General features: G+C 41.4%; 1 protein-coding gene across 2 annotated transcripts; it reads right to left on the reverse strand.

Moving 5' to 3' along the window:
- Window positions 1-1,169: 1,169 nt before the first annotated feature.
- On the reverse strand, window positions 1,170-33,159 carry TMEM192 (transmembrane protein 192). 2 transcript variants are annotated; one of them, XM_027980299.3, is made up of 6 exons: window positions 33,085-33,159; window positions 23,698-23,844; window positions 18,539-18,803; window positions 11,751-11,885; window positions 5,665-5,767; window positions 1,170-5,346 (listed from the first exon to the last, which is right to left on the reverse strand). In XM_027980299.3, the coding sequence occupies exons 1-6, from the start codon at window positions 33,091-33,093 to the stop codon at window positions 5,208-5,210; spliced, it is 798 nt and encodes a 265-aa protein (XP_027836100.1). In that variant the 5' UTR covers window positions 33,094-33,159; the 3' UTR covers window positions 1,170-5,207. The 2 variants fall into 2 exon arrangements, with proteins under 2 accessions (XP_027836100.1, XP_027836101.1); XM_027980300.3 differs by lacking the exon at window positions 11,751-11,885.
- Window positions 33,160-72,089: the final 38,930 nt, after the last annotated feature.

Raw genomic sequence — 72,089 nt, forward strand, 5'->3', positions numbered from 1 at the left:
TTCTGGCTCTATTTTAAAGGAAAAGCCAGCAAGGTTTGCTGATAGATTCTATGGGAATGTGAGAGGAAGAGGAGTTACCCTGGTGGAGATAGAGAAGGCTGTGTTGGAGGGCTTAGTTTTGCAAAATGCCTTTCAGGCATTGCAGTGGGGATCTAGAGGAGCAGCTGGGGATATGCATCTGGAGGTCAGGGAGGACACACCTGGAAGTGGTCAGCTTGTACACTCTGCTATAGCCATGAAGTCAGCAAGAGCAAGAACTGATGGGAGACGAAAGAGGACCAGGAGACACTAACATCAAGAAAAGTAGCCTGCAAAGGAGATAGGACAGGCCAATGAAAAGGAAAATTAGGAGGTTGCAGTGTCCTGGAAGCCAGAGTAAAGAAAATCAAGTGAGGAGAGAGCAGGGAACTGAGAGGACCACGGCAGGCAGGCCGAAGAGGTATACTCAGTCCCAGGTAAGAGATATCCTACCCTTTGCCTTGATAAGAAGTTCCAGTAGAGTAGCTAGGTAAAAAGCTGGGTCAGAACAGAAAGAATGGGAAGGGATAATTTAGAGACATGTTTACTACTGTCTTCTTTAGGAAACCTAGGAAATGTCTTGAGATTTTTGTGATTTGTGATTGTTGTATATTTGAGATTTGTTTCCTCAAGAATTCAAGAGGCTGCCAGAAGGGAGTTTTGTATTCACGGCTCACAAGAGCATTTCTGATCAGGCTGTAAGACCACGAAATACTGGTATCTTCTGTAAAAAGTATGAAGCAGACATAAAGTTCATTTTCTCTGCCATTCAGTTTTCTGAATGTTTATAGGATACTGAAGCTAAATTCTTTCCATAAGTCATATTAACATTAAAATCTCCATGAGGCCTGATTTACAGAAAAAGAATTATATTCTTCAAACCAGATACTGGCTTGTTTGTCTATGCATTCACTTCCACCCTCCCTCTATCTTACTCCTCCCAACCCCACCCCAGAATGTAGGTTCCATGACAACAGAAACCATCTCTGTCTGACTGACCCCTGTTGCGAACACCTACAACATGTCCTGGTGCACACCAGCTCCCACAGAATGTAAGTATGAAATGAAATGAAATGCCTGTGTACAGACGTTACAGAATCGCAAGTCCATGCGCCCAATACACAGTAAGACCCATCAATACTTAAACAGAGTTTGGAACCGAGAAAGGTTTATTACACATTCATACAGGGAAATGGGTGGCTCATGTCCTAAGAACCCCAAAATTACTGAAAGCTTTTAGCAAGCCCCTTTAAAAGCAAAAGGTGAGGGAATGTTGTGGTGAGTTGTTGCAAACTTCTTGGTATCAGAATCTTTGTGGTCAGGTCATGGTTTGGTAACGGCTTTCCTGTAAAGCTCTACCAAACGAATGTTATTTGTTTATTGTTAACAGAATAATGTTACTCTGTCCTGACAAGAAAGGGCAAAGTTCCAAGGCACAACTTTCACCCCCTGAGGTCCCAGTCCTGGCTAAGAGGAGGCAGAGCTCAGCTACAGCTCCTCACGGCCAGGTTCCCCACTCTGCCCACCTGTCACCCCTGAGGGAGCCGGGCATCCAACCCAACTGGCCCTCAGTCTCCTCAGGCTGCCCAAGTAGGGGAGACCAGGTCTCAGACTATGACCCAGACAAACGGGCACTGCTATTAGGTCACAGACAGGTTCACTGCTGCCTCAAGGCCTGGGTCTCAGCATGGAGGGCCTGAGTGAGGGCTCTGGAGTCCAGCAGGACAGAGTGCACAGCCTGCTCCCTGAGCCTGCCAGCTTACCAGTTGGCCCAAGGCTGGGTAGGCTGGAGGGCCTCCAGGAGAAGGCCTGAATCTGCCTCTTATCTCACTCTCCACCTGATGACCACCACACCACTGACCCTGGCTGAATCGCTTCCCTAGTGGTCCCTCACTGACAATTCCTTGTGGGCAGGGCCCACTGTGGTGCTGACCAATAGCTGGGCAGGGCAACTAACAGCCGCTCATTGATGCTTGCTTGTGGGCAGGACCTACTGAGGTACCAACCAACACCTGTTGCCTAGTAACAGGGTATGGAATAATAAGGCACAGCAATGGCTGCCTGCTAAGGGCTGTGCTCATCCTGCTGTTACATGGAGACATTTTTGGTTGTTACAACTAGAGGTTGCTACAGGCATCCCAGTAGTCATACTGCTAAACACCCTATGATGCACAGGGTGAAACAAAGATTTCACCCTGTGAAAACAAAGAAACAGTCCCTGAAACAAAGATTATATAACTTAAAATGGCCATAGCACCAAGGATGGAGAACCCTGTCTTAGAGAAAAAAGGAAAAAGAATTAACTCAATTCATATAAGACCTCTGTTTGAATCTCTGGATGAAGACAAAGGCCTCCAGCAGAAGCCTGTGTGTGTGTGTATACATATACATTTGGCCTTGCTGTGCAGCTTGTGGGATCTTCATTCCTTGATCAGGGATTAAACCTGGGCTCTCAGTAGTGAAAGCACAGAGCCCTAATCATTGGATCTCCAGGGAATTCCCAAGTCTGGGTATATTAAAATTCCCTCAGGATACTCCTGGCTTTCACCCAATGTACTTTAGGGATCTATTTGTGTCAGTTCCACCAAGGCTGCAGGGACAGAATCCAGGCTGTAGTTGAAGAGTACATGGCAAAAGTACCCCAAACAAATTAGAAAATATTCCCAACAAATATAAACTGAAGACTATCCTGATATAGAAAGGAAGATCATGTTTGTTAAGAAAAAGAATATCCAAAAAAAGAAAAAGACTATCCTAGGAGAATAATAAGCAAAAGACTTACACATGTATGTCATAAAAGATTTGTAAAAGGACAAAGAATGAAAAAAAAAAGTCAACCTCATTAATATTCAAAGAAATGCAGTAAGTCATGATGCTACTGTCACTTGAAATACAATTTTCAAGTTAACAATACAGAAATACATCACAGATATAAACATAAATACACATGATAAAATGTTACTCCACCTGCCTTTGTTCATTCAGCACCATGTACTCTGCCACCCATTTTCCCATTCCACCCTGACAGTCTGATCCTCCTGAAACTAAAACCAACTGCCACTTCCTTGCCTAGAACTCTTTAGCCAGACCCATTCCAGCACAGGCCCCTTGGCCTACAGGATCAGGGTGCCCAGAATCTTGGTTGTTCCTCCTCCCAGTCCTGCCTCACACTTTGCGCTCAAGTTATACACAGCACATATGGTCATCAGTAGCTGTCACACTTCTTGTTTGCTCATGAATTTCCCTGAAATTCCTAAAGCTTTGTCCTCCCCCCTCCCCGCCAGAGAATCCTCTGACCTGGAGCCCCTATGGTATCTTGGGGCTGCTGCCATCATCTCACATAGCACAGAGCCTGGAAATCCTAGTCTTCTCCTTAGAGTGTAAGTTTTAAACTAGGACTGTATCACTAATGTTTGTATCCATGGTGCTAGCACAGTGTCTCTGGTGCATAGAATGATTAATATTTAAACTGTTTTGTTCATTCTTTTTAGAATTTCTTTTATTGTTTGAAATGTTCAGCATTCTGTTTAGAAAAGTGTGTTGGTGATTATACAGATATCTCATCAGAACTTGAGTGTTCTAACTTTTAAACTATACTTTTCTCTGTAAACCAAAGTTCATCTCATAACCTTAGAAATTGATGAGAGATACAAATTGAATTTTAAAAATGAATGAGCATTAATCACCTACCACCAGTGCTTTCCTTAAGGAAAACAGCTAAAGGCAAAAGCTCTCCAGGGCACAGAGACAAATTTCCACAGAATGCAATGGCTTTGAGACATACAAAAAGGAAGGGAAAAAGAAAAAAAGGGAGGAAGAGAAAGTCAGGAAACCTGGATTCAATTTTAACTTTAAAAATACAATTTTGGCTTTAGTTTGTGAATGCTGTCATTTTGGGGGACTCAATGGGGTTGACTGCAAGTAACAAGCAATCAATCACCTGTCCTCAACAGAAAATTCTGAGTGCTCTGAAAGGGCTGTATCTGAAGGAAAAAAACATTTGCCATTTCATAAGTATGGTATGATCCACTGAAGACATTCCTTGTCAAACAGTTATGTACAGCTCAATGATTTTTAAATCAAATATTCATTATTCAGCTAAATACAAAAAAGATTTTTAGCAGCATATGTAATCACAAATATCTCCTCTCTCATGTTAAGCATTCAACAAAGAAGTTTGCTGAGGCAGCACGGAAAGGTGCCAAAAGCAAACTGATAAATGAAAAGGGCAAAGTAGGAAAAATGGAGGAAAAAAAAATGCCATTTACACATAAAAATGCTTCACTTTATCTGAAGAATTAGATATGTTTAATATCTGTATATAAACAGTTAATACATTTTTTCCCATCATAATTTTTAAGTATAATCCAAGACTAAAAAAAAGTTCTTTTTTTCTTTCAGACAAACTTAAAGCCACAGAAGACTCCTTTTAAATCAGTGAACTTATTGATTCAGTGACAACTGGTCAATACTGAAACAGCAATCTCTCAAAGAAGGGTCAAAGTAAAGAAAGAGAAAGCCTAAAGTCTTCTCCATTTCAGCTGCTGCCAATCACAGGCCCTGCTGCTGCCACAGGCAGCACTGGTTGGCCTAACACTGGTCCAAGTAAACTTCAAATCTTACTTTTGGAGGATGGAAAACTGTAAGGTTTGGAAGGTAAATCACCTAGTGGAAAATTCTTTATAAAAACTATAAGGGCCAAGGATATCCAGTACCACAGAAGCATATAAATGCATAGGCTCCATGGAAAAAAACCACTAACCATGAGAAATGATGACTTCTCTCACCTCTATAAAAGTGGGAAAAACTCATTTGATCAAAACCCCATTTTAAGTAGGTTGTCATGTCAGACTTTCTTTACAAAAGACAAATTATCACCAGGTTTCAAGAGTATGGAAGAAGTGTTGGCCAAGGAGATGTTTAAACTACACTTTGACCTAGGATAAACCAAGTGGTTAAATAATTTCAAAACGTGCAAAAGATATATTTTCCATGAGTTATCAAGGCTCTTCAAAGTGCCTTTCAAATGATCCATGAGTCCTACTTGTTAAACAGTCATACAGGTGAAAACCAGATTCAGGTTTCCAACAGAAACTGAAGAATGTCACTTGGCAAAGCTGCAATCTCCTGGGACACCTTGTCAGGGAGTTGATCAGTCTTAAGTGACTCTGGTTCCTCTGGAATTGCTGTCAAATCCCACTTGGCTGCGAGCCGAGGTCAGAGGACGAGACGGCCAGCAGCCGCTGACTGAGGAGCGCGTTGTGCCGCTTCAAGTACCCTATGATGTCTCCCTGCTTCTCCACAAGCTCCTCCAGGCTCGAGAGAGGCCTGCACAGAACCAAGGTGGCCATGATTACACACGTTCACCAACAGTCTCTTTGCTAATGGAGCCCTACTACTTTTCAGTAAAGCATATTACATTTGTTATTTTTCTTAGACATCATAAGCCAAAGCAATATCCCCAAATGAGATTCTTTCTTTAGACTTAGTTTCACCACAGCTGAGAGGAAAGAAACAAATCAAACACAGTCATAAACATATTCTAACATATGCAGAGTCCTAAACTCCAAGCATCAGAATGGTCTCTAGATTTTTAGATGAAAAAACTTTTAATTCTCTTTCTCTACTCTTTCACTCTGCACATACCTGAATCCAGTCTCCGAGGTAACATTGTTGGAGTAAGCATAGATTTTTTCTTCTTCAAGTACATCAGGCTGTGGCTTGGCTTTATTAAATTTTTGAATTTTCACTAAAATAAGAAAGTCATTATTATCAGGTTATCCAATCACAAAAAATTTTCTAATTCCATTTATTCAAATTACATTAGGAATTGCCTATTCTTTTCAAATAAAATATTAAAAAAAAAAAGCACTTCATAAAGTGAATACACAAAAATGGGAAAAATTGACTAAAATGGAATGGAAATGCTGATGCAGAGAGGCAGTAGAATCAGGAAACAGCCATCAGTCGTCACTGCCAGGAAGTGAAGACACCTATATAGAGGAGCCAGAGTTTGATGACCTGGAGACCACTGATGAACTTGAAGCCCTAATCCCAACATGACTGTCCTTGGAGACGATACCTTTGGTGAAGTAATTAAGGTAAAAACAAATGGGATTGCTGATCTGATACATGAAGAGACACCAGGGATACACGTACACAGAGCCAAGGCCACATAAGAACACAGTGAGAGGGCAGCCACCTATATCCCAAGGGAGAGGCCTCAGGAAAGTCATCCTTGCTCACCCCCCGCCCCAATCTCAGATGTCAAGTCTCCAGAACTGAATAACTAAGTTTATGTGTCTTAGTCATCCAGTTCTAGAAGCCCCAGAAGACTAATGCCACTGGGAGAAGTCAGCTGCAAAGACAAGGCTGCTGCTCCCAACCTCAGATCTGTCTACACACCTGCATGTCTGAATAACAGCCACTGTCCAGGCACCTACTCCAACTGTATAACAACCCCGGGACATGGCTGGAATGAGTACTCCCACCAGAGATGGTACAAGGAGACAGAGGCTGAGGCAGGTCTCTGTGACAGGCAGTGACTGCCTTGAGAATTATTTCTGCAGCTCGAAATGGGTGGAGTATTCAGCATGTGTGGAGGGGAGAGGAGGTGAGTTAGGCCCTGGCACAATTTTTAAAAACTCCACAGGATTCTTTCCTTTCCCATAATAACCCTTGAGATATAATTTACATATGATGCAGTTCACATGTAATTCCTTTACTGTGTACAATTCAATGGTTCAATACATTCAAAGTGTTGTGCAACTATCTCCACCATCAATTTTAGAACATCTTACCACCCCAAAAAGAAGCTTGGGTTCCTTGAGCAGTCATTCTTCATGTAGCCCAGCCTCTAGGACTAGGCAACACTTACACATTCTCTTTCTCTATAGACGTGCCTGTTCTGGTCATTTCAAGTATTATAGAATCATATAATATTTATGACTGCTTTTCCTGTGGGCATAATGCTTTCAAGCTTCACTCCATGTACTCCTTTTTTTGTGCCTGAACACTATCCTCTGTATAGACAGACCATCATTTGTTGGTCTAGTCATCACTTTATGCCTTTGGGGTTGTTCCTACTTCTGTGTGTGTGTGTTAGTTGCTCAGTGGTATCTGACTTTTTGCAACCCCAGGGGCTGTAGCCTGCCAGGTTCTTCTGTCCATCGAATTATCCAGGCAAGAATACTGGAGTGGGTTGCCATTCCCTTCTCCAAAGGATCTTCCCAATCCATACTATAAATAATGCCACTTGGAACACAAAGTGTAGAAGTAGGCAGATACCCAGAAGTACATGTGCTGAGTCATATGTTCAATCTGTCATGGAACCACCAGAACCCACAGATGATTTTCATGTGACTCTCAGCTGAGAACAAGGCAAAAGAAGCTTAAGCAATGAAGTTAAAGAGAAATGTGGGAAGGTTAGGAGATATGCAGAGGGTTCACCAGAAAGGACCAGAAGGAAGTGAGATGCCAAAAGAACGAAGTGAGAGGATGTAACGAGAAGCCCTTGACTTTCAGGAGATGGTCAAGAGAATTAGAAATGAGAAGCCTCTCACACAAAAACAGACACATAGATCAATGCAGCAGGATAGAGAGCCCAGAAATAAACCTACACACTTATGATCAATTAATCTATGACAAAGGAGGCAAGAGAATACAATGGAGAAAAGAAAGTTTGAACTTCAATAAGATGGGCTGGGAAAACTGGACAGCTACATGTAAAAAATAAAATTATAACATTCTCTAACACCATATGCAAAAATAAACTCAAAATGGATTAAAGATCTAAATGTAAGGGTGGAAACTATAAAACTCCTAGAGGAAAACATAGGTAGCATGCTGCTAAGCTGTTAAGTCATTTCAGTTGTGTCTGACTCTGTGCGACCCCATAGACGGCAGCCCACCAGGCTTCCCCATCCCTGGGATTCTCCAAGCAAGAACAATGGAGTGGGTTGCCATTTCCTTCTCCAACGCATGAAAGTGAAAAGTGAAAGTGAAGTCACTCAGTCGTATCCAACTCCCCGAGACCCCATGGACTGCAGCCTACCAGGCTCCTCGGTCCATAGGATTTTTCAGGCAAGAGTACTGGAGTGGGGTGCCATTCACAACAATTTTGGGTGGATCTATCTCTTACAGTAATGGATATAAAAGCAAAAATAAACAAATGGAACATAATTAAACTTAAAAGCTTTTGCACAGCAAAGGAAATGATAAACAAAAAAAGAAAACCTAAAGAATGGGAGAAAATATTTCCAAACCAAACCATGACACCAACAGGGATTAATTTCAGTTCATACAGTTCAATATCAAAAAAACCAAACAACCCAAACAAAAATAGGCAAAATTCCTAAATAGACATGTCTCCAAGAAGACATCAAAATGATCAACAGACATGAAAAGATACTTAGCATCACTAATTAGAGAAATGCAAATCAAAACTATAATGAAGTATTGCCTCACCCCAGTCAGAACAGCCATCATCAAAAAGTCTACAAATAATAAATGCTGGAGAGGGTGTGGAGAAAAGGGAACCCTCTCACACCTTTGGTGGGAATGTAAATTGGTGCAGCCACTATGGGAAACAGTATGCTGCTGCTGCTGCTAAGTCGCTTCAGTTGAGTCCGAATCTGTGCAACCCCAGAGATAGCAGCCTACCAGGCTCCCCCGTCCCTGGGATTCTCCAGGCAGGAACACTGGAGTGGGTTGCCATTTCCTTCTCCAATGCATGAAAGTGAAAAGTGAAAGTGAAGTCACTCAGTTCTGTCTGACTCCTAGCGACCCCATCCATGGGGTCCTCTGTCCACAGGATTTTCCAGGCAAGAGTACTGGAGTGGGTTGCCATTGCCTTCTCCGATGGGAAACAGTATGGAAGTTTATTAAAAAACTAAAAACAGTTACCTACCACGTGACCCAAAAATCCCATTCCTAGGCATATATCTGGAAGAAAAACATGGTTTGAAAGGGTACATCCACCTCAATGTTCATTGCAGCACTGTTTACAATAGATAAGACATGGAAGCAACCTACATCTTCACTGACGGAGGAAAAGATGTGATGCATATATACAATGGAATACTGCTGCTGCTGCTGCTAAGTTGCATCAGTCATGTCCGACTCTGTGCAACCCCATAGACTGCAGCCCACCAGGCTCCTCCATCCCTGGGATTCTCCAGGCAAGAATATTGGAGTGGGTTGCCATTTCCTTCTCCAATGGAATACTAGTCAGTCATTAAAAAGAATGAAATAATGCCATTTGTGGCAACATGGATGGATCCAGTGATTATCATACTGAGTGAAATAAGTCAGAGAAAGACAAATATATGATATCACTTATATATGGAAACTAAAATATGATGCAAATGAACTTATTTACAAAACAGAAATAGACTCAGAGACACAGAAAACAAACTAGGATTTCCGAAGGGGAAATGGGGTGCAGAGGGAGGGATAAATTAGGAGTTTGGAATTAACAGATATACACTACCATACATAAAATAGATAAACAATGAAGACTTACTATATGGCATAAGGAACTATATTCAATATCTTATAATAACTTATAATGGAAAAGAATCTTAAAAAGAATATATATATATATATCTGAATCACTTTGCTGTACACCTGAAACTAACACAACATTGTGAACCACCTACACTTCAGTGGAAAAAAAAAAAAAAAAGACATGAATAGCCCCTTGGCTTCCAATGGCATAAGCACAGCACCCTCATCCAAGAGCAGATAGGGACTGAGCACTGGGTGCCACCATGAAGGCTGGGAGAGTTCAGCAAAAAGATGAGGCCACCAAGGGGGCAGGCAGGATCCCAAGAAGCCAGGGTCCCAGGGGAAGTAAAGAATACATCTCGAGGAGGGAGCAAACCACCATGTCCAGCGCCACTTTGGAGATGAAGGATGAGACCTGACTGTCCCAGGAGGTTTGCTCCTGAATTGGAGTTATGTTCATATGGCATCTCCTTATAATGTTGTCTTCCACATAAAAACTCCTAGATAAATGGAGAAACTTGGAACAAGTTTAAGTTTCTTGAACTTGGGAACAGAAATAACACTTAACAGGGTACTAAAATAAAAGTTAAGAGGCAGAAATAAAACACGTAGCTCGACAATATAAAAATGTCCAACTATCAGACTAGTCTTTGTAGGTTTTTTTTTTTCCTGAAGATGTTCCACTTTTTAAATTTAAGTTGATTTACAATGTTGTGATAGTTTCTGCTGTTTGTGGTTTTTAAAATAAGCTGCATGCAGTCAGCATTTTACAGCTCGCAGGCCAGGCAACACCATGAGTGCAATCTACATAGAACAAGAAATCTACTTTCTTTCTGCTACAGTAAGCCCAGGAGAGCTCTCACTAAACTGCAGGACATGGGACATGGGCCTGCTGCCCTTACACTCCTTTCCTCCCGAGCTGAAGCCAGAACATCAGGACTGCTAGAAGACTGGTAACTGAGTAGCATTTTTTGAAGCTTGGATTGTTTTTAAACAAATGGTGAGCCAATCAAATCACAAAGCTTTTAAGTTTCATGTTCCTAACTTTTTCCAACAGAGGCAGTCCAGTGCTCAGTGAAAAAGTCCATCTGTATTTCCAGAGATTAACTACTTTACTACAGATAAGTCAGTCAAGTTTAGGTTAGAATTAGTATATCAAAGAATTATGTCATGAAGAGTTACTATTCACATTACTAAAACTAGATATCTTTTAAATCTTTTTAATATAGGGAGGAAAAATGTATGTATCAGGAGATTAACCTTAAATTTTTTGTGATACACTTCAGTGTATCATAACAAAAGCAATATTTGCCCTAGAAGTCTCAATCAGAGGCACAAAATAGTAAAATGGAACATGAGTTTTGGTCCATGTGACTTTTCCTTCATAACTGAAGAATTATCTCTTTCAAATAGGACAGATAGGGTATTTTATTGTCACAAAACAACTGTTGATCAATAATACCAAATTAGCTGTATTACAGATTTTGGTGCATGTCAATATTGCAACAGGAATAAAATCTTGATTTCTATCAGCTTTGGATTTTTTTCTCTTCAAGAATCCTTCCACCTATTTTTCCTGTTAACATACTTGAAGCTTATTTAATTTTACCCCTCAGACTTTTGAGAGACAGCTAGCTGTACAGAGCAATCCTTAGACAATTCTAAATTTAGAAAGAAGTAGATTCTTAAATGGTTTATCAAAAACAAGTTTGGTTTAAATACAGTTTTCATGTACTAACTTATTTACTTTCATTTTTTATTACAATTTTGACCCCACCAGCACCTGGGATCTTAATTTCTGGATGAGAGATAGAACCCATGCCTCTGCAGTGGAAGTTAAAGAGTCTTAACCAGCATGACTGCCAGACAAGTCCTACATTTTGTTATTTTCTAATTTAAAGCCAGACTTACATCTCAGTTGCCTTTGAGGATGCAGAATTTATGGATTTATCATTTCTGTTTTTTAATGAAAAGCCTTCACTCTATTTAACAAGAATTTGTTGATGACATAAATCTAGAAATATGACTCACTGGTATGTTCCTAGTGGTTTGAAATTAGAGGAGTTTGGATGTGGTCAGCAATGAGAGACATGGGTGCTCAATAGGGTCTCAGCCACATAGAAAAGCTTTCATGCCAGAAAGGTAAACAGGCTGGACTTCAGGTGGGGATGGGACCTGCAGTTAAAGACCTTTCTCAGTTCTAACAGGCTCGTTGTCATGCTCACCTGTGTACACAAGCAGGCACGTCAGGGAACAGATCAGCTCCAGGGCCAGGGTGGCCAAAATGAGGTTCAGGTACCATGTGCTGGGCTCAGGGAAGGAGTGCTGCAGGCAGAGGAGAAGGAGGAGTGCCGTGCTGCCTGCAGGGAGGAGATGTACACAGGTGGGGGCACAGCCGGGATCCAAGCACCCCGGCCACCACCACAGCAGGGGCATGCACCCTCAGTTATTCGGCAAGAAGGAAGTTAGAGGATGGAAATCAAACACAAATAAACAACACTGCCAAAAGTAAATGATGTCCATAACACAAATAGAGAAGAATCTGGACTTTCTTAAAACTCAAGGAGTAAGTTTCTACAAGGACCCAGTGGCCCCTTCTGGTCATGCACCACAGTCAAGGGCAGGGCGAGGGTCCAGAAAAACCCAGGACACACTGCTGACCTTGGACAGATGATCCAACACCTCTACTTACTGTGACATATGGGATGATGGTACCTTCCTCACAGAGCTGCTGTGAGGAGTAAATAAGTCTGTGTGTGAAAAACACTTAGAATGATGCCTAGCCTGTGAGTATTCAATAAATATGAGCTGTTCCCCCCTGCTCAGATATCCATTATTTATTTTTGAAGATCATTTTAACTTCATCCTATACTTTTATTTTGAAGACTGTCAAAGAAAAGTTTGGGCTTCCCAGGTGGCTCAGTGGTAAAGAATCAGCCTGCCAATTCAGGAGCTGGAGGAGTTGTGAGTTTGATCTTCAAGTTGGGAAGATCCCCTGGTAAAGGAACTGGTAACCCACTCCAGTATTCTTGTCTGGAGGATTCTGTGGACAGAGGAGCCTGGAGGGCTGCAGTCCACGGGGGTCACAAAGAGTTGGATGTGACTGAGCATGCACATGCATCAAAGAAAAGTTTAGGGGCAGAAATCATTCTTATAGTGTTTTATCTTAGAATTTCCTAAAACTAACACATTTATCTAAATCTGATCATGGCTGGGGAGATGCTTATTTGACTTACCTTCTATTTCTTGGTACAATGCGATTATTTTGAGCCATGATTTTAAATAACCTATCAGAAGTCTCTCTACACAAAGCAATAGTCTAGCACAAATCCCTAAGGCCTCTCCTTACACTCACAAATGTTAGTGTCTTAGCATGTTGACCAAGAGCTCAATTTATAAATTAGCTTTATGTACAAGGAAAATTTAATTTTACAGCTTTAGGAAGAGGAAAAAACTAGAGGAAAACCTCTGCAGGGAAAGTGAACACAGTTTCCAAAGGATTTTTGATATCCTGAGAAGGCCTATGTCAGCAAGGTGGCAGGACATGGGGTGAACCTGCAGGCAGCAGCAGAGACTGCTGAAGTAAGACATTCTCCTGATAACAAACACTGTAGACATGAGAGCACCCCACCCACTCTGCCCATGTTTCAGTGAAGGGTTAAGTTTTCAAATCGATGAAAAAAACAACTAAACGTGCAACTTGTTATGTAGCTAGTAATATTTGAAAGAGTTCAAGATTAAGGAAGGAGAAGAGAAAAATCAGATAAATACTTTCAGCTTACTGGAAGGAAACCAAAGCCCTTTTTCCCATCTCTACAAAATAAAGTCAAATCAATTTATTTTTCTCTCTGCAGAGAAAAACAAGTGTCAAGATGAAGCTAAACAATACCCAGAAATACTATCATAGGCCAAAAAAAAAAAGAATGGTTACACCCTTCAGATTAACTGGAAGTTCTATATCCTCATAGATTTATGTTCTTTTCTTCAAATTAGAAAAAATATATATTTAAAGAAAATAGAAACAGAGTGGTGGGATGATTTGGGAGAATGACATTCTAACATGTATACTATCATGTGAATTGAATCGCCAGTCTATGTCTGACGCAGGATGCAGCATGCTTGGGGCTGGTGCATGGGGATGACCCAGAAAGATGTTATGGGGAGGGAGGTGGGAGGGGGGTTCATGTTTGGGAATGCATGTAAGAATTAAAGATTTTAAAATTTAAAAAATAAAAAACTAAAAAAAAAAAAAAAAAGAAACAGAGTAAACATCTGCCCCAATCTCTTGGATTTTCTGGTTCCTTATATAAGCAACTTGAAAGTGAAGCCTTCTGTGATTGTTTAGAAACAGGTTGTGATTAAGGGTCATACATGTAGCAATAATTTCAAAGTCAAAAGAAAGGCAAAAAATGGCTAGAAAATGGAAGCAACCTAGATGTCCGTCAGCAGATGAATGGATAAGAAAGTTGTGGTACATATACACAATGGAATATTACTCAGCTATTAAAAAGAAGGCATTTCAATCAGTTCTAATGAGGTGGATGAAACTGAAGCCTATTATACAGAGTGAAGTAAGTCAGAAAGAAAAACACCAAACAGTATATTAACACATATATATTAAATTTAGAAAGATGGTAATGATGACCCTATATGCGAGACAGCAAAAGAGACAGAGATGTAAAGAACAGACTTTTGGACTCTGCGGGAGAAGGGGAGGGTGAGATGATTTGAGAAAACAGCATTGAAACATGTATATTATCATATATGAAATAGATCACTAGTCCAAGTTTGATACATGAGACAGCTGCTCAGGGCTGGTGCACTGGGATGACCCAGAGGGATGGGATGGTGAGGGAGGAGGCAGGGGGGTTCAGGATGGGGGACATATGTGCACCCATGGCTGATTCATGTCAATGTATGGCCAAAACCACCACAATACTGTAAAGTAATTAGCCTTCAATTAAAATAAATTAATTTTAAAAAAAAGATTAGACAATCTCTTGGTGATTTCAATACTATTTCCAGACCAGCACTGGAGAAACTGAACATACAGTCAGCATACAGGTCAGTATATAGACAAGATTCCACTTTTGCTTTGTCACAGGCACAGAGTATAAGTGACATCTTCTGGCCAAAAACAAGCACTGCACACTAGCCATGAAGTGAAAGTGAAGGTCACTCAGCCCTGTCCAATTCTTTGGGACCCCATGGACTATACAATCCACGGAATTTCCAGGCCAGAATACTGGAGTGGGTAGCCTTTCCCTTCTCAAGGGGACCTTCTCCCCCAGGAATCGAATACAGGTCTCCTGCATTGCAGGCAGAATCTTTATCAGCTGAGCCACAAGGGAAGCCAAAGAATACTAGAATGGGTAGCCTATCTTCTCTTCAGGGGATCTTCCCAACCCAGGGATTGAACCAGGGTCTCCTGCATTGCAGGTGGATTCTTTACTGAGCTATCAGGGAAGCCCACACATGAGCAGTAGAAAGCAGAAACAGCTCTTCCTCTGGAGAAGGAGTTAAGGCCACCCCCTTGGAGATGTATCAGGACTAGTCATCCCACTACAATGCTTCTTTCTCTGCAATCCCTGGGCCCTCCACCCCCACTGAGAACCTCACTGAGCAGATTAACTTGCAGCCTGACTTTTAAGAAAAGGCACTACAGAATACAGAAGAAAAAAAAATTAAACTCTATAGAGCTGTTTTTCTGTGAAAAGATTAATTTCTAATTTGGCTTCAAAATGTTTAATCATTTATTCTGGACTCAAATTGAAACAGAGGGCTTTTTATTTAAAAAAAAAAAAAGGTAGAAACTTTGACAATTAGGCAAAAATACATGAGAGTTCAAATTAATTCCATTAAGCCTTTAAAATGTCTGCAGCAATAAAGAAAAGCAGGTAGGCATATGTTCAAAGTCCTCGATGGACTTTCTGATCTTGCATTAACAAATTGCTTTCCACATTTCTGTTTTAAATAATACATCTTATTATAAAACAGTCTCTCTCTTACTGCAAGAAAAGCATTATGCTGTTGTTTAGTCACGAAGTTGTGTCCGACTCTTTGTGATGCTATGGAGCCTCTGTCCATGGGCTTTCCCAGGAAAGGATATTGCAGTCGGTAAGAAAAGCATGAAGCTTCGTGTAAAATAAAATAACTCTCTCTTATCCTACAAGTATAAACTAGCATCAGCTTTATATCTCCTTGAGATAAACAAGACTGCTAGTAGCAAGAGGAATGAAGGGAGTCACATTTCACCCAGGCCTTCCTTGCTCACAATTAAGTAGACAGACAGTGCCACAGTAAAATATGCCTTTTTGTCATAAAGGTTGTTTTAAGCTGATTAGTTTTAAGAAATGGTAGACAAAGATGAAGTTCTGAAAACCAACTAGGGGTTAGCTTTTATGAGAGGCATTTACATTTATAAGGGAAATCTCCATTGATAAGGTGATATCCCTCTATATATCAGGATGAAATAAGAGAGCCTTCCTAAGTGAACAAAGCAAAGAAATAGAGGAAAATAATAGAATGGGAAGACTAGAGATCTCTTCAAGAAAATTAGAGATATCAAGGGAACATTTCATGCAAAGATGGGTACAATAAAGGATAGAAACAGTATGGACCTAAAAGAAGCAGAAGATATTAAGAAGAGGTGGGAAGAATACACAAAAGAACTATACAAAAAAGATCTTAATAACCCAGACAACCATGCTGGTGTGATCACTCACCAAGAGACAAACATCCTGGAATGCGAAGTAAAGTGGGGCTTAGAAAACATCACTACAAACAAAGCTACTGAAGGTGATGGAATTCCAGCTGAGCTATTTCAAATCCTAAAAGATTATGCTGTTAAAGTGCTGCACTCAATATGCGAGCAAATTTTGGAAAACTCAGCAGTGCCAACAAGACTGGAAAAGGTCAGTTTTCATTCTAATCCTGAAGGACAATGCTAAAGAATGCTCAAACTACTGCATAATTGCACTAATTTCACATGCTAGCAAGGTCATGCTCAAAATTCTCCAAGCTGGGCTTCAACAGTATGTGAACCAAAAACTTCCAGATGTACAAGCTGGATTTAGAAAAGGCAGTGGAACCAGAGATCAAATTGGCAACATCCACTGGATCGTAGGAAAAGCAAGAGAATTCCAGAAAAACATCTACTTCTGCTTCATTTTGTACTCTAAAGCCTTTGACTGTGTGGATCACAACTGTGGAAAATTCTTAAAAGAGATGAGGATACCAGACCACCTTACCTGCCTCCTGAGGAACCTGTATGCAGGTTAAGAGGCAACAGTTGAACCGCACATGGAACAACAGACTGGTTCCAAATCGGGAAAAGAGTATACAAGGCTGTATACCGTCACCTTGCCTATTTAATTTATATGCAGAGCACATCATATGAAATACCAGGCTGGATGAAGCACAAGCTGGAATCAAGATTGCAGGGAGAAATATCAGTAACCTCAGATATGCAGATGATACCACCATTATGGCAGAAAGTGAAGAGGAACTAAAGAGCCTCTTGATGAAGGTGAAAGAGGAAAGTGAAAAAGCTGGCTTAAAACTCAACATTCAAAAAACTAAGATCATGGTATCCGGTCCCATCACTTCATGGCAAATAGATGGGGAAAAAAATGTAAACAGTGAGAGACTTTATTTTCTTGGGCTCCAAAATCACTGCAGATGGTGACTGCAGCCATAAAATTAAAAGATGCTTGCTCCTTGGAAGTAAAGCTATGACAAACCTAGATAGTATATTAAAAAGCAGAGACATCACTTTGCCAATAAATGTCTGTATAGTCAAAGCTATGGTTCTTCCAGTAGTCACGTATGGATGTGAGAGTTGGAACATAAAGAATGCTGAGCACCAAAGAATTGATGCTTTCGAACTGTGGTGTTTGAGAAGACTCTTGAGAATCCTTTGGACAGCAGGAGATCCAACCAGTAAATCCTAAAGGAAATCAACCTTGAATATTCATTGGAAGGACTGATGCTCAAACTGAAGCTCCAATACTCTGGCCAACTGATGCGAAAAGCCGACTCATCAGAAAAGACCTTGATGCTAGAAAAGATAGTAAGTAGGCAGAGAAGGGGATAACAGAGGACAAGATGGTTAGATGGCATCACTGACTCATTGGACATGAGTTGGAGCAAGCTCTGGGAGACAGTGAAGGACAGGGAAGCCTAGTGTGCTGCAGTCCATGGGGTCGCAAAGAGTTGGACATGACTAAGGGACTGAACAATAACAAATACCACAATGACTCTAACTCTCTAGAAACTAATCATGGAAAAGGCAAGAAATCAATGGAAATCTGCTTAACAACCTTACCATTGCTTATTGCGCTTCTCCTGGTCACCTCTCAGAATTACTGCCCCCTGCAATCTTTCCCATCTTCTTTGGTCTTTAGCTGTAGATGTTATTGAAGTAGGTGGCTTAGGCCATTTTCGAGTCACTCAGTTCTCTTGGGTCTCTCTCTTGTATATTGTTGTTTAGTTGCTGTGTCTGACTCTTTTGTGACCCCATGGACTATAGCCCACCAGACTCTTCTATAAATGGGATTTCCCAGGCAATCATACTGGAATGGGTTGCCATTTCCTTCTCCAGGCGTCTTCCAACCCAAGGATTGATTACATCTCCTGCACTGGTAAACAAGTTCTTTACCACTGAGACACCAGGGAAGCATCTCCCTTGTATACAGGAAGTATAATGTTATTAAACTTGTTTTTTTTTTTTCTTTCCTTCTGTTAACCTGTCTTTTTTTGGTGGAATCTCAGCTAAAAACCTAGAAGGGAAGAGAAAATATTTTTCCTCCTCTATATAACAAATACAGATTTCTAAGGGAAATACAAGAAAAATTTCAAGACATTAAGGTGATATGAATTTTAGTGGCCACATCACTCTCACAGAAACAACAGCATATATTTGATTATAAAACCAAACTTAACACCTTATTCTGCTGTCATTTATGCCACTCAAGCAAGCTGCCAAAGGGCTGAGTGAGACAACTGAACTTACCAGTGGAGTGTATCATCAGTGGAAGTCTTTTCAGATGTCTTGTTGACCGGTAGATCTTGTTATAGCCTCGGTTTCTTACTTTGCAATGGTGATACTGGATGTATCGTTCAAGAAGGAAATACAGAATCCACAAAATAACTTTTCCAAGGATTATGACTGTCTGAACTTTCAGTGGGTTGGTATAGTTTCCTGGGCACTTGTCCTCCATTGGATTGGGGTAAGAACAAAGCACACCTGTTAAAAATGCTAAAATAACAAACACAAGCTGGTAGAAAAGAAAACAGTAGGATTAACATTCAACATTTGGATTTAAGAAACAATAAGGTCCATGCCCAGCACATACTCTTATACCTGTGACTTTCACTATCCTATTTTTTATGAATTTAAAAATGGATTTTTGCTATTTTTACAAACTTTTTAAACAGATAACCTGGAGAAAATTTTGCAGAAAATTTGAGGAAAAAACAAATTCCAAATAAGAAAATAAAAACCACCCTAAATCCCATCTGCTAGAGATGAGTACTTCAATTTTAAATGCAGTTTCCTGTCCACTTATTTTATTAAAAAGAGTAAAAACAATTAATTCAGCACCTCAAAAGTAACTAATAAACATCATGCATTAAAGTTTATTTCTAATTTCAGTTTTAAGAGAACTAAAATAATTGTCCAATTAGATTGACAAAATTTTAAAGACTGGTATCAAAATATGGGCAAACGGTCTTACAAAATGCTGACTGGTCTGGGATGTCTTGTTGAAAATAATTTGGAAATATCTTGACTGAGAAATTCTATCTTAAGACCCAGTCACTCAGAAGTAAAAGCAGAAGTAAAAGATATTTTACTTCAGTTTTCTCTGTATTTTAAAAGAAAAAAAAGTAAACTGCCCAAGTATATGTGTGTATCCAAAGCAGAATATTTGAATAAATTAAGGTATACCCACTCACATAATAGAATGTTATTCAGCTATAAAAGAATTAATTGAAGTTCTATCTATTAGTTTGGGTGGATATCTATGACATGTTAAGATTTAAAAACACTAATGTTTAAAGTAGTAGTTGAAAGTGCGGTCTCCAGACCAGTTAGAAATGCAAACTCTCAAGCCCCAAATCGACACCTCTGGGGTAGCAGCCAGCAGCCTGTGGTGTAATAAGCCTGTCAGGGGGTCTGATGTATGTTCAAGTTTGAGAAATGTTGTTTAGAAATAAATACTGTAGTACCTATTTTTTTTCCTTGGAAATGGGAGACCTCCTTTTACAATGTGGTAATCTTTTTGTATATATTTGTATGAACTTAGATCATGGCATCCGTTCCCATCACTTCATGGGAAATAGATGGGGAAACAGTGTAAACAGTGTCAGACTTTATTTTTTTCGGGTTCCCAAATCACTGCAGATGGTGACTGCAGTCATGAAATTAAAAGACGCTTACTCCTTAGAAGAAAAGTTATGACCAACCTAGATACCATATCAAAAGCAGAGACATTACTTTGCCGACTAAGGTCCATCTAGTCAAGGCTCTGGTTTTTCCAGTAGTCATGTATGGATGTGAGAGTTGGACTGTGAAGAAGGCTGAGCGCCGAAGAATGGATGCTTTTGAACTGTGGTGTTGGAGAAGACTCTTGAGAGTTCCTTGGACTGCAAGGAGATCGACCCAGTCCATTCTGAAGGAGATCAGCCCTGGGATTTCATTGGAAGGAATGATGCTAAAGCTGAAACTCCAGTACTTTGGCCACCTCATGCGAAGAGTTGACTCATTGGAAAAGACTCTGATGCTGGGAGGGATTGGGGGCAGGAGGAGAAGGGGCCAACAGAGGATGAGCTGGCTGGATGGCATCACTGACTCGATGGACGTGAGTCTGAGTGAACTCCGGGAGTTGGTGATGCACAGGGAGGCCTGGCATGCTGCAATTCATGGGGTCGCAAAGAGTCAGACATAACTGAGCGACTGAACTGAACTGAACTGAACAAAAGATACTGCAAGAAATACAACAAACTCTGAGATATATTTATTAACTCAGGGAGAAGGGGTGAAGCAGAGAAATGGGCAGAGTATATCTCGGTATACTGTGTTTTACTTGTTATAAAAGGAAGTATTATTCTGTAATATTTTGAAAAATCATATTAAAGAAAATTTTAAATGTTGTCATTAGCATCCATCACCAAGCAGGCACCTATCACCAAGCAGGGAGTCTTATCATGTAATAAATCTATTTAAAATGTATGTGATTTGTCAAGAGTAGTAATATTTGCTATATTATGCACATCCTCATAAAGCAAAAGTGGAAAAGTCAACATACTCCCTCTACTGTAATGTACTGTACATTGAACCTAACTGAACCATTTATACAAAGTAGCATATAAAGGCATTAATTTTTCTTGTTCTTTAACACAAGATTATCTTAGTCCTAAAATTAGGGCAATCAGTGCCATAATAGCAAAGGCAAGCAATTTTTTTAAGTGTTGTGTACATGTATGTGTATGTATGTATCACATACATAAAAAGTATGAATACAAAATACACAAAAAGGCACCAGGAAAGAAGTGCTTCAGCTGCTGTCTGGAAATTAGGAAGTCATGGCAGAACCAGGCCACTTGCTAGATGTATAGAGGAGCACACGCATACCTCTGTCCTCAATGCAGTCAGTTCTCTCACAGCGCACCTCACTGGAGCAGCAGCTGGGCCAGTCCTCAACCACGTCCACTCTCCTCATGAATACCCAAGAAGCGGCAAGATTTTGCCCTCTTTTGATTTTTCACATTTCAGCAAAGAGCAACTGCAGCCCCTGGTGCTTGAGACTACAGTCATCAAAATGAGGAAGAGACTTGGAACAGAGCCCCCAGCGAGCCTCCAAGACCATCCATACATGTGTCTTGTTTTTATGATGTTGAACTTTACTTATTTCTTTTTATTGAGGAACATAACTGACATAAAATGTGTTGATTTGGAAAATTCATATGTTGCAAAATGATGGCCACCATAGCTTTAGCCAATACCTGTATCATATCATATAATTACCATTTCTTTTTTGTGGTAAGAGCAATTATTTAGTCTCCGAGCAACTTTGAAATTTATAATATTATAGTGTTGACTATAATCTCTATACTATGCATTAGATCTCCAGGATTTATTTATCTTGTGGTTGACATGTTTTAAAAATCCCCAGACATTTGTAATTTTATCATATAAAACATGGGAAAACATTATACTGATTTCTCTGTTTAACATTATTTCCTAGGTGTAAATAAATTGATAAATGTCTGTCAACATATAGATTTATCTATATCTTTTTTGTTGTTTTTAGAACTGAAAAAGTAATACATGATATGGTAAAAAAAACTTTTCAAATAGTACAAAAGGTAAACATTAAAACATATTAGGTGTCCATTCCATTGAGGTGCTCAGTGCAACTAGTATTAAAAGGATGTCTGCTTCTGGAAATACTCTATTACAGAATACAGAATAAATGTTAAATGTTTCCAGTACCAATTACAAGGGGGTGGGTGAGCAGGAGGCGAGCAAGCTTTTAACACCAGCTGCATGTACTACTGCTACAGCTAAGTTGCTTTGGTCATGTCCGACTCTGTAAGACCCCATAGCCCACCAGGCTCCCCTGTCCCTGGGATTCTCCAGGCAAGAACACTGGAGTGGGTTGCCATTTCCTTCTCCAATGCATGAAAGTGAAAAGTGAAAGTGAAGTCGCTCAGTCGTGTCCGACTCTTAGCGACCCCAGGGACTGGTGCCTACCAGGCTCCTCCATCCACAGGATTTTCCAAGCAAGAGTACTGGAGTGGGGTGCCATTCAACTCAATTCTGACACTATCTACCTGGTATATCCACTATCCACCTAAAATCACTTCCACTATCCACCGAGGTATCAGATTCCCTCGGTATCGGCCCAGTCCCACAAGACTACCCCCACTTCAGATGCTAATTGCAAGTCTAGCTTGTAACCAGTGTTTCTTACCCACTGGCTACAAATCAAAGATTCCCACCAACTCCCTCTTGGGCTCAATTAGTTTGCTAAACAGGCTCACAGAACACAAGAAACCTATTTACTCTCCAGATTACCAATTTATTACAAAGGATATTAAAGGATGCACATCGACAGCCCAATGAAGAGACACACTGGGTGAGGCCCCAAAGGAGCTCCTGTCCTGGTGGAGTTCAGGGCCTGGCAGTATGGCACATCACAAGCGTTCTGGCTCACTAACCTAGAAGCTATCTGAACCCCTTCCTTTTGAGCTTTTACGGAGGCTTCACTACATAGGCCTGGTTGATTAAATCCCTGGCAGTCAGTGAATGATTCAACCTCCAGCCCCTTTCCCATCCCCAGAAGTCAGAGGGTGGGATGGTATGTTCCAACCTTCTGTCCCTGCTTAGTTTCCCTGGCTGTTGCCCCATCCTTCAGGTGCTTTTCAAAGTCAACTCATCAACATAAACAGAAATGGTGGAAAGATGCTTGCTATATCAAGACACCCAGTTCACCTTTATGACACTGAAGTGATTTTAGGAACTGAAGACAAAAGACCAAAAATTGTAACAAAAGATACTCCCATTGCTCTTATTGCTCAGGAAATTCCCAGGGTTTTTGGGAGCTGAGAGCCAGAAACCAAGGATGACGACCCAGTGCACCTGAGAACTCTACTCTGATCACCTGAATGACCAAATACGTTTCTTATAAGTCACAATATCACCCACATGTCCGAAAGCTCTCTCAACTCCCTTGCAAACATGCAAAAGGAACATTCTGTTCACACCATTGTAAACCCCATTTTTTTCCATTCAACAATGAATCGTGAAGAGTAGTTTAAATACATATACATCTACCCCAAATTTCTAAGTTTCTCTTCTAATATTACATAAGCATTCCTTCCTATGGAAAGGACATACAAAACATCTTCTGGGCAGTGGTAGTTTGCAGTTCCTTCATATTGCAGACAACACTGCTATCATAAACAATATCCTTGCGTGTGTGCAAATATGTCTACAATAAATTCTTTGAAGTAGAAGTATGAGTAAAAAAGTACGCACTCTTTAAATGCTGATAGATACAGCCAAACTGCCCTCTGCCCTCTGAGGAGGTTATAAATTTTTTTTAGAAATATCACCTCTAGAAAAACATCACCTCCAAATGGACCACTTTCCCCCAGCCAACTTACATGTATCAGCAAGAGAAGATTTGCTATGATGACAGTAGGAAGAGGGTGGAATCTGGGCCTAAAATGAGCATGTAAAGAGTGATGTGGAAGCTGCTGGGTGTCCAGAAGAGGGTCATCTTCAATACTCTGGATGAGATCCAAGGAACCCTGGGGTACAGAAAACGCCAATAAACACCACTTTCTGGATTATGTTTTCAAGAAAAACTACTAACTACAAAGCTTTAAAATTCATTATAAAAATTACAGACAAGAAACCACACTCCTTACCTAAAGCCAAATTTGAAAAAAATATCATAAACCTCTTAATAACTACTGTAAATAAATTGGTAAAAATAACAATTATTAAAAGAAGTAAAAGAAATATTGATTCTTTATCTCCAAATAAGGTAATACATAATGGGATTAAAGCAAATGATTTTCTTCAAGCCCTAAAAACGTACTGATTTTTAAAATACTTTATTCAACAGCTTTATTGAGATATAATGTATATAACATAAAATATACTAGCTTAAGTATGCTGCTGCTAAGTCACTTCAGTCGTGTCCAACTCTGTGCGACCCCGGAGACGGCAGCCCACCAGGCTCCCCCGTCCCTGGGATTCTCCAGGCAAGAACACTGGAGTGGGTTGCCATTTCCTTCTCCAACGCATGAAAGTGAAAAGTGAAAGTGAAGTCGCTCAGTCATGTCTGACCCTCAGCGACCCCATGGACTACAGCCTTCCAGGCTCCTCCATCCATGGGATTTTCCAGGCAAGCATACTGGAGTGGGGTGCCATTGCCTTCTCCAAGCTTAAGTATACAATTCAATAAATGTCTGTATATTTATAGTTATGCAACTATTACAACAATTTTAGAACACCTGCAACATGCTAATCATGCCCATTTATAATCACTCCCCATTTCTGTCCCTAGACCTAGGTAACCTATAACCTGTCTTTATAGATTGGTTCTTTTTTTTTTTTTTTGACATTTCATGTAAATGAAATCATAAAAAATGTTCTGAGTCCTGCTTCTTGTACTGAATATGTTTTAGAGTTCATCTGTGTTGTGGCATGTATCAGTAATCAGTTCATTTTTATTGATGAATATGGTATTTCATTATACGGATATATCACATTTTGTTTGACCATTATAAATTGATGTATATTAATAATAATGCTGTTTCATACAACTCAATAGCAAAAAAACAAAACCAAAAACAATTCAATTAAAACATGGGCAAAGGAACCAAATAAACATTTTTTCAAAGAGAAATACAGATGGCCAACAGATGCACAAAAAGATGCTTAGATCCCTGATCACCACGGAGACACAAATCAAAACAGCGATGAGCTATAAACTCACACTTATTAGCATGGCTTTTATCAAAAAGATGAGATAATATGTGCTAGAGAAGATATGGAGAAAAGGGAACCCTTGAGCATTGATGGTGGGAATGTAAATTGGTACAGCCACTGTGGAAAACAGTATGGAGGGGCCTCAAAACATCAAAAATAGAATTATTATATGGCCCAGCAAATCTGCTTCTGGGTGTATATCCAAAGGATACAAAATCTTATCTCAAAGTTATCTGTACTCCCATGTTCATCACAGTATTATTCATAATAGCCAAGACATGGAAACAATCTAACATATTTTTATATAACAAATTATTATTTAGTCATAAAAAAGAATGAAGCCCTGTCATTTGCAACAACATGGATGGATCTTGAAGGAATTATATCAAGTAATATAAATCAAATAGAGACAGACAATTACTGTATGATCTCACTTTTATGTGGAATCTATAAAAACTGAAGATAGATACAGAAAATAGATAGGTGGCTGCCACAGGAAGGGGATGGGAGAGTAGGAGAAATGAGTGAAAGTGGTCAAAATGTAAAAATCTGATGGCAAATAAGTCCTGGGGAAACATAATTTGTGGCCCAGTGACTACAGTTATCTGTAATGTATATATATTTGAGTGTTGTGAAGAGAGTAGACAATTTTTTTCACAATAGTAAAAGATGCTTATCAGTTCCCACATTTAATAGTCATACACACAAAAAAGATATTTACAGTTACAAGTCATAATGGAAACATGATTAACCTAACAGTATAAAATAACTACATACAATTTGGGGAGTTAAGTAGAGTGACGTGGTAAGTGGAAGTGCATACATGCATATGTTTTCATCTACTTAGCCAGTTTATGTATTTTGGTGTGCATTTAATCCATTTATATTTAAGGTAATTATCAATGTGTGATCCTATTACCATTTTCTTCATTGTTTTGGGTTAATTCTTTGTAGGTCTTTTCCTTCTCTTGTGTTTCCTGCCAAGAGAAGTTCCTTTAAAATTTATTGTAAAGCTGGTTTGGTGATGCTGAATTCTCTTAACTTTTGCTTGTCTGGAAAGCTTTTGATTTCTCCACCAAATCTGAACAAGAGTCTTGCTGAGTAGAGTATTCTTGGTTGTAGATTCTTCCCTTTCATCATTTTAAATATAGCATGCCATTCTCTTCTGTTGAAGGGAATTTCTGTTGAGTTTCTGTTGAGAAATCAGCTAAAAATCTTATGGGAATTCTCTTGTATGTTGTCATTTTCCCCATTACTTTTTAATATTTTACCTTTGTTTTTACTTTGTCAGTTTGATTACATTGTGTCTTGGTGTATTCCTCCTCAGGTTTATCCTGCCTGGGACTCTCTGCACTTCCTGGATTGGTTGACTATTTCTTTTCCCATATTAGGTAAGTTTTCAACTAAAACCATCTCTTCAAATATTTTCTCGGATCCTTTCTCTCTCTCTTCTCCTTCTGAGACCCCCATAATGCAAATGTTGGTGCACTTAACATTGTCCCAGAGGACTCAGGCTGACTTCATTTTTTTTTTTTTCATTTTTTTTTTCTATATTCTGTTTTACAGCAGCGATCTCCACATTCTGTCTTCCAGGTCACTTATCTGTTCCTCTGCCTCAGTTATTCTTCTACTTATTCCTTCTAGTGTATTGTTCATCTCTGTTTTGTTTGTTTAGTTCTTCTAGGTCTTTTGTAAACATTTCTTACATCTGCTTCATTTTTTCCCCAAGATTCTGAATCATCTACACTATCATTATTTTGAATTCTTTTCCTGGACCTAGCTCCACTTCAGTTATTTTTCTGGGGTTTTATCTTGTTCTTTCATCTGGGAGACAATTATTTGCCTTTTCATTTCAGTTAACTTTTGTGGTTGTGGTTTTCATTCAAGAGGCTTCAGGATTGTAGTTCTTCCTGCTTCTTCCTTCTGACCTCAGGTGAATGAGGCTGATGTGAGGGACTGGTGGTGGGGAAAACTGGGTCTTATTCTTGTGGGCTGGGTAAAATTTTAATCCAATTATCAGCTGATGGGACAGGTGGGGCTAGTATTTTGGCCTGGGGCAACCCAGCCTTGGAGTCTACAGGCTCTATGGTAGGTCTAATGCCTCTTCCAAGAGGGCTCACTTGCCAAGGAACACCTCCCAGGACTGCTGCTGCCAGTGCCCCTGTCCCCACAGTGAGCCACTGACAACCCACACCTCCACAGGAGACCCTCCAACACTAGCAGGTAGGTCTGGTTCTGTCTCCTATAGGGTCACTGCTCTTTTCCCCTGAGTCCTGGTGTATGCAAGAGTTTGCTTGTGCCCTCCAAGAGTGGATTATCTATTTCTTCCAGTCCTGCGGAAATCCTGTAATCAAATCCTGCTGGCCTGCAAAGTCAGATTCTCTGTGGATTCCTAGTCCCTTTCCTGGATTCCCATATTGGGAAGACTGACATAGAGCTCAGAACCCTCACAACAGAGGGAGAACTTCTTAAGTATTCTTCTTCTCCAGTTTGTGGGTCACCCATCCAGAAGGTATGGGATTTGATTTTATCACGACTGTATCCCCTTCTATTGTCTCACTGCAGCCTCTCCTTTGTCTTTGAACATGGGGTATCTTTTTTGGTGAGTTCTAGCATCCTCCTGTTAATGGCTGTACAACAGCTAGTTGTGATCTTGGTCTTCTTACAGGAGGAGATGAGCACATGTCCTTCTACTCCACCATCTTGATACTCACGTCCATCAAGTCAGTGATGCCATCCAGCCATCTCATTCTCTGTTGTCCCCTTCTCCTCCTGCCCCCAATCCCTCCCAGCATCAGAGTCTTTTCCAATGAGTCAACTCTTCGCATGAGGTGGCCAAAGTACTGGAGTTTCAGCTTTAGCATCATTCCTTCCAAAGAACACCCAGGGCTGATCTCCTTCAGAATGGACTGGTTAGATCTCCTTGCAGTCCAAGGGACTCTCAAGAGTCTTCTCCAACACCACAGTTCAAAAGCATCAATTAATTGATATGTATACATATATATATATGTATATATATATAACATACATACTGTTGTTGTTGTTTGGTCACCCAGTTGTGTCCAACTCTTGGTGACCCCGTGAACCACAATGCGCCAGGCCTCTCTGTCCCTCACTATCTCCCAAAGTTTGCCCAAGTTCATATCCATTAAATCAGTGATGCCTTCCAGCCATCTCATCCTCTGACACCCTCTTCTCCTTCTCCCCTCAATCTTTCCCAGCATCAGGGACTTTTCCAATGAATCAGCTGTTAGCATCAGCCGTTCACATATATATGTATGTATATATATATATAAATATATAGGGCTTCCCATGTGGTTCTAGTGGTAAAGAAACTACCTGCCATGCAGGACACAGAAGAGACTTAGGCTGGATCCCTGGGTCTGGAAGACCCCCTGCAGGAGGGCACGGCAACCCACTTGCCTGGAAAATCCTATGCACAGAGGAGCCTGGTGGGCTACAGTACATAGGGTCTCCAAGAGTCTGATACGACTGAAGTGACTTAGCACCAGCACCACACACACACACACACATGTGCATATATACATACATACGTGTGTGTGTGTGTGTGTGTGTGTGTGTGTGTGTGTGTGTGTGTGTGTGAGGCTTCCCAGGTAGTTCAGTGGTAAAGAATTCATCTGCCAAGCAGGAGATGCAGGTTCAATCCCTGGGTCAGCAAGATCCCCTGGTAAAGGAAACGGCAACCTACTCCAGTATTCTTGCCTGGGAAATCCCAAGGACAGAGGAGTCTGGCAGGCTACAGTACATGGGGTTGTGAAGAGCTGGACATGGGTTAGTGACTTAACATATATTTACTTCCAAAGTAAATATATATATAATGTATAAATACATATATATTTAATATAATTTAATTGTAGTTATTAATTGACTGTTGTTAGTTGATATTAATATATATTTAGTATATATATATATATATATATATTAAAAGACTTCCCTGGTGGCTCAGACAGTAAAGTGTCTGTCTACAAAGTGACAGACCTGGGTTCAATCCCTGGGTTGGGAAGGTTCCCTGGAGAAGGAAATGGCAACCCACTCCAATACTCTTGCCTTGAAAATCCCATGGACGGAGGAACCTGGTGCAGGCTACTATCCATGGGGTCGCAAAAAGTCGGGCATGACTCTTACATAGATAGATATATATATAAAATATATATAACATTTATATATTATGTAATATATATATATTTACTTTGGAAGGGGTAGAGAGGGGGACAAATGGTGTAAGGGTGGGCTCTGGGCACCGAGATTATAAAGATAACACAGAAGTCTGGGACATGACCAGATCTGGGATGGGCTTCTCGATTTCCACTAGTAGGCATTCAACACTGCTACAATTTTTTTTTTTTTAATTCAATGCCTAGATAGCTTCCTGATTAGTTTGCCATAACTCAAGGAGAAATTCTGATGATATCTGTTTTCTTCATGACTTCTATTCTTCTAGCTTCCTCAGCAGCTGTCTCACCTCCCTGGGTATTCCCTTAGCTAATGTCCATGCACACCTCCAGGGGCCATTTTTCCAATCTCTGTGCCTCTTCATCCCTCCCCACCTGTCAAACGGCTGTCTTGCAAACATGCCGCCTTCCCTGATGCCTCAATGCTGTTCCCTCTGCCCTTTTTTTTCATTTTGACACTGTAGTTTTTATTTCTACAAGTTTGAGTGGGTCTATTTATATCTCTCATGTCTTTTTAACCTTTGCAACATACAGAAAAGTTACAGTAGTTTCTTTTAAATGTCCTTGTTTGCTATTTCATGCCACTTTTAATCAGTTTTAATTGATTTATTATGTCATATTTCCCTGCCTCTTTGCATGCTTGGTCATTTTTTCCACTTTATTGAGATATAATTAACACGTCACACTGTGTAAGTTTGTGTATCATTAGTTGATTTGATACACTTATATACTGCAAAATGATTACCATGATAGCATCACTTAACATCTCCATTATATCACATAATTAGCAATGCCTGGTAATTTTGGATTGGATGCCAGACACTGCAAAAAATTTTAACTCTTTGGGTGCTGGATACTTTTGTATTCCTGTAAATATTCTTGAGCTTTCTTCTGGATTCAGTTAAGTCACTGGAAACAATTTGATCTCTTTACTCTTTTAAGGTGCTTCTTAGGTGGGACCACACCATGTTTGGTCTAGTGCTAAATATTCCCTACAAGTGAAGTAAGACCTTTCCTAATACTCAACACCCTGTGATTATGAGGTTTCCAGTCTAGCTGGAAAAACAAGCACTAATCCTTGTCCTTGTGAGAGTACTGCTCCTTCTAGTCCTTCTGGGTCATTTTTTTTTTTTCCCTCAGTCGTCAGGGCATTACCTCAGAGGCATACAGAACAGGACTTAGCTGAACAGGGATTCTGCACTCTTTGGAGCTCTCCCTCTGTACAGTGCTCTGCTCTCTGGGTTCTCTGGTGAACCCAAGTTGCTTCAGTATCCCCAGATTCAGCTCCACCTCCTCAACTCAGGGTCCTACTGAAGCCCACCTGGTGCCCCTACCTCTGCCATAGCCCACAAACTCTCTTTAGGCAGTGAGCTGGCAATTACACAGCTCGTGTTGTTTCCTATCTCTCAAAGATCACTCTAGTTCATTGCTTGATGTCTATTATCTCAAAACAATGTCCCTTCATATACAGATATTTTGTTCTTCCAGGCAGAAAGAAGCACAAGGTATGAAAGTGGTTGGAACAGGTGTGCTTCACAGGGCAGGACTCTACATTATACTTTATTCTTTGTACCTTTAGTACCTGACACACAGCAGGTGCTCAATATGTGTGTAGAGTGAATGAAAGATGGCCCAACTTCTTGAACAGTTGGGATCTAGGAATTTTTTAAAAGACAGCACTGAAACCCTGACTGTAAGACAGCAGTCTACTTTATCTCTCTCTTGGTCCCTTTCATGCACTTTCTCCTCTGGTCTGCATGAGCTTTTTGGAGTGCCCACAAATACCCTCTCTTATCTTTTTCAGCATCCAACTCATCTTTCAAGGTCCAACAGAATTTCCATCCTCTATAAAACTTGTCTTGCCAAGTGTTTTCTTTCTACTTTAAAACCAAGAAAGGTATTGCATTTCATGTGCTGACTTGTATTGTTTCATTTATGTGTATGCCTTTTGTTCTCCCTCACTACACTGAAGGGGTCGGGGACAATATGGTTTCTGTCACTTATTCAATGTTCATGAAATACAATGTGTTTGGTGACTATATCAAATACACTGTCCTTTGGATCCTATAAGAAATGTAGGAGAACTATACAAACAGCATCCTGTCTCTCTCTGTAACTTGTCATCTGCAAGAGAACGGTGAAAGGAATAAGACTCTTAAAATAATCACACTGCTACCTGGAAAAGATACCTGTTGTTTGTCCACATCATCTCCTCCCTTTTTTGTCACAATTATTACTTCCCCTTTGGGGACCCAAAGTCTACCTCTGCAATCTCAAGGGGAATATCCTTCAGTGCTCTTCACCTTCCTCTGGTCTAAGGATGGTCATGAAACCAAAAAGGGTTAGGCCAATCTAACTCTCTCTTAGAGTAACAGAGCAAACAAAAGGCCATGGTTGAGATAGATCCATCCCAGAAGAGATTCTGAAAGGACTCCTGTCACTGGATCCCTTAAGCAGCCCTGGTTTGAATCCTTTCAGAGAATTAGGTGTTCATCTACCCTATATCCTTTCAAATAAATCCCTTTCTTCCTTAAAGTAGCCAAAATTGGTTTGCCCGCTTGCAAACAAAGAACCCAAACTAAAAAGTTTTTGTCTCTTAATTCATTTAGGCCTAGGACATGGCACATAGTTTTTAGCTTTCTCTTGGGTGGGAGAAATCATATCCACAAATACCAAAGGTAGGCAATTGTTCATACCTAAAGTAACCTAGCTATGTAGATATTGGTGAAACATTACTCTCCAATCTTCTGGTGAAACAAATTTCTAGGATTGTACTAATCCTAAAGCTAAAAGTTACAGATCCAAGAACCTGGAGGCAGCTTAGCACCAAGCAAGAAGCATTTACTGCACACATTTTTATGAGTCTCATTTTCCATTTAGATACTCATTTTCTCCACATATTTTCAATTCATGAATCTCACCCTTTAAAAATTCAAAAACAATCAATTTTTCTTTAAATATATGAATCTCAAATCCACTTTCAGGTGTTACAGTTAGCTTTCCACTTTCTCATAGTGTAAAAAACATGGGTTTTAGTCCTATCATTAGAAATTGTTTGGTCTTTATTTAGTCAAGATAATTGAACTATGGTCACTATTTGCACAAGAATCTAAGGTACTGTAGGGCTGGAATTGTATTTCAAGTGTCTTGCGTGATGCATCTCATTCAGCGGCAGGATCACAGTAATATGCCTATTAATTTATTAACTTAAATCAGTGCTTTAATATAACTATTAACTTTGCATTTTCTCAAGAGCAAGAATTTTGTAATTCAATGGGTAATCCAGTTAATTCTGGGCACAAATACATGCTTTTCCTAAAAATGTTTTAATACCCTCAAGCAAAGACTTTTACAGTTACGCTGCACTCTGTACACTGTAACTAGTGCAGTGGCTTCTAATAATCCTGTTTGGATCCACTTAAGATTTAAAAATCCCTTCACTCCTACCAGGCCTCCATTTAAAACATCATATTGTTTGTCTCCAATGCGGGTTTCCGTGTGATGATAGCGACAGATCTGCCCTCAGAGCCAAGGCCGGAGGCCAAGAGGAGGTGGACTCGCTCCTGCGCCCGAGGCCATGCGCGCATCGCTGGCCTCCCCAGTTCTGGGACCCGACACGCGACCGCAAGGGCTGGGCGCCCCTCCTGCTTCCTGTGACGAGAAAATAAGCCCAGGGCCAGCAAGGCGCGGACCCCGCCGGCGCCCCTGCGCCTCCTCCCACAAACCGCAGCCCGGTAACCGCGCGCAGAAGGATCCCCTCCGCCAAGTCTGTTCCCAACCCCGTCTCTGCCCAGGGCGCCCAGCATCAGAGGAGGGGTATGCGGGCCGGTGGCTCGCCACCTGCCACTGAGCACTCACGTCCTCCATACTGCCGGCCGCCGGAGGCCGCAGCCGGGCCGCCCAGCCTCCGCACCTGAGCCCGCGCCGCCTTCCGGGACACGCCCTGGGACCCACCCTTTGCTTTCAATTGGCCGAAGCGTAGAGGCGGGCCCCTCCTCCTCGCTCCAGGGCCCTGCTTCCGGCGGCAGTCCCAGGCCCGCCCCTCGCCCTCGATTGGCAGAGGGGCAGGAGTGATTGGTCCCGCCTCTTGCTTACTATTGGTAGACTCTGAGGGGGCTGATCCAATACCTCGATCCCGAATGGCCAAGGAGAAAGGGGGAGTGACCCTTCCCGAAGTCCCTCCCTGGGAGGCCGCTGGCTCTGGGAACGCTGCGGTGCCTACGGACTGCGAAACCTGCGCTAGTGTCCTAGGTTGGCCAGAGATTTGGGCGCTAATGGATGCGTTCTAAGTCCAATAATTGAACTACTTTTGGCCGTCAGCTGCTTCTTTATAAAGCATTATTTTTTCTCGGCTTTCTTTAGTTATTGTTTGCAGCGTAGACCTGTGCATAGGACCCGCGGTAGAATCCCAGGTTTTCATTGATAGCACAAAACTCCACCATCAGAGGAACACAAACAGAATAAAAACTGTTTTCGAGGACACAGTTAATGATTTCACCAGTGGGAAAGGAGGAAATAAGGGGTTTTTTTTTTTTTGGGGGGGGGGGGTTGGACTTTTTATTCCAAGTGAAATTGAACAAGAAATTTTATGGCATTTTTCTGAGACTACACTATCGTTTGTTAAAACGTGAAAGTGACGTTGTTCAGTCGTATCTGACTCTTTGCGACCCCGTGGACTGTAGCCTACCAGGCTCCTCCGACCATGGGATTCTCCAGGCAAGAATACTGGAGCGGGTTGCTGTTTCCTTCTCCAGGGGAACTCCCAGCCCAGGGATCAAACCCAGGTCTCCCGCATTGGAGGCAGACGCTTTAACCTCTGAGCTACCAGGGAAGCCTGGTTAAAGTGTTAAGAAAGTTAAAAATGTTGTCAATATCAGCCCCCATTCTATTGTTATATTGTAGTAATAAACTTTCATACTTTTTAATGCTTATTTGTACATTGTGTATGGTGTAATCTTGTTTATACCATTGTTGAAATAAAATTATTTACGTATCAGCCAAGAAAAAGATGGAAGAGCAAGCAGATCAAGCCAGTCAATCCTAAAGGAAATCAACCTGAATATTCATTGGAAAGACTGATGCTGAAGCTGAAGCTCCAACAGTTTGGTCACCTGGTGTGAAGAGCCGACTCATTAGAAAAGATTCTGTTGCTGGAAAAGATTGAGAGCAGGAGGAGAAGGGGGCAACAGAGGGTGAGATGGTTGGATGGCATCACCAACTTGATAGCTATGAGTTTGAACAAATTCAGGGATGTAGTGAAGGACAGGGTAGCCCAGCTTTCTGCTGTCCATGAGGTCACAGACAGTTGAACTTAGCAACTGAGCAACAACAAAATAAAAGATGAACTTTTGATCTTTAAAATCTCAAGGCAACTTTAAATCTGTAAAGTTTTCTGAGACACTATGAATTATATCTCAAGAGCTTTGTCTAGAAGTGCATTTCCCCTCAACATTGTATTTTAAAAGTTTTCAAACCTGGGAAACTTTGAAAAACTAGTACGGAGAACACCTATGTATCTCTCACATTGATTCAACAATGGTTAACATTATCTCAACAGTTAGTTGCTTTGTGTGAGGATTCGTGCTTATGTGTGTGTCACATGTTTTTAAATTGAACCATCTGAAAGTAGAGTCCAAAATGAAGCTGTTTCTAGATAGTTCATTGCCTAAAAGGAAGGATATTTTCATGTTAACTGCAGGTTTCCCTGGTGGCTCAGATGGTAAAGAATCCACCTGCAAGAGACCTGGTTTCCATCTCTGGTTGGGAAGATCTCCAGGAGAAGGGAATGGCAACCCACTCCACTATTCTTGCCTGGAGAATTCCATGGACAGAGGAGCCTGGCAGGCTCCAGACCATGGGGTCACAAAGAGTTGATCACAACTGAGCGACTTTCACTTTCCTTTTTAACTATAATGATATGATTATACTTAAGGAAACCAATAGTAATTCCATATTTGCAAATCCATGGCAAAAATTTCCAAATTGTCCTGCAAATGTATCTTTTGCTGCTTCCCTTCACCCAACCACATAGGATCCAATTGTCAGGAAAGAGTGTAATCTCCTCAGTTCTGTCACACCACAGCAAAGGTTTGAACAGTGGACCAGTGTTACAGCTCCATTACAGCTCAGAGTTTTATCCCTGAGGTGTACAAACAAAGGATAGTACACCCTCGAGGTGTGAGGGCAGACGGAACCCAAAGGAGAAGCCCCAGCCCATCTTAGCTCCCTCTTTATAAATGTTTTGTCTCCTCATCCTCTGAGCCTGTACTATGCAAACTAGGGCTAGCCAGGAAGGGGGTGTGTTTGTTTCACCTGAGGTTCTCATTCCAGTCTGCGTATTTTTCCTTTGTTCTCTTTGTATGGGCTTTTCCCTTTCTTTGTCTTTTTCCCACCACCACTTTAGACTCCTTTTTCCAGTTCTGCTGCTGCTGCTGCTGCTGCTGCTGCTGCTAAGTCGCTTCAGTCGTGTCCGACTCTGTGCGATCCCATGGACAGCAGCCCACCAGGCTCCCCTGACCCTGGGATTCTCCAGGCAAGAACACTGGAGTGGGTTGCCATTTCCTTCTCCAATGCAGGAAAGTGAAAAGTGAAAGTGAAGTCGCTCAGTCGTGTCCGACTCTTGTGATCCCATGGACTGCAGCCTACCAGGCTCCTCCGCCCATGGGATTTTCCAGGAAAGAGTACTGGAGTGGGGTGCCATTGCCTTCTCCTATTCTAACTACCTAAAATTCCCTCCTCAAGAGATGGGAGGCCCAATTCCTTGGGAAGAGGGGCACCGAGGTCTCTCTGGCTACTTCGTGCTAAGCTGGGTCGGCAAGGGGCATTGGACCTTCCCTCTTGCTAGTCTCAAGCCTCAGAGTCCTCGTAGTGGTATCCATCTAAGAGTGAGTGATAGATGTTTTCTGCAGTTGGTGTAGTTTTATATATCCTTATTGAACTAGCACTGCATTTTGTAGCTTGTTGACCTGATCAGAGACAAAATGAGTTAAATAACTGATACTACATGGAACAATTATAAGCAGTATCAATATGGTGCTAACAGGGGTTAGTAGGGATATTAGTCAACTCCAAATCCTCCCTCACCGGGAGAAAGATCCCCAAGGAGAGATTATAGACACCCTGAGGACTCTCCAGCTCGTTCTTTGAGATCCTGTAGAATATGAATATTTTTCTTGAGGACTGTGAGACTTTCTTCTTGTGGCAACAGTTAGCCTCTATGGTCTTTAAATTGGAGACTACTGCATATCCGGCTCTTCTTTTTCCATCTAAGACAAAGCTGCTTCTATCAATGTATCAGACTTCCTCAGGATTAGTCAGAGGATCTTCAGTTCAGTTCAGTTCAGTTGCTCAGTCGTGTCCAACTCTTTGCGACCCCATGAATTGCAGCACGCCAGGCCTCCCTGTCCATCACCAACTCCCGGAGTTCACTCAGACTCACGTCCATCGAGTCAGTGATGCCATCCAGCCAGCTCATCCTCTGTCGTCCCCTTCTCCTCCTGCCCTCAATCCCTCCCAGCATCAGGGTCTTTTCCAATGAGTCAACTCTTCGCATGAGGTGGCCAAAGTACTGGAGCTTCAGCTTTAGCATCATTCCTTCCAAAGAAATCCCAGGGCTGATCTCCTTCAGAATGGACTGGTTCGATCTCTTTGCAGTCCAAGGGACTCTCAAGAGTCTTCTCCAACACCACAGTTCAAAAGCATCATTCTTCGGCGCTCAGCCTTCTTCACAGTCCAACTCTCACATCCATACATGACCACTGGAAAAACCATGGCCTTGACTCGACGGACCTTAGTCGGCAAAGTAATGTCTCTGCTTTTGAATATGCTATCTAGGTTCAGTCAGTCCCTTTCAGGGTTTTGTCCAATGGTCCAAAGTTTCTAGGCAACAGTGAAAGGTGAGAGAGCCCTCAGGGGTAGGCAGGAAGGTAGCTGAGTTAAGAGTCTCACAAGGGGATATAGTCAGGCCTGGATTTTCATCAGCACTACTTGATATCTGAGGATCCTTTGATCGGATTTCCATAAATGGCCTTTCCCATTCAGGAGTTGTTTCACTTGGTGGCTGGTAAAAATAGTTTTCCCCCAAGAGAGAGTTTTGAAGCATCTTCTATCAGGACTGCAGTAGCTGCAAGATTTCAAAGGCATGGAGGCCAGCCTCAGTGGTTGGGTCAAACCTCTTGGATAAGTAAGCTACTTGCTGGGGCTCAGGTCCCAACCTTTGACTTAACACTTCCAAGCCTATTCCATCCTTCTCGTGGACATATAGTTGGAATGCTTTTTCTGGGTCTGGCAACCTCAAGGTGGGTGCTTGAGTTAAGGCTTATACACTAAAGTAGCCTCTACCTCCTTTTGAGGAGTTCCCCTCGTCAATGGGATTGAATCATCCAGTTCCTTTAAGCTGCCTATAAGGGCTGGGCAATAGACCATAGTTGGATATCCAGATTCTACAATATCCGGTTAGCTCACTATTGTTTTAGAGTTGTGAGGGAAGGAAACTGCAGGATTCTTTGTTCTCGGTGGGTGGACAGCCTCCTGGACCCATGCATAATCTGAACTCCCAAGTAAGTAACCCTTGTCTGGACCATCTATGCCTTAGCACAACAGACTTTATATCCCCTCTTTGCCAAAAAGTTTAGAATTTGAATCACATTTTATTGGGCATTTCCCTCATCTACAGATTAGGTCATCTACATATAGTAATATTTTCCCATTTGGTCCCAGATCCAGATCTAGGAAATCACAGCTAAGAGCCTGTGCAAACAGGTGGGGACTATCTCTGAACCGCTGATGTAATAATGTTCAGGTTATTTGTTGTTTTTCTCCTGGAGTCTCCCATTGATTTTGGTCTCTCCCTATTGGAGAGGGAGTAACGGGTTCCTCAGCAGTAACCAGAAGCTGTAGGGCTCTAGGGGCTGAAAATCTTCCCATCACAAGGGTGGTTCCCAGCTTAGTGAGTATATCTCTTCCCAATAAGGGAGTAGGACACTCAGGGACCACCAGAAACTGGTGGGAAAATATTTGTCCATCCCAGTAACAAAGAAGTGCTCACATGACTTTTTTTGTAATTGTTGTCCTGTAGCACCCAAAATGGTATAGGTTTGGGGGGAGAAGGCTCTGGAGTAGGAAGTCAGGATAGAGTGGGTAGCCTCTGTGTCAACCAAAAGAATTCTTGGATGTACCTGCCACATCCAGTTGTACCCTTGGCTCCAGCCCTGTGATGGTTATCTGTGATAGGCAGGCTGGCTTGAGTGGGCCACTTCAGTCCTGTTGAACCATCGTGAGGGAAGGCTTGGCACTCAACCTTGAGACTGTACTGCCCAGTGTCCCAATTGACAGCATTTGTAGCAAGTTGTTTTAGGAAGCTTTCCATGATTTGGACAATCTTTGGCCCAATGTCCTGCCTGTCTACAGATTAGGTATTCATATTGTGCCTTGTCCTTCAAAGACTTGGGGTTTGCCATAGCACTTCCCTGGAGGGCATCCAACACCTGGGCATGCCTAGTCTCTCTTTCTCTCCCTTTGCTGGGCCTTGGCTTCCCTCTTATGTTCTGTTATAAAAGGTATTGGTGGCCATCTGGACCATCTTGTCTAAAGTGGCAGCAAGGTTCTCCTGCTGTAGCTGTTGAAGCTTTATCCTTGTATCTGATGCATATTAGGACAAGAATTTGTCCTTTAAAATCACCTGTCTCTTGTAAGAGTGTCAGTCCAGATTGGTAAACTTTTGGAGGGCCTCTTTTAGCCTTTCCAGAAAGGCAATCAGGTTCTTGTTGGGCTCCTGAGTTGTTGCTGAGACTGGGCACAGCACCACAACTAATATGCTTCCTACTATATCCATGGGTGGACTTCCTTAGGGATGAGTCTTTCTGAAGCTTATCCTACCCAGTAATGTTGCAACCTGGGAGCTGGGCATACCTGGGTCAGAGTGCAGATCCAGGCAGGTTGAAGCACGTCAACCTCCTGGAGATCGAATCCCCGGGCAGGTCAAGGCATATCGGCCTCTGAGGGTCAACCTCTTGGGCCCCCTGGGATGGAGTTGGGTGTCTCCAACGTCTTCAGCATAACTAGTGCTGGGTAGGATTAAGAGGTTGTAATCTTAACTCATTGTCAGTTTGTCCACCATGATATAAAGCAATCTAAGCCTGTGCCCTGAGACTGGGAACCTGGCAAAACAGCCACAAGGCTAATTCTCTTAACCCTTGTGTGGGAATGTAAGTCCCTGATTCCCTCCCCTAGTCTTCCATAAGAGAAACATTTCATTGTCATAGATCCACTCTAGGTAATAACAGAAGTAATGATAAAGGAGTGGGTTATTGGCTGGGTGGAGTGATGTTGCCTACAGAAGGGGCAGGGTTGTGGTTGTAGGAGTTGAGGCAAAGTGGCCTAAGGACAAAATGACAAGAAGCAACCGACTGATTTTCAATAAAGTGGAGTGGAGATTTGATCCAGGGAGTACATTCACAGCTTGAAGAGAAGGGTGGTAAGGGTTTGGGCTCAAATGGCCTTCATGGCTAACTCCCAAAGTGACAAACATTGTCCCTGGTAGCCCAATTGCCCTTGAAGGGATGCCACCAAAAGATGGACTTCTAGTAGGCATTGTGTGCCTGTCACCCCCAACCCCAACCCCAAGTGCATCCACTGAAAGGTGCTGTTGTTGTCGCACATGTTGTAGGAAACATGGAAGATGAAGGCCTGAATCTCTACAGGGATTGCTTATTATACCATCTTTCCCACACAAGTGCCAGCTATTTTCTTTTATTTATTTTTTTTATTTTATTGAAGGATAGTTGCTTTACAGAATTTTGCTGTTTTCTGTCAAATCTCAACATGAATCAACCATCAGTTCAGTTCAGTTCAGTTCAATTCAGTCGCTCAGTCGTGTCTGACTCTTTGCGACCCCATGAATCGCAGCACGCCAGGCCTCCCTGTCCATCACCAACACCTAGAGCTCACTCAGACTCACGTCCATCGAGTCAGTGATGCCATCCAGCCATCTCATTCTCTGTTGTCCCCCTCTCCTCCTGCCCCCAATCCCTCTCAGCATTAGAGTCTTTTCCAATGAGTCAACTCTTCTCATGAGGTGGCCAAAGTACTGGAGTTTCAGCTTCAGCATCATTCCCTCCAAAGAAATCCCAGGGAAAATCCCAAAGAAATCTCCTTCAGAATGGACTGGTTGGATCTCCTTGCAGTCCAAGGAACTCTCAAGAGTCTTCTCCAACACCACAGTTCAGAAGCATCAATTCTTCAGCACTCAGCTTTCTTCACAGTCCAACTCTCACATCCATACATGACCACTGGAAAAACCATAGCCTTGACTAGACACACCTTTGTTGGCAAAGTAATGTCTCTGCTTTTCAATATGCTATCTAGGTTGGTCATAACTTTTCTTCCAAAGAGTAAGCGTCTTTTAATTTCATGGCTGCAGTCACCATCTCCAGTGATTTTGGAGCCCCAAAAAATAAAGTCTGACACTGTTTCCACTGTTTTCCCATCTTTTTCCCATGAAGTGATGGGACCAGATGCCATGATCTTTGTTTTCTGAATGTTGAGCTTTAACCCAAGTCTTTCACTCTCCAGTTTCACTTTAATCAAGAGGCTTTTAGTTCCTCTTCACTTTGTGCCATAGGGGTGGTGTCATCTGCATATCTGAGGTTATTGATATTTCTCCCAGCAATCTTGATTCCAGCTTGTGCTTCTTCCAGTCCAGCGTTTCTCATGATGTACTCTGCATAGAAGTTAAATAAGCAGGGTGACAATATACAGCCTTGACGTACTCCTTTTCCCAGGTACACATATAACCCTTCCCTTTTGGAACTCCTTATTTTTTGATTGTCCTGCCAGAAGATTGTAGAGGCAACATTGTTGTCCCAGACAGGGCTCACAAAAAGAGCATGAGACAGGAAGGAAGGGGGCCGGGCACAACTTTTGAGAGAATGACATAACCCAAGAACATAACATAAACCAATTAAATCAAATGAGTCCAAGAGGGCAGACAAGTTGACTTCAACTAAGCCTTGATCCTCAATCTTCCAGTTAAAATGACACACCCAGAGGTGCCAGGACAGTTCCAAGGCATTTATCAAAAGACAAAGAGTGGGCAGTTCCCCAATAGTTGGAATGATCTTCCCACTTATTAGCATATGAAGTTACCCAGCCCTTAAAAACTAACCACACCACATTTCACAGCCACCACACTTAGCCTCTGAGATTGCTCACACTCTGTGGAGTGTGTTTCTCTCTGATTCCGAACAAATCTACCTCTTACCTATCCCTGTGTCTCTCATCGAATTCTTTCTGCAATGAGACATCAAGAACCTGAGCTTCATTAGGCCCTGAAACCAGACACCCTGGGTTTTGGCCAGGCTGGAATCCTGGTAGGACATGACTGAGCAACTAAGCACAACACAGCACAGAGTCCCGGTCACATGGATTCAAGTGATGTGATTCCAGTCTTAGGTAAATGGTTTCAAGCAAAACTTTTGGAAATGGAAAGATGATGACCTGCCCAATACTTTGTAAACAGTGCTATAGATGAAGAGAGGAGCTGAAGGACGGGAAGAAAAAGCAGTGGGAAGAACATGCCAAAGAATCCCCTTCATAACCTGCTGGAAAAACTGCTAGATGCCTGACCTGTGCCCACAGCTTTCATTGGCCTGATCCTTGAGACAAAGGAAATTAAGGAGAGAAGAACTCTCACTTGCTTGGGCAACAGTTACTAGGGCACAGCAGATAGTGGAGCCTTCAGGACACATTGGGTTGTAGCCCCTACCAGAGTCCCACAATTGTGCCCACTGTTTGCAGAAGGTTTGAGGAAACAAGAAATGAGAGATTGTAAAAGAATTGATTTTGTTAGCCATATGTCCTTGCAGCCATAGGGGTGAAGACTTCTTACCTTAACTGGAGGTCTTCTGCAATCTGAGACTGAGCCGTATGAGCTTTCTGCTGAGTTTGTGTTTGCTGTCCTGGTTTCCAGCACGCTGGGCTTCTTGTCACTTCCCCTGCACTGGGTTTCTTTTTCTGCAGTTTCCACAGCATCAACTTTTGTCAAGTTGGGCTTCTGCTGTGCTTTGTCTCTGCCTCACTGGAGCCGAGCCAAGGTTACTTCAGCTAGATAACATCCAGGTCATAGCACCAGATATGTAGGGAGAGTGTATAATTTCCTCAGTTCTGTCTCATTGCAGCAAAGATCTGAAACAGTGGACCAGTGGTACAGCTTGGTTACAGCTCAGAGTTTTATTCCACAAGCAAAGTACACCCTCAAGGTGTGAGTGCAGGGTGACACCAAAAGAGAGCCAAGGCCCCAACCCAGCTTGACTTCCTCATTTTATACATTTAGTCTCCTCCCCTCTGAGCCTTCCCTGTGCAAATCAGGGCTAGCCAGGAAGGGGGAGTGTTTGTTTCACCTGAGGTTCTCACTCCGATCTGTGGATTTTTTCTTTGTTCCCTTTACCTGGGCTTTTCCCCTTTGTTTTTTAGCCACCACATTTTGGACTCTTTTTTCTATTCTAACTACTTAACACAATCAAGGTTCACATACAACATTTAGTTATTATGTCAATGTGTACAGTATATTGCTTTCAAGATGGTAGAGCAGAAGGACATGTGCTCATCTTCTCCCATGAGAACTCCAAAAGGGCAACTACCATCAGCAGGAAACTGAAAAACCATCAGCAGGAAAATATTGGATCCCACCAAAAAAAAGATACCTCATGCCCAAGGGGAAAGGAGAGCCCCCAACAAGATGGTAGAAGGGGTGAAATCATATTTAGATTCAAACCTCATGCTTGCCAGAGACACTCAGAGGGTGCAGACAAAACCGTGTGCACCAGGACCCAGGGACCCCACAAGAGACTGAACCAGACCTTCCTTTAAGTGTCTGAGTGTCTCCTGCAGAGGCGTGGGACAGGGGCTCTGGCTGCAGCAGACCTGGGAGGCAAGGCATGTGGCATAACGTCCTCTTGGAGGAGGTGGTCATTAGCCCCACCATAAAGCCTCTGAGCAGAATGCCCACAAACTGGAGAACAATTATACAAAGAAGTTCTTGGAATGTTGCAAAAGTTCTAGGGCCCACAATAGATTTTCCAACATGGAAATCTGGCAAAAGGACTGAGAACCCCAAGGAATTTGACCTTGAAGGCCAGTGGGATTTGATTACAGAACTTCCATAGGACTGTGGAAACAGACTCTTGAAGGGCACAAACAAAACCTTGTGAGCACCAGGACCCAGGCAAAAAAAAAAAAAAAAAAAGCAGTGACCCTACAAAAGAATGAGCCAGACTTTCCTGTGAGTGTCCAGGAGTCTGTGGCAGAGGCATGGGTGACAGTGGCCTGCCACGGGGTCAGGGGCACTGAATACAACATTCCTGAGAGCCGCACATACTGGTATAAGTCCTTTTGAAAGAGGTCACTATTATCACCATTACCCCTATCATAATTGGCCTCAGGCTAAACTACGGAGAAGGAACACAGCACCTCCCCTTCAGCAGAAAATTTGGATTAAAGGTTTACTGAGCATGGTCCCACCCATCAGAGTGAGATTCAGTTTGCCCCACAGCCAGTCTCTCCCATCAGGAAGCTTTCTCAAGCCTCTTATCCTTATCCATCAGAAGGCAGACAGAACAAAAACCACAATCATGGAAAGCTAACCAAACTGAGCTTGAGTAAGCTTCAGGAGATGATTAAGGACAAGGAAGCCTGGTGTGCTGCAGTCCATGGGATTACAAAGAGTCAGACATGACTGAGCAACTGAACAACAACAACCAAACTGAACACATGGATCACAGCCTTGTGTAACTCAATGAAACTATGAGCCATGCCATGCAGGGCCACCCAAGATGGATGGGTCATGGTGGAGAATTCTGATGAAACCTGGCCCACTGGAGAAGAGAATGGCAAACCCCTTCAGTATTGTTGACTTGAGAACCCCATGAACAGCATGAAAAGTCAAAAAGGTATGAAACTGGGTAATGAGCCTGCCAGGTTGTTAGGTGTTCATTATGTTACTGGAGAAGAGCAGAGAATTAGCTCCAGAAAGATTGAAGAGGCTGAGCCAAAGTGGAAATGATGACCAGTTGTGGATGTGTCTGGTGGTGACCGTAAATGGGGAAACAATGGAAACAGTACAGGCTTTTGTTTTCTTGGGCTCCAAAATCACTGTGGATGGTGACTGCAGCCATGAAATTAAAAGACGCTTGCTCCTTGGAAGAAAAGAAATGACAAACCTAGACAGCATATTATAAAACAGAGACATTACTTTGCCGACAAAAGTCCATATAGTCAAAGCTATGGTTCTTCCGGTAGTCACGTATGGATGTGAGAGTTGGACCATAAAGAAGGTTGAGTGCCAAAGAACTGATGCTTTTTAAATCAACCCTCTAGGGTTCAATCAATGAATATTCATTGGAAGGACCTGGGATGATGATAGTGTACTTGGTAGGCTAAAGGACTTACTTACACTTTAGGGTAGAAATCATCTGTGATTACACATCATCTTTGTCTCCCTATAATAGAGAAGAGGGTTTCCCAGGTGGCACTAGAGGTAAAGAACCTGCCTGCCAATGCAGGAGACAAATCCCAGGTTGGGAAGATCTCCTGGAGACAGGCATGGCAGTGCACTACAATATTCTTTCCTGGAGAATCCCACGGACAGAGGAGCCTGGTGGGTTGCAGAGTGGGACACAACTGAAGCAACTTACCACACATGCAATAGGAACCGTTGTATTCAACAGAAGTCAAACTTTAATGACAAGTTAGTCATTAAAATGATTTGCCTGTAAGCTCAATTATACATAATGGTCCATCCATGGGAATCCTACCTCCCAGATAATGAACATTTAGCTTTGTTTTACTCATAGGAAACATCCAGACCAGACCCACCTGTGAAAACTGCAGGAAAGAAGAAATTAACACGTCCCCTTTGAAGGCTTATTGCAACCAGGAAATGTTTGACTTTACTCCCTCTCATTTTGTTATCAAAGCCTGAATTCTAACTCAGAGAAAATGGTTCTTTGGACATTAGTCCACCATCTTCTTGGTCTGCTGGTTTTCTGAATAAAGTTGGTATTCCTTGCCCCAACCACTTGTCTCTTTATTGTCCTGTTGTGCGGTGAGCAGTACAACCTTGAACTTGGTAATACCATCAACTTTTTGTTTGAAAAAAAGAGGTGCAGGGTCAGCTCCAATGGTAGAGCTAATGGTGACCTTCTCCAAGAGGAATTAGGCCAACAAGCCATGTCTCCCCAAACTGCTGTTGCCAGTACCCCTGTTCCTGCAGCCGGCCACTGCTGACCCATGCCTCTGCAGGAGACCTTCAAACACTTATAGGCAGGTCTGGCTCAGTCTCCTGGGGGGGAGGTCACTGTTCCTTTCCCTTGGTCCTGGTTTTATTTGTGCCCTCCAAGAGACTCTGGCGGGTATGAGGTTTGATTTTAACGTGATTGTGTGCCCTTCCTACCACCTTGTTGACGCCTTTCCTTTGTCCTTGGATGTGGGGTATCTTTTTTCTTGTTGGATTTCAATATTCTCCTGTTGATGGTTGTTCAGCAGCTAGTTGCGATTTTGGTGTTCTTGCAGAAGATCAGCACATGTCCTTCTATTCTTCCATCTTACTTCCTACAGGTGCAAACAATAGGTGCCTACTTAATATTTATTATTGATTTTAAAGTGAGATCTTTTTATTCACTCTCATTCACTTTAGCTACTGATACTGGAGATTGTTTTGGGCTTCCCTGGTAGCTCAGACAATAAAGAATTTGCCTGCAATGCAGAAGACCCCAGTTTGACCCCTGGATCCAGAAGGCCCCCTGAGAAGGGAATGGCTACCCACTTTAGTATACTTGCCTGGAAAATTCCATGGGAAGAGGAGCCTGGCAGGTGGGCTACAGTCCATGGTGTCGCAAAGTGTTGGACACGACTAAGCAGCTAACACTTTTATTGATAGTTATTAAAAATTTATTTATTTTTGTCTGCATTTGGTCTTTATTGCTGTGTATGGGCTTTATTTAGTTGTGGAGAGAAGGGTCTACTCTCTAGTTACTGTGTTCTGGCTTCTCATCGTGGTGGCTTCTTTTGTTGTGGAGCACAGGTTCTAGGGCTCACAGGCTTCAGTGGTTGTTGCACATGGGCTCAGTACTTGCGGCTCCTGGGCTTAAGAGCACAGGCTCAGTAGTTGTGGTGCACGGGCTTAGTTGCTCCACAGCATGTGGACTCATTCCCGATCAGAGAATGATCCGCATTAGCAGGTGGGTTACTTACCACTGAGGCACCAGGAAAGCCAATACTGATTTCTACCTTGGCTGTAAACCAAATTTTAAATTTGACCTTTTTATAAATCTCTTAAGTTTCCCTGTACCTTTATCAGGAATGCATATATTCCAAATTCAAGCTTTGAAATAAAGCTTTGTAGCTAAATCTCTCTTAGATCCCCAGAGATGTGTCACTGAAATTTTTCCTTTCAATCAACAGTCAGAAAAAGTAAGTCAACAGTTATTTTAGTGTCAAATTATTTTTGACTCATAAACTTTTCCTAGAAAGAAATTTAAGGATATTGTAAGCAATTGGAAATATTCTGCAGTTTCTATTTATTTGTTCCATAAATGTATCTTTCAGAGCACTGTGTACCACAAATAGAATCCAACTGTAACAAAACTTTTCAAATTTGGGTGAAAGTGTTCTATTCGAGGTCCTTAGCACCTATGAAATTTCAGACTTTATCCAGCACTTTCTCCCAAGTTATTGGTTTGTGTTATCCAGGAGTTCTTGTGCCTGACATTTAAAAACACACTTGTTTTTGAAGACAGAAAAATTTTATATCGGTTTCGCTGACTAATTCAGAGTGGGAGAAAAAATTTGCTAAAACTTCCAAATATAATTTTTCCTTGGATAGACACCAAACTGTGAAGATTTAGACCAAAAGCAAAATTTCTCTGAAAGTTTAGAAAAACCATTTACAGAAACTCAGGATGAAATGAATTTTGTACACTTCATGGAAATCATGGCTGCTGCTGCTGCTAAGTCGCTTCAGTTGTGTCCGATTCTGTGCAACCCCATAGATGGCAGCTCACCAGGCTCCCCTGTCCCTGGGATTCTCCAGGCAAGAACACTGGAGTGGGTTGCCATTTCCTTCTCTCTCAGTCGTGTCCGACTCTTTGCAACCCCATAGACTGGGGCCTACCAGGCTTCTCTGTCCATGGGATTTTCTAGGCAATAGTACTGGAGTGGATTGCCATTTCCTTCTCCAGGGGATCTTCCCAACCCAGGGCTCGAACCCGCATCTCCCACACTGTAGACAGACGCTTTACCGTCTGAGCCACCAGGGAAGTCCCCCAAATCATGGCTACTACTCAGTAATTTAGAGCTGGTCTCATCTGCTCTCTGCTCCTGCCTGATTCAACTCTAAAGCTAAGTCCCAGGCCCTGAAATCCAGCCAGGTTAGTTCTTAGTATTTCCATGGAGGATTTCCTTATTTCACAAATAACCAGAAGATGGGGCTTTCATCTTTCAGCAGTGATATCTCATTTAATTACGTTCTAGGCTTTAAGAAGGAAAATTTTTCTTTTAAAATATAATTCATAATTTTGTGTGCTGAGGTTTAAAAGACATTTGAAAGTATCTTCCAACAACTTATAAAATAATTATGTTGATTTTCCAATGTTTAGAAAAGTTTGTAGTTTCAGTCTCTGAAGTTGTTTGTACAAAGGTGACATAAAACAGGACATGTGATGATTTGCTATTAATGGCATTCTTGTTAATAGAAGCTAGAGATGAATTTATTCTTTAAATAAATGAAAATTAAATTACTTAGAGTGTTATAAAGGAGAAAAAACAGAAGACACAAAGGAATAACATGTACATTTATACATGGACATGTGTATATCCTGCCTCTCTCTAAGAAGGATCCTATGTACAGCTTTTATGTGGGCGTGACAATTTACAAAGCCTTTACACATTTTTAAGCAACATTTCTATTTCGGTCTTGATAACAATCCTCAGAGTTGGGCTTGTAAAATACTATTGCTTGCATTTTACAGTTCAGAAAACTGGTAAGAGTGTTTAAATGACTTTCCCAAGATCACAGGGAAACTAGAGTTTGAGTGTATGTTTAGCACTCCCTCACTCATTCATTTATTCATTCATCAATAATTATTTACTGAAGTCCTCCAGTGTGGGACACTGATGGGAAATATGGGAAACTAAAATAAAATCACCTATGTTTCCTTGTTTCTATTCCTTTGTTGTTGTTGTTTAGCCACTCAGCCATGTCTGACTCTTTGCAACCCCATGAACTGCAGCACTCCAGACTTCCCTGAGCTTGCTTAAACTCATATCTATTGAGCCGGTGATCCCACCCAAGCATCTCATTCTCTGTTTTCCCCCTTCTCCTCCTGCCTCAATCTTTCCCAGCATCAGAATCTTTTCCAAGGAGTCAGTTCTTCACATCAGGTGGCCAAAGATTGGCGCTTCAGCTTCAGTATCAATCCTTCCAATGAATATTCCTTGTAGTCCAAGGGGCTCACAGGAGTCTTCACAGTTCAAAAGCATCAATTTTTTGGCACTCAGCCTTCCTTATGGTCCAACTCTCACATGCATACATAACTACTGGAAAAACCACAGCTTTGACTATACTGACCATTGTTGTTAGCAAAGTAATGTCTTTGCTTTTTAGTATGCTGTCTAGGTTTGTCATGGCTCTTCTTTCAAGGAGGAAGCATCTTTTAATTTCACGGCTGCAGTCACCATCCACAATAATTTTGGAGCCCAAGAAAATAAAGTCTCTCACTGTTGTAATTTTTTTCCTGTTTGCCATGAAGTGATGGGACTGGATGCCATGATCTTAGACTTCTGAATGTTGAGTTTTAATCCAGCTGTTTCACTCTCCTCTTTCACCCTCACCAAGAGGCTCTTTAGTTTCTCTTCGATTTCTGCCATAAGGGTGATGTCATCTGCATATCTGAGGTTATTGATATTTCTCCTGGCAATCTGATTCGTTTGTGCTTCTTCCAGCCTGACATTTTGCATGATATACTCTGCATATAAGTTAAATAGGCAGAGTGACAAAATACAGTCTTGATGTTCTATTCGTTGTCTCTTGACTAATCATTATAAAGTCTGCTCTAAGATTTGTCCTTAGACTCCTGTTTTTAGGCTTAATCTCTACATGCACTGAGTACACTATACTCACAAATGTCCATAACTCTCCTAATTATTTTCTTGCATGATGTTCTAGTTTCCAGCATAAGCCCAATTCTCTGGTCTCCTTTCAACCCCTTCCCATTTTCAGCTTTCTATTCTCAGCTGACAGTTGAAAATGATTCCTGGATGTTCTGATACGTGTGTTTGAAATGGAGCAGGACAAAAGACAGAAACTTTTGGAAAACTTATAAATATTTCATTATGGTTGAGGTAGCAACTGAGTTAGATTTCACAGAGAAAAGTAGAAAGAGAGGGATATTTGAATTAAAGGGAAGGAGCAAAGAACCCAAATTAGAAACCATAGTATCACACACTGGGCTGACAGTAGTTCCCTAATCTGGCTCCAATTCAGTTCTGAAGGATAAGCAGTTTTCTGTCACGAGACTCATGCTTTAGACTAAACCTTTTAAACTTTCTGGGAGTAAAAATGCCCTATTCATTTTTTAACTTGCACTTTATATTTCTTTCATAAGTACCTCCCAGTTGGTAGATTATTTAATGAGTGATGTTGGGAAAAACAGATAGTCATTTAGAAGAAAATGAAACTGATCACTCCCACGTTCCTTAAGACAGAATAAGTTCCTAAATTCTAAAGATTTAAACATAAGATAAAGCGATAAGTGCTCTAGAACAAAGAATTGTTTTTAACATATATTTATATTAGTTTTATTTTATGCTAAGTTATATAAAGAAAGACTTTCCATGTATAACCCCAAACCCAGAAGCACCAAAGGAAAAAAATGTAATGAATTTGAATACATAAAAGGTTTGAGACTACTGCATAAGGAAAAAAAAAAAAAACATAAAGTTAAAATATAAATGCCACATAATTGGAAATAACCTAAATACCCATTATTTGTGAAATGGTTAAATAAAGTATGGTATCTATAATTAAAATACTATCTAAAAATTTTTAAAATGAGTTAGATCTATACAGGTTAGACTGAAAAAAGAAGCAGCTCTATAACATGTTGCTATTGTTGTTGTTCAGTTACCCAGTCATGCCCAACTCTTTGCAATCCCATGGCCTACAGCATATCAGGCCTCCCTGTCCCACATCATTTGAAGTTTGCCCAAGATCATGAATATTGTATCAGTGATACCATCAGTCATCTCATGCTCTGACACCCTCTTTCCTTCTGCCCTCAATCTTTCCCAGCATCACAGGCTTTTCCAATGAGTTGGCTCTTCATATAACATGACCAAAATACTGGAACTTCAGCTTTAGCATCAGCCCTTCCAACGAGTATTCAGGGTTGATTTTCCTTAAGATTGACTGTTTGATCTCCTTACTGTTCCAAGAGATTTTCAGGAGTCTTCTCCAGCACCACAGTTTGAAGGCATCAATTCTTTGGTGTTCTGCCTTCTTTATGGCCCCCTCTCCCAACCGTATGTGGCCATTGGGAATATCATAGACTTGGCTATATGGACCTTTTTCGACAGAGTAGTGTCTCTGCTTTTCAACACACTATCTAAGTTTGTTATAGCTTTCCTCCCAAGAAGCAATCATCTTCTGATTTCATGGCGTGGGCACGTGATCCACTGGAGGAGGGAATGGCAAACCACTCCAGTACCCTTGCCATGAGAACCTCATGAACTGTATGAAAGGACAAAAAGATATGACACTGAAAGATAAGTCCTCCAGGTCAGAAATTGTCCAATATGTTATTGGGGAAGAGCAGAGGACAACTACTAATAGCCTGAGGAAGAATGAAGCGACTGGACCAAAGCAGAATGATGCTCAATTATGGATGTCTCTGATGATGAAAGTAAGATCTGATGCAGTAAAGAACAGTATTGCATAGGAACCTGGAATGTTAGGTCCATGAATGAAGGTAAATTGGACGTAGTCAAGCAGGAGATGGTAAGAATAAACATCGACATCTTAGGAATCAGTGAACTAAAATGGACAGAAGGGGGAATTTAATTCAGATGAGCATTATATCTATTACTGTGGGCAAGAATCCCATAGAAGAAATGGAGTAGCCCTCATAATCAACAAAAGAGTCAGAAATGCAGTACTTGGGTTGTAACCTCAAAGATAACAGAATGGTCTTGGTTCATTTCCAAGGTAAGCCATTCAGCATCACAGTAATTCAAGCATATGCCCCTACCACTGAAGCCAAAGAAACTGAAGTTTCTTTGAATTTTCTTCACAGTTCTGTGAAGACCTGGAAGACCTCACCTAGAAAAATTAACACCAAAAAAAGATGTTCTATTTGTCATTGGGAATTGGAATGCAAATTTAAGAAGTCAAGAGATACCTAGAATAACAGGCAAGTTTGGCCTTGGAGAACAAAATGAAGCAAGGGCTGACTGAATTCTGGCCACAGAATGCACTGGTCATAGCAAATACCCTTTTTCAACAACAAAGGAGATGACTTTATACATGGACATCACCAAATGTCACATCAGCAAAAAAAAAAAGAAGACCTGGAGCTGAGTGTGATTCAGATCATCAGCTTCTCATTGCAAAATCCAGGCTTAAACTAAAGAAAATGGGGGAAACCACTAGGCCAGCCAGGCACCACTTATATCAAATCCCCAGTGAATATGCAGTGGAGGTAATGAATAGACTCAAGGGATTAGATCTAGTTAACAGTGTGCTTGAAAAACTATGGACCGAGGTCAGTAATATTGTACAGAAGGCAGTGAACATTGCCACATATATACTTAAAAATCATTAATAAATGTTTCTCACAGCTTAAAAAAAAAAAAGAGGCAGTGAACAAAATCACCCCAAAGAAAGAGAAAAGCGAAAAGGCAAAGTGGTTGCCTGAGGAGGCTTTACAAGTAGCTGAAGAAAGAAGAGAAGCAAAAAGGAAGGGATAAAGGGAAAGGTATATCCAACTAAATGCAGAGTTCCAAAGAATAGCATGGAGAGACAAGAAGGCCTTCTTCAATGAACAGTGCATAAAATTAGAAGAAAATAACAGAATGTGAAAGACTAGAGATCTCTTCAGGAAAATTGGAACTATCAAGGGAATATTTCACCCAAAGATGGGCACATTAAAGGACAGAAACAGTAGGAAACTAGTACACACTGAAGAGATCAAGAAGAGATGGAAAGAATACCTGGAAGAACTGTACAAAAAGTATCTTAATAAACCAAGTTACTACAGTGTGGTCAGCCACCCAGAACCAGACTTCCTGGAGTGTGAAGTCAAGTGGGCCTTAGGAAGCCCTGTTGCTAATACAGCTAGTGGATGCAATGGAATTCCAGCAGAGCTATTCAAAACCCTAAAGGATGATGCCATCAAGGTGTTACATTCAATATGTCAGCAAAGCTGGGAGACCCAGCAGTGGCCACAGGACTGGAAAAGGTCAATCCTCATCCCAATTCCCAAGAAGGGTAGTACTAAAGAATGTGCTAACCATCAGACAATTACACTCATCTCCCATGCTAGTAAAGTCATGCTTAAAATCTTGCATCCAAACTTCAGCATTATGCAAACCAAGAACTTCCAGGTGTCCAAGCTAGATTTAGAAAATGAAAAGGAACCAGAGATCAAATTGACAACATTGGCTGCATCATAGGAAAAGCAGGAGAATTCCAGAAAAATATCCACCTCTCTTCATCAACTATGCTAAAGCCTTTGACTGTGTGTCATGAAAGCAGATAGCAAAATAATAGTCTTTTATAATTTTTTTCATAAAAAAGAGTACATAAATAATGCAAAACACAAATATTTTGATGTGTAAATATATGTTACGAATAGATACAGAGCAAGAGAAATTAGTCAAGAAAAAGAAATAAACGACATTCAAATAAAGATGAAAGAAGTAAAACCATCTCTATTCATAGAAGTCATGATATTACATCTAGAAAACCTTAGGGAATGCATAAATACACCACTTGAGCTAATAAACAGATTTAGCAAAGTCTCAGGATACACAACTACTCACAAACTCATTTGCAGTTCTAAACATTAGCAACAAGTGAGTGTTTTGTTCTGGAGTCAGAATAAAAGAAATTCCAAAAATAATTACACTTACAATAGCATCAAAAGAACAAAATACCTAGGAATAAATTTAACCAGTAAAGTGCAAGACTTGTACACTGAAAACTGAAGAACATTGCTGAAAAAAATTAAACAAGACCTAAATAAATGGGAAGACATCTTATGTTCATTGACTGCAAGACAATATTGCTGAGATGACAATACTATCCAAAGTGACAAACAGTTTCAATGCAATCACTATGAAAATCCTAACATTTTTTCAGAAATGGAAACCCTCATCCTAAACATCATATGGAACTTTAGGTGACCCAGAATAGCCAAAATAATCTTGAAAGAGAAGAACAAATTTGGAAGACTCATATTTTTCCTGATTTGAAAACTTGCTAAGCTATAGTAATCAAAATAGTATGATACCAGCATACAGATAGGCTTTAGACTAGTAAAGATAGAACTGAAATCCCAGCAATAACCCACACATTAATAATCAATTGATTTTCAACAAAGATTCCAAGATCATTCAATCAAAGAAAAAATTACAGAAAATGGATTAAAATCTAAATTTAAGAACTAAAACTGTAAAACTATTAGAAGAAAATGTAGAGTCAAACCTATATGACCTTGAATCTGGCAGTTTTTAAAAATATGATATCAAAAGCACAGAGAACAAAAGAATGAAAAGATAAACTGGACTTGATTAAAATGAAAATCTTTGTTCATCAAAAGATGATATCAAGAAAGTGAAAAGAGAGAATGAAAAATATTTGATGCTCACATATGTAATAAGGGTTTAATATCCAGAATATATAAAGAACTCCTACAACTCAACAGATCCCTGGGTTGGGAAGATCCCCTGGAGAAGGAAATGGCAACCCGCTCCAGTTTTCTTGCCTGGAGAATCCCATGGATGGAGGAACCTGGGTGACTACAGTCCATGGGGTCACAAAGAGTCAGACACGACTGAGTGACTTCACTTTCACTTTCCCAGCTCAAAAACGTTAAAAATTTAAAATAAAATGTATAAAGAATTTCAAAAGACATTTCTCTGCAGAAAACATACAAATAGACAACAGGTACATGAAAAACTGCTCAGCATCATTAGTCATCAGAGAAATGCCAGTCAAAAAACCCCAATGAAATGCCACATCATATCTATTATACTCAGAAAAAGAAAACAGCAAATAACAATGTGGGAAAATTGGAATCCCAAACATTGCTTGCGGAAATATAAAATAAAGTAGCTGAAATCAGTTTGGCAGTTCCTCAAAAAGTTAAACAGAATTACTATAAGACACAGGTATTCCTCTTGTAGGTACACAACCAAGAGGATTGAAAGCAGGCACTGAGACAGATACTTAACTGACAATGTCCACTGCAGAATTGTTCACAATAGTCAAAACGTGGAACACTCCTTTTTCTTTTTGTTTTGTTGCTGTTGTTGTTTTGCACATCTCCATGTTTATTGTGGAATTACATATAGGAAATATAAACATTATTAAATAGGATGAGTAGCATTCTGGTTAAAGGCAAAAACGGTTATACACACACACACACACACATACTGTATATATATACATATATATATACATATTGTAGTATATACAAAGCTGTATATTGTCACTCTGCTTATTTAACTTATATGCAGAGAACATCATGTGAAATGCTGGGTTGGATGAAGCCCAAGCTAGAATCAAGTTTGCCAGGAGAAATATCAATAACCTCAGATACACAGATGACACCACCCTTATGGCAGAAAGTAAAGAGGAACTAAAGAGCTCTTGATGAAAGTGAAAGAGGAGAGTGAAAAAGCTAGCTTAAAACCCAACATTCAAAAAACTAAGATCATGGCATCTGGTCCCATCACTTCATGGCAAATAGATGGGGAAACAATCGAAACAGTGTCAAGCTTTTCTTGGGCTCCTAGATCACTGCAGATGGTGACTGCAACCATGAAATTAAAAGGTGCTTGCTCTTTGGAAGAGAGGCTATGACAAACCTAGATAGCATATTAAAAAGCAGAGACATTACTTTGCTGACCAAGGTCCATCTAGTCAAAGCTGTGGTTTTTCCAGTAGTCATGTATGGATGTGAAAGTTGGACTATAAAGAAAGCTGAGCATCAAAGAATTGATGCTTTTGAACTGTGGTGTTGGAAAAGACTCCTGAGAGTTCCTTGGACTGCAAAGAGATCAAACCAGTAAACCCTAAAAGAAATTTGTCCTGAATATTCACTGGAAGGACTGATGCTGAAGCTGAAGCTCCATTACTTTGACCACCTGACGTGAAGAGCTGACTTGTTTGAAAAGATTCTGATGCTGGGAAAGAATGAAGGCAAGAAGAGAAGGGATGACAAAGAATGAGATGATTGGATGGCATCACTGACTCAAAGGACATGAGTTTTAGCAAGCTCTGGGAGTTGGTGATGGACAGGGAAGCCTGGAGAGCTGCAGTCCATGGGGTTGCAAAAAGCTGGACATGACTAAGTGACTGAACTGAACTGATACATACTGTATACATGGGCTTCCCAGGTGGTGCTATGTAAGAGACACAGGTTCAGTCCCTGGGTGGGGAAGATCCCATGGAGGAGAGCACGGCAACCCACTCCTGTATTCTTGCCTAGAAAATCCCATGGGCAGAGGAGCCTGGCAGGCTAGAGTCCATAGGGTCACAAAGAGTCAGATACAATTGAGCAATTAAGTATGCATGCATGCATACACATACATAGGATTGATATTACATATTTACATATGAAATGAGTCAGGGAACTTAAATCTCTGTAATTTGCAGTGGGAGTTATGATTTCCTGCCACTGAAATTTAAGAAAATAGACAGATGAGGCTCTAAAAGCACCACAAATGTAAACCAATGGAACCAAGAGCTTCAGAGCTGAGCTGTTCCTCACAGGCTATGGAGAGACACACAGGGAAGTCATATCATGCACATAACTGCCCACCAAGTCCACTGTTCACAACTCCATTTTTAGCAATTACTGTGCCAGTCTGTGGAGAAGGCGATGGCACCCCACTCCAGTACTCTTGCCTGGAAAATCCCATGGGCGGAGGAGCCTGGTGGGGTGCAGTCCATGGGGTCGCTAAGAGTCAGACACGACTGAGTGGCTTCATTTTCACTTTTCACTTTCATGCATTGGAGAAGGAAATGGCACCCCACTCCAGTGTTCTTGCCTGGAGAATCCCAGGGATGGGGGAGCCTGGTAAGCTGCCGTCTATGGGATCGCACAGAGTCGGACACGACTGAAACAACTTAGCAGTAGCAGCAGCAGTGCCAGTCTGGTCCATAGCAAATGGCCTGAACTCTTTGGGCATCTTGGGGTCACAAGCCTCTCTCTGCAGGGGTGAGGATGTGAAGGCCAGGCCTCTCCATTCCAGCACCTCCCTTCACTCACAACTCCAGTGTCCATCAATAGATGACTGGATAAATAAGTTTGATCTCCGTCTAGTCAAGGCTATGGTTTTTCCAGTGGTCATGTATGGATGTGAGAGTTGGACTGTGAAGAAAGCTGAGCGCTGAAGAATTGATGCTTTTGAACTATGGTGCCAGAAAAGACACTTGTGAGTCCCTTGGACTGCAAGGAGACCCAACCAGTCCATCCTAAAGGAGACCAGTCCTGGGTGTTCATTGGAAGGACTGATGCTGAGGCTGAAACTGCAATACCTTGGCCACCTCATACGAAGAATTGACTCATTGGAAAAGACTCTGATGCTGGGAGGGATTGGGGGCAGGAGGAGAAGGGGATGACAGAGGATGAGATGGCTGGATGGCATCACCGACTCGATGGACGTGAGTTTGGGTGAACGCCGGGAGTTGGTGATGGACAGGGGGGCCTGGCGTGCTGCAATTCATGGGGCTGCAAAGAGTCGGACATGACTGAGTGACTGAACTGAACTGAACTGATGAAATATTATCAAATACAATGAAATATTATCCAGCTATTTAAAGAAATAAAGTTCTGATACATGCTACAACAGGGATGAACCTTGAAACATGCTAAGTGAAATAAATCTGATTAAAAGTACAAATCATAAGATTCCACTTTTATGAAACATCTAGAATAAGCAAATTCATAGAGATAGAAAATAGATCAGAGGTTACCAGTTCAGTTCAGTTCAGTTGATCAGTCACGTCAAACTCTTTGTGACCCCATTGACACTCCAGGCTTCCCTGTCCATCACCAACTCAGAGCTTGCTCCAACTGATGTCCATAGAGTTGGTAATGGCATTCAACCATCTCATTCTCTGTCGTCCCCTTCTCCTCCTGCCTTCAATCTTTCCCAACATCAGAGTCTTTTCAAATGAGTCAGTTCTTCACATCACGTAGCTAAAGTATTGGTATTGGAGCTTTAGTTTCAGCATCAGTTCTTCTGATGATTATTCAGGACTGATTTCCTTTAGGATAGACTGGTTTGACCTCCTTGTAGTGTAAGGGGCTTTCAAGAGTCTTCTCCAACACCACAGTTCAAAAACATCGATTCTTCAGTGCTCAACTTCTTTTATAGTCCAACTTTCACATCCATACATGACTACTGGAAAAACCATAGATTTGACTAGACAGACCTTTGTTGGCAAAGTAATATCTCTGCTTTCTCATCTAGGTTTGTCATTGTTTTTCTTCCAAGGAGCAAGCATCTTTTAATTTCATGGCTGCAGTCACCATCTGCGGTGATTTTGGAGCCCAAGAAAATAAAGTCTGTCACTGTTTCCATTGTTTCCCCATCTATTTGCCATGAAGTGATGGGATCGGATGCCATGATCTTATTAGGTCAGATCAAGTTGCCATGAGGTTACCAGGGGTCTGGAGAAAGGAGGAAGTAGGGAGTTATTGTTTAATGGGTAAAATTTCTATTTTTGGAAATAAATAGTGGTGATGGTTGCATAATATTGTGAATATAATTAATTCCACTGAATTGCACACTTAAAAATGGGGGACATGGCAAATGATATGCAATAAATATTTTACCAAAATAAGAATATAGTTAATAAAAAATCTGGAATACACACACAGAGCTGTTTACTCAATTATGGATCATTGCAGGATTCTAATTTTGATTCATAATAAAAAGTTAATTTCCTTATTATACAAAGAGTGCTTCAAGTCACTGTTAAACAAATAAATTGGGAAAAAGTGGGGCATACAAATGATAATAGCAAGTGGTTCACTGAAACAGAAATACAAACAGCATAGGAAAAATATGGTCAGTTTCATCCATAATTTTTAAAATGCAAATTAAAACAAGAAATGATGTCATCTTATGTATCAGACTGATGAAGCTGAACAGTCTGGTTGAGAGTGTGGGAAATATTCACACCCTGTTAGAGACAACATGCAATACCACACCGTTCTGAGAAAAATTTGGCCAAATCTGTCTAACTTGCCAAATCAAATCCAAGTTTTAAATGTTTATCCTTTGACTCTAGGGGTTTTTCCTGATGTTATGGGAGAAAAGGTAAAAAAGATATTTGTTTATGGACATTTGTTGGAAGATTGTTTCTAAATTCTCCTCTTGATTAAAAACAGTAACAATCTGAATGTCCACCAGTAGGAGACTAGTTAAATAAAATGCTGCACTAATGAAACTTATCATTAAAAAGCATAGGGGTAGGTCTAAATCTGCTGATCTACAAATGCTCTAGAATGGTGTATCTAAGGAAAAAGTCTCCAATTTGCAATTATATATATTACATATATGTCTGTCAAGTTACTGAATTAAGAGTAAAGGTGTTGAAGAATGTTTTCTTTTCAGGTTAAATTTTTCCACAGTGTAAAATGTTTACTATATGTGACTTTTAACACTTTAACTTTTAAATGTTTCATTAATCAGGTAATCCATAACTACATCATGAGCAGTTTGTCATGTGTATTCTTGCAGATATTTTTCTGTAGACTTTTATAGCATACATTTGGGTTTGATTTTTCTATTACATATACATTTTTCATGAATGAAATGATATAATAATTATTTTTATATATTGTAGAACTGATTTTTTTGGTTAATGTATTATTATTTAAAAATTGTTGAGTAGTAATTTAATTATGACTATCATAGTCTATTTAACCTCAAATAATATATATCCTCACATAGTATATAAATTCAAATAATATATATCCTCAAATGATGGATATTTAGCTTGTTTCATTTGATATTTCAAACAATGCAAAAAGTGAATGTTTTTCTACTTCCTTCTTAAAGGACATGTGTGCCTCTTAATGAATTTTCTGGAACAGATATGTATGTTATTTTTACAATTAAAAATATTTTGAAAAGAATTATGCTTTGGAAAGCTAGAAGACACGAATTTGGAAAGTTCAGGCATAAATATCCAGCAATATAAATAGATGATATATTTAAAGGATGAAGATGTCTTTTTATGTATCATTGGAAAGTATTCAAGAGAAATAAAATGGGTGGGTGTGACTTAAAAACCTACCTCATATCTGAAAGACAGTTTGAATTAAGTATTTTGAGTCAAGGATGGAAACTGTAACCAAAGAAATTAAAAAAAAAAAACAGAAGAAGAAGAAATAATGTAACAAAAACAAACATCCACAGGAATGGGGGTAGGAGTCCTCCAGGATTACAGAGGAAGGGGAAGGAGAGTAAGATTTTCCTCAGTCAGGATCAGGTGGATTTAGGCAGAAAGATGCACTGATGCCCTTCAGCTCCTTGACGCTCCTTGATGCGTGGTTCCTCTTCTTTCTGTAACAGATTTTCTCCAGCCACTTGAAAGTAATAAACCTGAATTTATTTATTAAATGTATCCTTTTCTTACACATTATAACATATATTTTATGTTTTTCTGTATAATTGATAGCATATATTTGCATTTTATTTTCCATTATGCATTATATATATGTAATTTATATATATGTATATATAAACTGACCTTTATCCTTTAATAAGTGAGAAATTAGCAAATTTCAAGTCAGATAGTTAGAGTTTAGAGGGTTAAAAAAGAAGACCAAATCCTTTCTCATACTTTAGATCCCAGTTCACACCATGTTTCTGAATTCCATTAAGAGTTTCCTGTAATCCCTGAGTTTCATGGTTATGACCCCCGACCCCATGCCACCACCACCCTGCCCTATGCCCTGCAAACATCAGATACTCTGAAATGTGATCCACACACATAGCCCAGAACTGAATATGCAACAAATGGAGGTTGAAATGAACTCAAAGAGAAATGAGTGGAAAAAAGTAGAAAACAAATTGCAGCTGGAAGGTCAGAGTGGGAAAAATATGATCAAGAAGGATGGGTTAGAAGGAGAGTTGTGGGAAGGAGGAGGAGAGAGGGGGACAGTAGAGAAACAGAAAAGAACACTCATGGCAGCTGAGCAGAGGTGCAGTAAAGCGGTGGGGAGAGTCCTGAGGGGCGCTGACCTGGGAGCCACCACACCCCTCATTAATTAGTTCAATGTGTGGAGAAGATCTACTGAAACACCAAGGGCTGGTAGGGGCACAGGGAGATGAGTCATGTAGGTCCCAGAGGCAAGGTAAGAGAGGCACCAGCACTTGGACACTCAGTCCTCACAGTGATGGCAGACTGATACCAGGCCACAAGAGAATGGCTAGCGGTCCTGACCTGCCACTGACCGCTGCAGTTTCTTCACCGTTTCTTGGATCCTGCCATAGCCTTGCAGCCTTACTCTCAAAAGGCACCTCGATCTGTGGCAGATTGACTGTCCAGAAGCATTAAATACCAGGGGCAATCTTCAGATCTCCTAGGACACTTCTAAGACTCAGGGTCAAATAAAGTTTGACTAAATATGACCATGATGTCCTTCCACATCAAGTCAAAGGCCAAGGTAATATGTTGGGATGTATCTGTATATTTACCTGGGTCATCTGTATAGCTTCCCAGGTTTTGTTTGATCTGTCTTAGTTCTCAGAAGGAGAAGGGCTTATGGTCCTGGGTTTGTCCAAATTCTCCTCGTTTCAACTTAGAGACATACTCAAGTTGGTTTTTGTGGAGGGGGTGCTCCTGGATATGGGGGCACATTTGGATATGAGGAAGGTGCACTGGGCAATTCGGGAGCCATGGGAGGTGAGCCTTCAAGTCAGGGTTCCTTCTCTTGGTTGTCTGTGCCTAACATCATTTGCCTAGTAGGCTCACTTTTAGGGCATACAACAATCCCATACCTAAGATAAAGTTCTTTCATATCTCTTAGTAAGAAGAAAGTTTGCAAACAGGGGGTCTCTGTCTATTTCCCTTGCTTTTTACAGAATAAGTCTAGATGCAGGATGGTATTGCAATTTAAATTCCCATCCTCAGGCCAGTGGTCCTTGTCCCCCAAAGGATACTGTGGCCATGCAGTGGCACAAAAGGATCTTAAGTGACTTCTCCTTAGAGTTAGGGGATCAAACAGCTTCCAGTTATCAAGGATGCATCTCAAGGGCATCTGTCGGGAAGTGAATTGGTTATTTCCCATCTGAAAGACAGTGACAGCAGGGAGGAAAAAACAAAACTAATAGGCCCCCTATTTCCAAGGGTGGACCTCCTTAGGGCTGAGTCTTTCTGAAATTTACCCTACAGAGTACTGTTGCACGTGAGAACTGGGTGTCCCTGGGTCTAGGTGCAGATTCGCCAGGCTGTCTGAGGTATGACATCCTCCAAGAGATCGAATCCTGTGCAGGTTGAGGCATGTTGCCTTCCAGAGAATTGGGTCCCTGGACAGGTCGAGGCATGTTGACCTCCTGAGATCCATGGACTGGCGGATCACTGAGTAGATTGAGGCATGACAACCTCCCAGAGACCAGATCCTTAGGCAGGTCAAGGCAGGTTGACCTCCTGGGATCCCCAGACTGGAGTTAGCCATCCCCAAGTTCTCCAGCATGACTTGTGCTGGGTAGGATTAGAGGGTGGTAATCTTAACTCAAGTGCATCATGAGAAACACTGGACTGGAAGAAACACAAGCTGGAATCAAGATTGTCAGGAGAAATATCAATAACCTCAGATATGCAGATGACACCACCCTTATGGCAGAAAGTGAAGAGGAACTAAAAAGCCTCTTGATGAAAGTGAAAGAGGAGAGTGAAAAAGTTGGCTTAAAGCTCAACATTCAGGAAACGAAGATCATAGCATCCGGTCCCATCACTCCATGGGAAATAGATGGGGAAACAGGAGAAACAGTGTCAGACTTTATTTTTGGGGGCTCCAAAATCACTGCAGATGGTGACTGCAGCGATGAAATTAAAAGATGCTTACTCCTTGGAAGAAAAGTTATGAGCAACCTAGATGCATATTCAAAAGCGGAGACATTACTTTGCCGACTAGGGTCGTCTAGTCAAGGCTATGGTTTTTCCAGTAGTCATGTATGGATGTGAGAGTTGGACTGTGAAGAAGGCTGAGCACCGAACAATTGATGCTTTTGAAGTGTGGTGCTGGAGAAGACTCTTGAGAGTCCCTTGGACTGCAAGGAGATCCAACCAGTCCATTCTGAAGGAGATCAACCCTGGGGTTTCTTTGGAAGGACTGATGCTAAAGCTGAAATTCCAGTACTTTGGCCACCTCATGCGAAGAGTTGACTCATTGGAAAAGACTCTGATGCTGGGAGGGATTGAGGGCAAGAGGAGAAGGGGACAACAGAGGATGAGATGGCTGGATGACATCACTGACTTGATGGACGAGACTCTAAATGAACTCTGGGAGTTGGTGATGGACAGCGAGGCCTGGTGTGCTGCGATTCATGGGGTCGCAAAGAGTCGGACACGACTGAGTGACTGAACTGAACTGAACTGAACTGAATCTTAACTCGAAAGTGAAAGTCACTCCGTTGTGTCCAACTCTTTGCGACCCCATGGACTATGCTGTCCATGGAATTTTCCAGGCCAGAATACTGGAGTGGGTGGCCTTTCCCTTTTCCAGGGGGATCTTCCCAACCCAGGGATCAAATCCAGGTCTCCCGCATTGCGGGCGGATTCATTACCAGCTGAGCCACAAGGGAGTAACCATCATGGTCAACAAAAGAGTCCAAAATGCAGTACTTGGATGCAATCTCGAAAACGACAAAATGATCTCTGTTCATTTCCAAGGCAAACCATTCAATATCACAGTTATCCAAGTCTATGCCCCAACAAGTAACGCTGAAGAAACTGATTGAATGATTTATGAAGATCTATAAGACCTTTTAGAACTAACACCCAAAAAAGATGTCCTTTTCACTATAGGGGACTGGAACGCAAAAGTAGGAAGTCAAGAAACACCTGGAGTAACAGGCAAATTTGGCCTTGGAATGCGGAATGAAGCAGGGCAAAGACTAATAGAGTTTTGCCAAGAAAATGCACTGGTCATAGCAAACACCCTCTTCCAACAACACAAGAGAAGACTCTACACATGGACATCACCAGATGGTCAACACCGAAATCAGATTGATTATATTCTTTGCAACCAAAGATGGAGAAGCTCTATACAGTCCACAAAAACAAGACCAGGAGCTGACTGTGGTTCAGATCATGAACTCCTTATTACCAAATTCAGACTCATTGAAGAAAGTAGGGAAAACTGCTAGACAATTCAGGTATGACCTAAATCAAATCCCTTATGATTATACAGTGGATGTGAGAAATAGATTTAAGGGTCTAGATCTGACAGATAGAGTGCCTGATGAACTATGGAATGAGTGACATTGTACAGGAGACAGGGATCAAGACCATCCCCATGGAAAAGAAATGCAAAAAAGCAAAATGGCTCTCTGGGAGGCCTTACAAATAGCTGTGAAAAGAAGAGAGGTGAAAAGCAAAGGAGAAAAGGAAAGATATAAGCATCTGAATGCAGAGTTCCAAAGAATAGCAAGAAGAGATAAGAAAGCCTTCTTCAGCGATCAGTGCAAAGAAATAGAGGAAAACAACAGAATGGGAAAGACTAGAGATCTCGTCAAGAAAATTAGAGATACCAAGGGAACATTTCATGCAAAGATGAAGGACAGAAATGGTCTGGACCTAACAGAAGCAGAAGATATTAAGAAGAGGTGGCAAGAATACATGGAAGAACTGTACAAAAAAGATCTTCATGACCCAGATAATCATGATGATGTGATCACTAATCTAGAGCCAGACAACCTGGAATGTGAAGTCAAGTGGGCCTTAGAAAGCATCACTAAGAACAAAGCTAGTGGAGGTGATGGAATTCCAGTTGAGCTGTTTCAAATCCTGAAAGATGATGCTGTGAAAGTGCTGCACTCAATATGCCAGCAAGTTTGGAAAACTCAGCAGTGGCCACAGGACTGGAAAAGTTAGTTTTCATTCCAATCCCAAAGAAAGGCAATGCCAACGAATGCTCAAACTACCACACAATTGCACTCATCTCATATGCTAGTAAAGTAATGCTCAAAATTCTCCAAGCCAGGCTTCAGCAATATGTGAACCGTGAACTCCCTGACATTCAAGCTGCTTTCAGAAAAGGGAGAGGAACCAGACATCAAATTGCCAACATCTGCTGGATCATGGAAAAAGCAAGAGAGTTCCAGAAAAACATCGATTTCTGCTTTATTGACTATGCCAAAGCCTTTGACTGTGTAGATCACAATAAACTGTGGAAAATTCTGAGAGAGATGGGAATACAGACCACCTGACCTGCCTCTTGAGAAATCTGTATGCAGGTCAGGAAGCAACAGTTAGAACTGGACATGGAACAACAGACTGGTTCCAAATAGGAAAAGGAGTACGTCAAGGCTGTGTATTGTCACCCTGCTTATTTAACTTCTATGCAGAGTACATCATGAGAAACTCTGGACTGGAAGAAACACAAGCTGGAATCAAGATTGCTAGGAGAAATAGCAATAACCTCAGATATGCAGATGACACCACCCTTATGGCAGAAAGTGAAGAGGAGCTAAAAAGTCTCTTGATGAAAGTGAAACTGGAGAGTGAAAAAGTTGGCTTAAAGCTCAACATTCAGAAAACAAAGATCATGGCATCTGGTCCCATCACTTCATGGGAAATAGATGGGGAAACAGTGGAAACAGTGTCAGACTTTATTTTTCGGGCTCCCAAATCACTGCAGATGGTGACTGCAGCCATGAAATTAAAAGACGCTTACTCCTTGGAAGAAAAGTTATGACCAACCTAGATAGTATTTTAAAAGCAGAGACATTACTTTGCTGACTAAGGTCCGTCTAGTCAAGGCTATGGTTTTTCCAGTGGTCATGTATGGATGTGAGAGTTGGACTGTGAAGAAGGCTGAGCGCCGAAGAATTGCTGCTTTTGAACTGTGGCATTGGAGAAGACTCTTGAGAGTCCCTTGGACTGCAAGGAGATCCAACCTGTCCATTCTGAAGGAGATCAGCCCTGGGATTTCTTTGGAAGGAATGATGCTAAAGCTGAAGCTCCAGTACTTTGGCCACCTCATGCAAAGAGTTGACTCATTGGAAAAGGCTCTGATGCTGGGAGGGATTGGGGCCAGGAAGAGAAGGGGACGGCCGAGGATGAGGTGGCTGGATGGCATCACGGACTTGATGGACATGAGTCTGAGTGAGCTCCGGGAGATGGTGATGGACAGGGAGGCCTGGTGTGCTGTGATTCATGGAGTCACAGAGAGTCGAACAGGACTGAGCGAATGAACTGAACTGAACTGAACTGAACCGAATCTTAACTCATTGCTTGTTTGTCCACCATGGATGGGAATAGATACCATAATGTAAAGCAATCCAAGCCTGTGCCCTGAAACTGAGAACCTGGAGAAATAGCCTTAAAAGCCTTATCCTCTTATTGCTCTGACTTCATTTTTGGATGCTCCAAAATCACTGCAGATGATGACTGCGGCCATGAAATTAAAAGACACTTACTCCTTGGAAGAAACGTTATGATCAACCTAGACAGCATATTAAAAAGCAGACACATTACTTTGCCAACAAAGGTCCGTCCAGTCAATGCTATGGTTTTTAAAGTAATCATGTATGCATGTGAGAGTTGCACTATAAAGAAAAGTTGGCACTGAAGGACTGATGCTTTTGGACTGTGGTGTTGGAGAAGACTCTTGAGAGTTCCTTGCACTGCAAGATCCAAACCAGTCCATCCTAAAGGAAATCAGTATTGAATATTCATTGGAAAGACTGATGTTGAAGCTGAAACTCCAATACTTTGGCGTCCTGATGCAAAGAGCTGACTCATTGGAAAAGACCCTGATGCTGGGAAAGTTTAAAGGTGGCAGGAGAAGGGGATGACAGAGGATGAGATGGTTGGATGTCATCACTGACTCAATGGGCATGAGTTTGAGTAAACTCCTGGAGTTGGTGATGGACAGAGAGGCCTGGTATGCTGAAGTCCATGGGGTTTGCAAAGAGTCAGACACGACTAAGTGACTGAACTGAATTGAACTTATTGCTCTGAGATAATATAAGTCACTGATTTCCTCCCCTAATCCTCCATAAGAGTAGTTTAGGGTGTCTCCAATGGTAAATATTCCATTGTCATAGACCCATTCTAGGTAGTAATAGAAGTAATGACAAAGGAGAGGGTTATCTGGTCCTGTTAGGGGAGTTAAGAGTACTTAGTATTAGGCTGGGTAGAGCGATGTTGTCTACAGAGGGAGCAGGGTCGTGGTTGTAGGAGTTAATAAGGGGTTAAGGGAAAAAAATGATAAGGCAACAGATTCAGTCTGGGGGGGGGGGTATGTTTGCGGCTTTAGGAGAAGGTTGGGAAGGGTTTGGGCCCAAATGGCCTGCATGGCTAACTCCCAAAGTGTCCAACATTGTCCCTGGTAGTCCAATTGCCCTTGAAGGGATGCCACCAACAGATGGATTTCTAGCAGGCATTGTGTGCCTGTCACCTGCCCTAGTGCATGCACTGAGATGTGCTGTTGTCACACATGTTGTAAGAAACATGGAAGATGAAGGCCTGAATCTCTACAGCGATTATATATCATAAAGTATTTCCCTCCCAAGGGACAGGTATTTTCTGGTTGTCCTGCAAGAAGATTGCAGAGACAACATTGTGGTCCCAGATGGGGCTCATGAAAAGAGCATGAAGCAGGAGGGAAGAGTACAGGGCATAACTTTGAAAGAATGACATAGCCCAAGGGCATAACATAAACTGATTAAAATCAAATGAGTAGAAATGGCAAATTCAGGTAAACCTTGATTCTCAGTCTGCAAGCTAAATGACACACCCATGACAGTTCCAAGGAACTATCAAAAGACCAAGGAATGGGTGGCTCCCCAATTGTTGGAATGATCTGCCCACTGATTAGCATATGAAATCACCCAGCTCACAAAAACTAACCATACATTTCAGGAATTGTAAAGGATTGTAAGGAAACTGTAAAGGAATTAAGATTTTGTTAGTCATATGTCCTTCCAGCCATAGGGGCAAGGACTTCCTGGAATCTGAGACTGAGCCGTGTGAGCTTTCTGCTGAGTTTGTGTTTGCTGTCCTGGTTTCCAGCACTCTGGGCTTCCTGTCACTTCCACTGCACTGGGTTTCCTTGGTGTTCAGCTTCCACAGCATGAACTTTCGCCAAGCTGGGCTTCTGCTGTGCTTGGTCTCTGCCTCACTGAGGCCAAACCAAGGTTGCTTCAGCCAGGTTACATCAGAGTCTTGGCACCAGATATGTCCGGAGAGTGTGTAATTTCCTTGGTTCTGTCTCACTGCAGCAAAGATTTGAAATGGTGGACCAATGTTACAGTTCAGAGTCTTTTAGCCACCACCATTTTGGACCCCTTTTTCCTATTCTAACTACCTAACAGCTTCCTTCGGAGAAGGCAATGGGACCCCACTCCAGTACTCTTACCTGGAAAATCCCATGGATGGAAAAGCCTGGTAGGCTGCAGTCCATGGGGTCGCAAACAATCGTATATGACTGAGCGACTTCACTTTCACTTTTCACTTTCATGCACTGGAGAAGGAAATGGCAACCCACTCCAGTGTTCTTGCCTGGAGAATCCCAGGGACAGGGGAGCTGCCATCTCTGGGGTTGCACAGAGTCAGACACGACTGAAGTGACTTAGCAGCAGCAAAGGCTTCCTTCATGTCTCACCCTCCATCCTGGCCACTTCTCTATACTATAAATTGCTGAAGGTGGGACCAGGAGCACATAGTTCTGTCTGTGGGCATAGCAACTCCCATAATTAAGTACTTCACATATGCTTTTTGATTAAGTTTAGCAGCATCATAGCAGGTGAAAAGCACTTTGTCTATCACCTTGATTAGCTGTTTTTCTTGGGCAGAAATTCAAATGGCACCAATGCTAATTCAAAGTGTTGTTTTGGCAAGTCACATAATGATACTTCAATTCATTTCTCCCCAAGATGGGCTGATACTTCTCACACCAGTCTCACAACTTTGCTTCTATGTCACTGTGCAGTCAGATGCCTAGACTTTGAAGGCCTGCCCTTAGACCACGTAGTTATAAGATAGATAAAAAGAGGTTAAGCTGAAGTCTACTTAGACTGATGAAATTCCTTGTCTCTTGTTCATTGTCGCCACCCCTTCAAAGGTCAGGAGTGCTCCTTTGAGGTCAGGAGGGTGAGACGAGGCTTTCAGTAGCAAATCAGATGTTAGCTGGGGTCTCCTGGCCCTTCTCCCTTCACTGTTTTCTGCAAGAAACCAATTTATACCAGGTGTTTGTAGGTTGTAGAATTCTCTGAGGTTTTGAGAAGTGTGGGCTTTCTACCATCCTACTAGCTCAGCCCCTTTCCCTCATTCTTGCTCCATGTATAACCTTGCTTACATCTTCTGTTGTCCAATCAAGCTCTTAAGACCCTGCCCTCCTTCCCTAGCAGCTTCCGAACTCAGGACTCCCTAGGAGAAATTCTGTGGTGTGGAATCTTTTCTACCTCACCACTCCTCCTCCTCCTCTTTAATTCCTACCCCTCCTCTGCACTGCTCAGGTGGCTATCCCATAGCAGCAAGCAGTGAAGTTTGTGAAGGATGGAGTACTCATCTCATTGCATTAAGGACTGAACACTATCCAGAAGCTTTACTGAACTGACTTGCTTCGCAAAAGCTAAGCAATCTAGTTGTAAGTTCTCTGTCCACCCCTGTAATTAGAGATGCAGTTCTTATCCAGGCCGCTGAGCAGTGCTGCTCCTCCACTAGTAAATGGGCAATCATCCCTTAAAAATGTAATCTTTCTCATCAAATGTATAAATATTTAATGTTTCTAGCTAATTGTTGAAAGATAGATTTTGTTTCCTTTTCATGACATGCATGAAGAGGCTCTTTAGTGGGCACTAAATAAGTACAGCAAACTATTATTTGAATAGCACTTAGCATGCATCAGGCATTGTGCTAAAAGACTGACATACTAGAATATCTAAAGATAGAGTTTTTAAATGTGAGACCTTAATAACATACCTCATCTGTGATGATGATCATCATCATTTTCATTATCACTAAGGCTGGAGTCTTTAGTTCTATATTAAGCTGTTGCCATGTACTTGGATACTCTTGTCTTTGTGCAGGTGGCAGGAACATGAAACCGGATAACAGAACCAAAATTCTTTACCTGTGAGTTTTGGAAGAGGCATTCAGGTGTCTTAATCTTTTCTTCTTGAGAAGGAGAGCAGGGAAATGAGATTAATATTTATTAAATGACCACTGTACATTATGTATTATGTTGTTATTTCTATAAAATTACCTCATTAAACCTCATAACCTTATGAGGTAAGTGATATTATGCTGAGTTTTGTTGTTCAGTCACTCAGTTGTGTCTGACTCTTTGTTACTCCATGGATTGCAGCACACCAGTCTTCCCTGTCTTTCACCATCTCCTGGAGTTTGCTCAAACTCATGTCCACTGAGCCAGTGATGCCATCCAAGCATCTCATCCTCTCTCATCCCCTTCTCCTGCCTTCAATCTTTCCTAGCATCAGGGTCTTTTCCAATAAGTCAACTCTTCACATCAGGTGGCCAAAGTATTGTAGCTTCAGCTTCAACATCAGTCCTTCCAATGAATATTCAGGATTGATTTCATTTGGGATTGACTGGTTTGACCACCTTGCAGTCCAAGGAACTCTCAAGAATCTTCTCAAACACCACAGTTAAAGAGCATCAATTCTTTGGGACTCACGCTTCTTTATGGTCTAACTCACATCCACACATGACTACTGGGAAAACCATACCTTTGACTAGACGGACCTTTGTTGGGAGAGTAATGTCTCTGCTTTTTAATATGCTGTCTAGTTTTGTCATAGTTTTTTTTTCTCCAAGGAGCAAGGGTCTTTTAATTTCATGGCTGAAGTCACCATCTGCAGTGATTTTGGAGCCCAAGAAAATAAAGTCTCTCACTGTTTTCATTGTTTTTCCATCTATTTGCCATGAAGTGATAGGACCAGATGCCATGATCTTTGTTTTTAGAGTCCCAAAAGGGAGGGGATATATGTATACCTGTGGCTGATTCATGTTGAGGTTTGACAGAAAACAGCAAAATTCTGTAAAGCAATTATCCTTCAATTAAAAATAAATTAAATTGTAAAATAATGATGTCAGCTAGAGAAGAAAAGCAAACATTTGCATATTCAAATAAAAACTTGCATATTGCAAATTAAAAAAAAAAAAGATTTAAGCCAGCTTTTCCACTCACTTTTTTTACCTACATTAAGAGGCTCTTTAGTTCCTCTTCACCTTCTGCCATAAGGGTAGTGTCATTTGCATATCTGAGGTTATTGATATTTTCCTGGCAATCTTGATTTCAGCTTGCTCAGTTTACAGAAAAGAAAACCAAGGCTCAGATAAGCCAGATGACTTTGCTAAAGTCACATACCTACACCAATGCATAAACTCAAATATGTGCTATGCTGTGCTCAGTCACTTCAGTCCTGTCTGACTCTTTGCTACCAATGGACTGTAGCCTGCCAGACTCCTCTGTCCCTGGGATTCTCCAGGCAAGAATACTGGAGTGGTTTGCCATGCCCTTCTCTGGGTTATCTTCCTGATCCAGGAATCAAACCCATATCTCTGGTGCCTTCTGCACTGCAGACAAGGATTTTACCCACTGAGCCACCTGGGAAGCCCAAACTCAAATATATGTGACAGTAGAGTGATGACTTCTTAGCCTAGACATACACACTGCAACAACAAACAGAAGGCAGATATTTCTGATGGAACTCAGTGTTTTCAAATCTTTGAAATTATTTTAAAAAATTGCAGAATTAGGAAACTTAAGTTTATGTTTTCTAGAAAATCAGTGTTGTACATTCATTCTCTTTTTAAGCCATTTTCTTCAATATCGATTGCCTTTATAGAAATCTTAGATGATTGAGGATTTAAACTAAATGCAAAGCAATATAAATCTATTGCAGACTCATCAGCAGATATTATGAGGGTAGAAAGACAAGAGTGAAAAAGCTGGCTTAAAATTCAACATTCACAAAATGAAGATCATGGCATCTGGTCCCATCACTTCATGGCAAGTAGATGGGGAAGCAATGGAAACAGTGACAGGCTTTCTTTTCTTGGGCTCCAAAATCATTGCAGGTAGTGACTGCAGCCATCAAATTAAAAGACACTTGCTCCTTGGAAGAAAAGCTATGACAAACCTGTTACTAAGTCACTGCAGTCATGTCTGACTCTGTGTGACCCCATAGACAGCAGCCCACAAGGCTCCACCATCCCTGGGATTCTCCAGGCAAGAATTCTGGAGTGTGCTGCCATTTCCTTCTCCAATGCATGAAAGTGAAAAGTGAAAGGGAAGTCACTCAATAGTATCTGACTCTTAGCGACCCTGTGGACTGCAGCCCACCAGGCTCCTCCATCCGTGGGATTTTCCAGG

The sequence above is a fragment of the Ovis aries genome, chromosome 17 (assembly GCF_016772045.2).
Source record: "Ovis aries strain OAR_USU_Benz2616 breed Rambouillet chromosome 17, ARS-UI_Ramb_v3.0, whole genome shotgun sequence".
Lineage (NCBI taxonomy): Eukaryota > Metazoa > Chordata > Mammalia > Artiodactyla > Bovidae > Ovis > Ovis aries.

What these genes read in the sequence shown, in the direction of transcription:
- TMEM192 (XM_027980299.3), bottom strand. An exon ending in GTGCCTGCTTGTGTACACAG is followed by an intron (nt 5,768 to 11,750) that starts GTGAGCATGACA and finishes TTCTTATTTTAG; the next exon opens with TGAAAATTCAAAAATTTAAT. An exon ending in ACCTCGGAGACTGGATTCAG is followed by an intron (nt 5,347 to 5,664) that starts GTATGTGCAGAG and finishes GGTTCTGTGCAG; the next exon opens with GCCTCTCTCGAGCCTGGAGG.